This window comes from Phyllobates terribilis, unplaced genomic scaffold, assembly GCF_046119375.1.
Source record: "Phyllobates terribilis strain yellow unplaced genomic scaffold, ASM4611937v1 Scaffold_5__5_contigs__length_657084704, whole genome shotgun sequence".
NCBI classification, from domain to species: Eukaryota; Metazoa; Chordata; class Amphibia; order Anura; family Dendrobatidae; genus Phyllobates; species Phyllobates terribilis.
The window spans coordinates 37,449,328-37,510,275 of record NW_027362765.1 but is presented as its reverse complement, the minus strand read 5'-3'; the positions used below and the strand labels follow the sequence as shown (position 1 = coordinate 37,510,275).

Here is a 60,948-nt window from a genome sequence, read left to right as displayed (position 1 = left end):
TACCGCAGCTCTCCAGTGTCCAAATGTAATCACCAGGGGGCAATAGCACTGTTAGGGGTCCATAATGGGGAGGCACATGTCGAGAGAGACGCCCCTACGCGCATTTCGGCTGTTCCCTTCGTCAGGGCGCGACGAAGGGAACAGCATATATAGTATCCATTTTAATGCTTATGTGTGTTATATATATATAGCAGATATGATATAATAAAACTAAATACATAGGATCTGGGTCTGCCATGGATTACCTATATTATGGGTCCCTGTGTGGAGTCACATGTAGAGAGGGCTGTTATTGATTTTATTGTCCTTTTTTATAATATTGTACTGACCTTTGTATATGTCTGATCTTTGCATCATAATAAATATTGACCATTTTTTGCTATAGAAGTGTTGATTCGGTCTTCGCTTTTTTTCTCTGGTAGTTCTCCTGCTGTGTATAGATGGCTACGTGCGGCCTCCCGCTGAGTATAGATGGCGCTGTGCGGCCTCCTGCTGTCTCTGGGGGGAGCGCCATGCGGCATCTATACTCAGCAGGAGGCCGCACGTAGCCATCTATACACGTATACTCAGCAGGAGGCCGCACATAGCCATCTATACGGTGCCATCTATACAGAGCGGGAGGCCGCACGGCACCATCTATACACAGCGGGAGTCTCAGTGCTTTGCAAGAGCAGTCAATAAATTCTGCTTGACTAATTCTGAGCACCATAAAGTCTGGTTCGCTTCTAACCTGCTGTCTTCATTTTCAGCTTGCTGAATTCTAACTCATTTACTGTCATTCGAGACAATGCCTTTGCTGGTCTCTTTCACCTTGAATACCTGTAAGTACTCCACTTAATGTCATATTTTTGATTCTTTTCTTCTTCATCTTTTGGCATGTGCAATTGTATGAGCAAGTATTCATATGAATTTATGACCTACTTAAACCTTCGAGGACCTTAAATTTTATTCAATCAAATTTTTTTCCAGTTTAAAACTATGGGACATATATGTGCCTTGGTCCTCAAAGGGTTTTTAAAGGGGCTGCAAACATAAATACGAAAAAAATAATTCAATTAGTGCTTTTTGTGTTCATTTAATTTTTATTTGAAGTCCATTTATTTATATACCTTGAAATTAAGCCCTACCCCATGGAATGAAGCCCTACCTACATGACATCTGAGAGCTACATGGATCCCGCTTGTGAGGTGCCTGTCCGTCACTACTATTCAGTTTTAGGGTCCACTCACTAAGCCATATATTCTCTCATGCAAGAGAATAGGGCCAATTATGCTAATGACACTCGGCTCAAACTCTGTCAGAGCTTCAACTGAGTGTGATCCGATTCTCTCGCAGCACAGATATGGAGAACTTAATTTCTCCATCTTCTCCATAGTCTCTGTGAGTGTTCATCGGACTGCACTTGGATGACATCCGAGTGCAGTCCAATGTTTTACGTACACCCATAGACTTGTATGGGTGTACATGGTCCGAATATCGAATGAGTTTATTTTCTCATGCCAATAATAGCAGATCTGCACTGTCCCATAGTATAACATAGGGCCGAGTCCTATCCGATAAAACATCACATAGCATTCGGCCGTGTTATACGACAGTGTGAGCGAGCCCTTAGAGTCAAGGAATATTTACATGCAGATGATGATATTACTCTCCAAGTGTATATTTTTTTAAGCGAGTTCATAGTAAATGCTTTGCCTTTTTGACATGTGATCAACTAAAGAACAAGAAAGATTTAGGACCTCCCCTATAGAGAAACGGAAAATAGTTTGGAGGACTTGCATGTCCTTTTTTATTTATTATGAGAAAATCATAAAAGATCCCGTTTTTTAACCAAGCTGTGACTTTCTGCTGAGGGAGAGGGAGAGAGCTGCCCTATTCAGAGTCTGTAATAAGACCTGCTGACAAAAGTGTTGAAGATATAGTCTAATGTGAATTAACAATGAAAAAAAGTTAATTTCACAAATGGCTTGTATTTTTTTAATACAAACTTTTTTTGTGTTTACAGCTCCTTTAAAGGGAATCTGTCATCAGGTTTTTGCCACCTAATCTGAGAGCAGCATAATGTAGGGTTAGAGGCACTGATTCCAGTAATGTGTCACTTACTGGGCTGCTTAGTGTTGTTTTGATAAAATCATTGATTTGTCAGAAGGTAATTACTAGATGACTAGTAAGTTCTGTAGGACCCCACCCCCATCACTGATCAGTAGATTTCTGTGTACACTGAGCATGGGCAGAAAGCTGCCAATCAGTGGTGTGGGCGGGGCTATACAGAGCGCAGCATTCAGAGAGCTGCTAGATCTGCAGCAGATAAAATGGTGATTATCTCAAAATGACAAGCAGCTGAAAAAGTGACACATTGCTGGAATCAGGGTATCTGCCCCAATATTGTGCTGCTCTCAGATGGGGCAGCACAATTAATATTGTGCCAAATTAATTTCCCGTGAACTATCACATGATCTATCACAGGGGATCATGTGACATGTCACGTGATAAATCAGGTGGGGGGGGGGCCGAGGCCTTCTAAACTGCCCGGGGCCCTTGCTACTCTTAATCCACCCCTGCAGGGACTGGAGGGGGACCAATCAGTGGTGGTAAAAGGGTTGTGGTGGCTCATTAACGTGAGTAATAATATTTTTAACTTTTTTCCAGTTTTCATCTTTTTCTTCTTTATATTTACTAATAAAACCTATATATTTAGGCCACACACAACAAGTAGTTTCTTCCTCGATGTCTGCAGCTGAATACGTTTCTCATAGACTCATCTTCCATAATACTAATTGTCGTCTCATTTACCGAATCAGCATTAGCAATACTGCAGACGATATTTATTACACATGAATGAGAAATAACTACTTCATGATGAGGACGACATCTTCATTTTCTACTATGGCTCTATATACATATCTGGCCAGAACTGACTACATCCCCACCAGCTGCCTGTATGAATATTTCCCGTCTTCCCCGGGCTGTAATCTTCTATCGTGTTAGATCTCTTGTCTGATTCACACCCAGAAGCGTGAAGAATTTTTCTTTCCAAAAACACCAGGGACAGGAGGTATTTGTAACCTACAGCAATTATTGTTATAAAGTCTGGACAGTGTTGCAGCACTTTTTAAATGTTTTTTTCCTCTGGGTATTATATTTTTTCCTGCCATTTTCCCTTTATTATAAGAAAATCGCCCGAAAAAAAGCAGTGTGTTATAAAATTTCAAAATAAAATTGGCAGTAACAATTTTTTGTAAAAACCTTGGAAAAAGCACAAGACACCTGTTGCTCCTTTTTATTAAATGTTAAAGGGAACCTGTCATGTTTTATCTACTATGTAAACTTCCCCCATTGCGTTGTAGTTATGAGTTAGTTATGAGCATGCGTGGGGAGCCGCGACTCATAGTGCATGTGCAGTGAAGCTGAAAACTACACAGTTCCACTTACATCAGCGCTCGCCGGGAGCAAAATCCAAATGCGTGGGCGGTGCCAGCACTGACTAAATGCGAGGATCACACCCCTCTGACTAAATGAGCAGGTAGGATATAAGTGTATAAAATGTTATAGACTCATGATATTAGCACTAATTTTACTGAAAAAAAGCTTGTTAGTGATGTACATTGCATCACTAACAACACTATGTGGGCAGTTTACATAGTGGATAAGCCATGACAGGTTCCCTTTAAACATTTGATTAAAAAAAAAAAAAAAAAAAACTCCTTTCGGCACCACAACGTTCATGTTTGTGACATGGATGGTATGGGCACGGCTGCATTAATAATCCCGGCTGTTTAATTATTTGCTCCTGTTAAAAACAAACATAGCATTTAAGAATATTGTCAGAGTTACGTGGCTCCTCGTTCAGCCCAATGCCCCCTGTCACTACTTGATGGTGGAGTGCTGCTGGGTTACTGCGGTACCAGGAGGCTCAGAAATGTTCTCTGGGCCTCAAACATATGAAAGTCTATGAGGCCCTGCCAGAGGCAGAGTGTAATAAGATACCTCTTAGGCCCCATACACATTAGACTAAAATCAGGTAAAACCGCTGATTTGAGCAGGATCGGCTGCTGCCTAATGTATATGGAGGCCTCCTGACAGATGATAGGTGAGTGAAGGATCAGTTATGCTTGATTACAGAGGTCGATCCTTTTGTTCCCCCCAGGAGATAATCCTCTGCCACAGGAATCTGCCAGCAGCTCTCTCATACAGACCACAGGAAGGTTAGAGTGTTCATGTGTATGGGGGAGTCAGGAGAAATAGCCGTCAGCTGCATGATCGTTTGGCCGACAGTTATCTGATGTGTATGGGGCCATTAGTATTACACTGACAGGAGGGATAATACACCGCACTACAGTAGTACAGTGCATTACCCGAGCAATCAGAGGCTTGTATGTTGTATGATCAGACTAATGAGGGTTGTGGAAAAAAGCTTAAAAATAGATTGTAAGTGAATAAAAAAACACAAATATCACAGTTTTATCAATAAGAAATATACATCACTATAGAGAAAACAATCTCCCTGCACAATGTTAGTGAAATCACGTCCACAATGACTTTATTATACTCTATTATCCTATAACTATCAGGTGGTGATTATCTCATCTGTCCCGGGTTCAACTGTACAGACATTAAGAATGGGGCTAAGTGAGTATTTATTAGTCAGTGGGGTGGGTGGTACCAGACTTTGGGGGGCACCATGTAGTATCATACTGTGTGTGGGGGGATGGTGGCACTGTGGGAACATTATACTGTGTGTGGGGGGGATGGCGGTACTGTGGGAACATTATACTGTGTGTGGGGGGATGGAGGTACTGTGGGAACATTATACTGTGTGTGGGGGATGGCGGTACCGTGGGAACATTATACAGTGTGTGGGGGGATGGCGGTACTGTGGGAACTGCGTGGGTCCCATAAAGGGGCCCTGTACTATGAGAGGCCAGACGTGTTTCCATATTTGCTCTTCCATAGTTGGGTCGTATCTATCAGAGGAAAAGGAACAAAAACCTTGTTATTCTTCGAAAGTAACAACAGAAAAGCATCAAATAGTCTCAGCACTGAGGGGGTTAATGTCCCCTGCGCCCAGTAATGGGGTCTCTCCACATACCTCCACCTGCAGAGCCGCCACCACATATATGGCTGTTCTGTGCGCACAGGACCTGGGATGAGGTCACAGGAGGGGAGGAGTCAGGGGTCACATGATCAGGGGCCTCAGTGGATGCAGGACTCTGCTGTGCTGGTTGTCATGGTGCTGGATGAGGTGAAGGTTATGTGTGGGGTCAGGAGGGGTTTACAGTGTGGATGTAGCAGAGCCGCGTGTGTACGAGGTGTACGGAGCGGAGCCGCGTGTGTACGAGGTGTACGGAGCGGAGCCGCGCGTGTACGAGGTGTACGGAGCAGAGCCGCGTGTACGAGGCGTACGGAGCGGAGCCGCGTGTGTACGAAGCGTACGGAGCCGCGCGTGTACGAGGCGTACGGAGCGGAGCCGCGCGTGTACGAGGCGTACGGAGCGGAGCCGCGCGTGTACGAGGCGTACGGAGCGGAGCCGCGCGTGTACGAGGCGTACGGAGCGGAGCCGCGCGTGTACGAGGCGTACGGAGCCGAGCCGCGCGTGTACGAGGCGTACGGAGCCGAGCCGCGCGTGTACGAGGCGTACGGAGCCGAGCCGCGCGTGTACGAGGCGTACGGAGCCGAGCCGCGCGTGTACGAGGCGTACGGAGCCGAGCCGCGCGTGTACGAGGCGTACGGAGCCGAGCCGCGTGTGTACGAGGCGTACGGAGCAGAGCCGCGTGTGTACGAGGTGTACGGAGCCGAGCCGCGTGTGTACGAGGTGTACGGAGCCCAGCCGCGTGTGTACGAGGTGTACGGAGCGGAGCCGCGTGTGTACGAGGTGTACGGAGCGGAGCCGCGTGTGTACGAGGTGTACGGAGCGGAGCCGCGTGTGCACGAGGTGTACGGAGCGGAGCCGCGTGTGTGTGTACGAGGCGTATGGAGCGGAGCCGCGGGTGTGTGTATGACATGTACGGAGCGGAGCCGCGTGTGTATGCACGACGTGTAAGGAGCGGTGACGCGTGTGTGTAGTACATAGTTAGTAAAGCCGAATAAAGACTTGCGTCCATCAAGTTCGACCTGTTAGTTCTGTAATTGCTAAAGTTGATCCAGAGGAGGGCAAAAACCCCAAATGATTTAGCCAATCTTCACCTGAGGAAAAATTCCCTCCCGACTCTGAAACCAGCAGTCAGAATAAATCCCTGTATCAACCTACTATTTTATTCTATTTTTAAGTATATGCAGAAATCTGCCTGGTATCTAGAAAAGCATCCAGTCCCCGCTTGAACTGGTTTAGTGAATCCGACATTACCGTCTCCTCACTCAGTGAATTCCATATTCTCACTGCTCTTACCGTAAAGAACCCCTTCCTATGCTGGTGCTGAAACCTTTTCTCTTCCAGTCTTAGTGAATGCCCTCTTGTTACCGTAATATCCCTCCTTTTGAACAAATCCCGGGCAAGGTCTCTATACTGTCCCCTAACATATTTGTACACATTTATTATGTCCCCCCTCAACCTTCTCTTTTCCAGGCTGAATAGTCCTAGTTTTGCCAACCTCTCTGGGTATTGCAGTCCCTCCATTCCCCTTATTAATTTTGTTGCCCTCCTTTGTACCTTTTCAAGCTCATTTATATCCTTTCTATATATTGGGGCCCATAACTGAGCACAGTATTCCAAGTGTGGTCTGACCAGTGCTTTGTACAGTGGAAGAACAATGTTCTCATCCTTTACAGCTATACCTCTTCTGATACATCCCATTACCCTGTTTGCCCTTACAGCAGCGGCCTGACTTTGGGCACTCCAATTTAGTTTGCTATCAATCAAGATGCCCAAGTCCTTCTTCATCTCTGAATTCCCCAATGATTTCCCATTCAGTGAGTACAAGCGGAGCCATGTGTCTATGATCGTACGTGTATGAGTTTGCGGAGCAGTGTACACGACATCTGTGGAGCGGAGCTGCACGTGTACACGTCAGAGCCATGTGTATGACGTCTGTGCAACCTGTGTGTACGACGTCTGTGGAGCGGAGCCGCACGTGTACACGTCAGAGCCATGTGTATGACGTCTGTGCAACGTGTGTGTACGACATCTGTGGAGCGGAGCCGCGCGTGTACACGTCAGAGCCATGCGTATGACGTCTGTGGAGCGTGTGTGTACAAATAGACCACACAAATGAGATAATTATTACCAGTTACCTGACGACTCATATACTACTAAACTATTACATTTTTTTAACCCATTCACAAACTTTAGAAAGAAGAAAAGATGTTCCAGCGTCAGCATCTTAAAATCATCAACTTGATTAGGCAAGTATTAAAATATAATAAGCATGTCACAACCCCACTGGGATACTTTATCTTATCAAACGCGTTTCAGACTGAGCATCTTTAATCATTGCGTATTTAAAAGACAGATACTCCCTGGAAAAGGACTTGGAACAAATGGCTTTAGTAAGGAGACCTGGAACACTGGATGTATCTTCATTGTTCTGGAAAGTTGAAGGCGAAAAGCTACTGAGCTAAACTTGTCCAATTATTTTAAATGGAAAAATACATTTTTTACCCAGTTTTGGTGAGGGTATATGGAGTTTCAAATTCTTGGTGGAAAGCCATACTTCATCACCCACTTGAAAGCTTGGAGAAGGTCTGCGAGATTTATCCTAGGCAATTCTTAAAGTGTCTTAGTATTTCCAGATTCTGTTGCAGGGATTGTATTCTGTCGGTGACAGCAGGGATAGGCGTTTCTCTGAGAAAATTAGGAAGGATACTTGGATGGTACCCAGAATTTCCTTAGAATAGCGTTTGTTTGGTTGAAGCATTTTGCGAATTGTTGTATGCAAATTCTGCCATAAGAAGCAAATCAACCCAGTCATCCTGGAGATGACAAATGTAGCATCTGAGATATTGCTCTAAGGTTTGGTTTGTGTGTTCAGTCTGTCCATTAGATTGGGGATGGAATGCAGAAGATAAACTGACATCAATATCCAATGCTGCACAAAAATTCTTCCAGAATCTCGATGTAAATTGTGTTCAGCGATCAGAGACGACTTCATCTGAAACCCCATGAAGACTAAACACATTTTGAATTATAAGATCAGCAGTCTCTTTAGCAGATGGTAAACCAGTGCAGGGAAATGGACCGACTCACCAAAGCCGCACACCACTACTAGGATTGAACTCTTTCCCTTTGAAACTGATAGTTCCACAATAAATTCCATAGATATAGAGCCCCAAGGACGAGATGGAATTTTCAGAGGCTGCAATAATCCCATTGGTGATGTGCGGGGAGTTTTATCTATAGCACAGGTGTTACAGAAAGATACATATTGTTTGATGTCTTTTTGGCAATTGGGCCACTACAAGAAAAGAGACAGACATTCTTGTGTTTTTTTAATTCCTTTGTGTCCTGCTAACTTGGACTCATGGATTAGTTTTAATACTTTAAGTCTCACAGTTCCTGGAACATAGATGCAATGATTATGAGTCCATTCTTTATTTTGAAAGGTAAGAGACAGATCATCTGGTGGATGCAGAAGAATTGGGTCTGTCTCGTATGCTTCCCGTATATCTTCCAGCAGGTCTTTGATATGGATCACCCCCAGGAAGTTGGGCTCAGGCAGAATAGTTGTTGGTGGTGCTGCTGTAGAAGGATCTTTGGAAAAGATCCTAGATAAAGCATAAGCCTTACCGTTACGGGAGCCAGGTCTGTAAGAGATAACAAAGTTGAATCGGTTAAGAAAGAGGCTCCATCGAGCCTGGCGGGGGGACAAATATTTGGCAGACCTGATAAATTCAAGGTTACGATGGTCAGTTAGAACAACAATTTGTTGAGCTGCTCCTTCTAGATGATGTCTCCATTCCTTGAAAGAAGCAATGATAGCTAAGAGCTCTTTGTTTCCCACATCATAATTCTTCTCTGACACTGTCAAACTTCTGGAGAAATAAGCACAAGGACGTAGCAAATCTTTTATTCCTGTTCTTTGTGATAGAATGGCCCCTTACTGCACCTTCTGAAGCATCCACTTCTACAATAAAGGCATGTTCAATGAATTAGTATAGTAGCTGTGGTGAACTTAGTTTTCAGGCAAGAAAAAGCATTTTGTGCTTGAGGAGATCAAACGAACGATATGCTTTTCTTTGTTAATTCGGTGATTGGTGCAATTATACTTGAAAAATTCTTAATGAAACAAATCATTGGACTTCTTTCACGTTTTTTGCCGTTGGCCACTCAGTGATAGCTTGAATCTTGCTAGAGTCCATTTGTAATCCTTGAGTAGACATTATATAGCCCAAGAACTGGATCTCTGTTTGTCTGTTTGATGAAACTCACAGTTTTCCAGCTTAATATAAAGATGGTGGGTTCTTAGACGCTCTAGCACAGTTTTCACATGATTCTGATGCTATTCTGCAGAATTAGAAAAGATTAATATAGCATCCAGATAAATTACTATAAATTGATCAAGCAAATATCTGAAAATGTCATTAACGAAATGCTGAAACGTTGCAGGAGCATTGCACAGTCCAAACGACTTGACTAAGTACTCAAAGTGTCCAGAACGTGATCTGAATGCCGTTTTCCATTCATCATCTGGTCTAACATGAACCAAGTTGTATGCCCTTCGAAGATCCAGTTTTGTGAACAACTTTGCATGACAAATTCTGTCCTGCAGCTCAGGGATCAAAGGCAGAGGGTAACAAATCTTTACAGTAATTTTATGCAATTCTCTGTAATCAACGCAGGGTCTTAAGGAACCATCTTTCTTTTTGACAAAAAATATAGGCGAAAAAATAACAATGGAGAACAAGACCTCATAAATAAGAGGGGGCATACCACTAAATATCAATTGAGCAAGAAGAAATAGACCATAGTGTTTCAGAAAACCCCAAGATATATATACTTATGACACAATGTGATGGCTATAAAAAAGTTACTTTATTAAATATATTTAAAAAGATACACATTGTCATATTTCATGTGTTTAACAGACATAATATGGGCAGGTGAGGCAACAGAGGGTAGATATAGACACTGTTGGTATCAGATATAAGCCAGAAATGCAGTCACATAATCCAACCAATACAATCAATTAGTTACAGCAAAAAAGGTGTGCGAGTCAGATCTCAATAGTATTAATCATATAGCTGAAACAGCGGTCAATGTAAATATTCAATCAAAGATCATATCATGCAACACACAATGATGCAAGTATTACATGAATAAGGCTAGATAAGGCATACTTAGTGACAGGCAGGAGATATACCAACAGTGTCAGGGGAAGCCCCGACACGCGTTTCCGTACTTCCTAAGGGGGCAGTGGTAGGATGTGTGTGGGTACAAGGCCCCTTATATATGTGAACCATCAAGAGGCAGAAGTGGGTACTGACCAATAGAGGCGCATAGCGCCGCGCGCCCCCGGACATTGGTGACAGCGGCGCGGTCTCAAGCAGCGTCCCGTAAGAGGGGAACTCCCCCATTGGCGTTACATGTTCCGGGACGCCGCCCATCAGAGACCGCGTCACCGTCACATGACTGCGGCACCCAGCGCATGTTCACAGCGTCAGCCCACATAATAACAGAGGGGAAAATGCCGGACATGGACATGCAGTGAGAAGAGTGACAAAGAATCGGCGGTTACTACCGCATGAAAAGGCACATATATACCACATCTCTGCACAGCGCATATAGTACACAGCAAATCCCGTTAATGGGTGTCCATACATATGGATAAGTGTCCATGTCCATTATTTCGCTTCTTTCTTTAGAAGAGGAGGGGGGGGGGATAAAGGAAATTCCGATGGAGTCCAAAAATATTGCCTGTCACCAAATGGTCAGATTCTCCTCCCACTGCAGTTCAAAAAAGGCTCCACACATAGAAAGAGGCCAGGGGAACAAGTGAACTAAAAGAAAAGTAAAATAACAACAAACACACACAGTTAAAAAGACAAACTACACTGTGTGCCGAATTATTAGGCAAGTTGTATTTTAGAGGATTATTTTTATTATTGATCAACAACTATGTTCTCAATCAACCCTAAAGACTCATAAATATCCAAGCTTAATATTTTTGGAAGTTGGAGTGTTTTTTTTTTTAGATTTGGCTATCTTAGGGGGATATCTGTTTGTGCAGGTAACTATTACTGTGCAGAATTATTAGGCAACTTAATAAAAACCAAATATAATCCCACCTCACTTGTTTATTTTCACCAGGAAAACCAATATCAGTGCACAAAATTTAGAAATAAACATTTCTGACATGCAAAAACAAAAACCCAAAAAATTAGTGATCAATATAGCCACCTTTCTTTATGATGTCACTGAACAGCCTTCCATCCATAGATTCTGTCAGTTGCTTGATCTGTTTTCGATCAACATTGCGTGTGGCAGCCACCACAGCCTCCCAGACACTGTTCCGAGAGGTGTACTGTTTTCACTCCCTGTAGATCTCACATTTTATGATGGACCACAGGTTCTCTATGGGGTTCAGATCAGGTGAACAAGGGGGCCATGTCATTATTTTTTCTTCTTTTAGACCTTTACTGGCCAGCCACGCCGTGGAGTAGTTGGATGCATGTGATGGAGCATTGTCCTGCATGAAAATCATGTTTTTCTTGAACGATACCGACTTCTTCCTGTACCACTGCTTGAAGAAGTTGTCTTCCAGAAACTGGCAGTAGGTCTGGGAGTTGAGCTTCACTCCATCCTCAACCCGAAAAGGTCCCACAAATTCATCTTTAATGATACCAGCCCATACCAGTACCCCACCTACACCTTGCTGGCGTCTGAGTCAGAATGGAGCTCTCTGCCCTTTACTGATCCAGCCTCTGGCCCATCCATCTGGCCCATCAAGAGTCACTCTCATTTCATCAGTCCATAAAACCTTTGAAAGTCAGTCTTAAGATATTTCTTGGCCCATTCTTGACATTTTATCTTATGTTTCATGTTCAAAAGTGGTCGTTTTTCAGCCTTCCTTACCTTGGCCATGTCCCTGAGTATCGCACACCTTGTGCTTTTTGATACTCCAGTAACGTTGCAGCTCTGAAATATGGCAAAACTGGTGGCGAATGGCATCTTGGCAGCTTCACGCTTGATTTTCCTCAATTCATGGGCAGTTATTTTGCGCCTTTTTTGGCCAACACGCTTCTTGCGACCCTGTTGGCTATTTGCCATGAAACGCTTGATTGTTCAGTGATCACGCTTCAAAAGTTTGGAAATTTCAAGACTGCTGCATCCCTCTGCAAGACATCTCACAATTTTGGACTTTTCAGAGCCCATCAAATCTCTCTTCTGACCAATTTTGCCAAAGGAAAGGAAGTTTCCTAATAATTAAGCACACCTCATATAGAGTGTTGTTGTCATTAGTCAACTCCCCTCCTCATTACAGAGATGCACATCACCAGATTTACTTAATTGGTAGTTGGCTCTCAAGCCTATGCAGCTTGGAGTAGGACAACATGTATAAAAAATAACATGTGATCAAAATACTCATTTGCCTAATAATTTGGCACACAGTGTATACAAGGGGATATGCAGCAAAAACAGAGATAAACCCCAAAAAATATAGAAATAAAGGATATTTCTATATTTTTTTTGGTGTATCATTAATTAATGGAATTTGTTGTGTATTTTTTGTGTCCGGCATTTTCCTCTCTGTTATGTAGGCTGACGCTGTGCGCATGCGCCAGGTGCCACGGTCATGTGACGGTGACGCAGTCTCTGATGGGCGGTGTCCCGGAACATGTGACGTCAATGGGGGAGTTCCCCTCTTTCGGGACGCTGCTTGAGACCACCCCGCTGTCACCAATGTCCGGGGGCGCGCGGCACTATGCGCCTCTATTGGTCAGTACCCACTTCTGCCTATTGATGGCTCACATATATAAGGGGCCTTGTACCCACACACATCCTACTACTGCCCCCTGAGGAAGTACGGAAACAGGTGTCGGGGCTTCCCCTGACACTGTTGGTATATCTCCTGCCTGTCACTAAGTATGCCTTATCTAGCCTTATTCATGTAATACTTGCATCATTGTGTGTTGTATGATATGATCTTTGATTGAATATTTACATTGACCGTTGTTTCAGCTATATGATTAATACTATTGAGATCTGACTCACACCTTTTTTACTGTAACGAATTTATTGTATTGGTTGGATTATGTGACTGCATTTCTGGCTTATATCTGATACCAACAGTGTCTATATCTACCCTCTGTTGCCTCACCTGCCCATATTATGTCTGTTAAACACATGAAATATGACAATGTGTATCTTTTTAAATATATTTAATAAAGTAACTTTTTTTTATAGCCATCACATTGTGTCATAAGTATATATATCTTGGGGTTTTCTGAAACACTGTGGTCTATCTCTTTTTGCTCAAAAAATATAGGCGCACAAGCTGGTGATGAAGATGGACGAATAAACTCTTTACCTACGCTTTCATCAATATATTCATTGAGTGTTTTTAATTCTTGCTCTGTCAGTGGTTAAATGCTTCCAAAGAGTGTTGCTGCTCCAGGTAATAGATCAATTGGACAATAATACGGCCAAGGAGGAGGGAGTTTGTCTGCATTTTTCTTGTCACCTACAGTACAGACCAAAAGTTTGGAGACACTTCATTTAAAGATTTTTCTGTATTTTCATGTCTATGAAAATTGTACATTCACACTGAAGGCATCAAAACTATGAATTAACACATGTGGAATTATATACTTAACAGAAAAGTGTGAAACAACTGAAAATATGTCTTATATTCTAGGTTCTTCAAAGTAGCCACCTTTTGCTTTGATGACTTTTTTGTTAAGTATATAATTCCACATGTGTTAATTCATAGTTTTGATGCCTTTAGTGTGAATGTACAATTTTCAAAGTCATGAAGATACAGAAAAATCTTTAAATGAGAAGGTGTGTCCAAACTTTTGGTCTGTACTGTACATCAGCAAATTCTTTATATATAGATGGTAGTTTAGAAGATTGTTCAGCATCCTTTACAACTTCTTCATTTGGTGACGCATGTGAGGAGTGTACAGTAGATGGAAAAGACACTTCTTTGGTTCCCCAATTGATGTGGGATTTTGAGTCTGTAGCCATGGTAACCTCAGGATTATTGGAAAATGTGGAGATGAGATTAGTAGGAAGGATAAAACCTCATGGTGATTAGGTTCCATAACAATCTCTATCAGTTCAGTCTCTTGATTCACTGGTCCCGAATTTAGTGGAGATCTGTCAACAGTTTCCATGATAATAGATGAAAGTCTGTTTTGAATTTTTACCCCATCTTCCTTTACAAAAGAGATGTCCATAAAATTTCCGTATACTCCTAAATCAACCATGGCAGATGTAAAAAAATCGATTGAGAATCAACTTGATAGAAATGAAGCAATGAGAGTCCTTGTTTTCTTTTTTAATGTTGAGTGCAAAAGAAGAAATTGAATGGATAACAGCATTCACTGGAGGCGCTGGTTCAGACAAGACTGATTTTTTGTCTGAACAGTTGGGATCCACTGACACTGTTTTACGTAGTCGAGAAGGGCAATTGATGAGAAAGTGGTCAGTCTTACCACAATAAAAACAATGATTTTCCTGAAGTCTCCATTCTTTTCTTTCAGCATTTTCACTTTTTAACAGGCTGTCGACCTGAATGGATTCAGATTCGGAAATGTAAGGACACTTTATCTCAAAGTCTCTGGGACTGGTGGTTGATGCAGGTGGATAACGGTTACTGTTGCGGGACCAGTTTAAATTCCACTTTTCCAATCTTTTCTCTGATAATCGGTTGTCTATACAAATTCATTGGTGAATGAAGTCATCAAAATTTGTGGTAGCATCGGCCTGGGCTAGTTCATATTTGAGTGAGCTGGAGAGTCCTTCTTAAAAAAAGATACATTTTGCAGCATTATTTCATTCGGCATCAATCACCCATTGTCTGAAGTCTATGGTATATTCTGCAACAGAGCATTTACCCTGACGTAGCCCCATCACTGTAGCTGAAGCTGTTGCACAACGGTTAGGGTTATTAAACACCTGGCTCATGGCTGCTAGGAAAGCCTCTGGATCAATGTCGATCATCATAAGTTTCAATGAGGGTTGTGGCCCAACCAAAGCTTTATGTGTCAGTAGCATAATAATACACAATACTTTTGATCTGTCAATATGGAAGTGAGCAGGGTGTGCACCAAAGTACAATCTGCACTGATTGATGAAACCACAAAATTTGTAGTGTAAGGGTGAATGGAGGGGCTGGAGCAATATGTTGATTTTTTAACTGAAGGATCTGTTCAGACTGCAGTGCAATAATATTGCTTAGATCTTGCACAATATTTTGTAGATCCTGGGTAGCTTGTTCAAAAATGTGAACTTTATGAGTTATCTGATTTTCAAATGCAGTGTGTGATCCTGAGTCACTTTTCATGACCACGCCGTGATACGGGATAGTCAAGGAGTCCGAAGTCAAAACCAGGAGGGTACGTCATAAACAGAGGGAAGAGGCAAAGGCGTAGTCAGGTAACGTTCCATAGATCAGAATACCAGGAAGAAAGCAGATCAGAGCAGAAGGGGTTAAACAGACGGATGGTGAGAACAAGGTCCAAGGTCAGGCAACAGAAGATCAATAAACAGAACTCAAGGCACAGAGAATAAACCATACACTAGCTGAATGTTTGTCTGGCAGAGATCTGGGGAAAACAGCTCAGTAGCCAGGCATTCCACTGGGATAATGAACACCTGAAGATAGCCAGTACCTCCCAGTCTCAGATTGGACAGCCGACCTGTCAATCACCACACTGACAGCTATTGCACACCTCTGTAGCAGATTGGATGGTTGACTTGTCAATCACAGTACTGACAGCTCCAGCACGCCCCTGTACAAAATTGGACAGCTGAGCTGTCAGTAACCCAGACACAGGGGTGGAACCGTGACACCATGTATTTTGTTTTTAGTGTTTGCATATCTGCATAGATGTTGGTAAGCAAACAGTTCATCTTAGTTACACACACCTCCAATTTTTCTCCCTCGGCAGTGTCCATGATGAAGGCTGGAGTATCCTGTATGATACGATACTGGCGTATTACTGATGGAAACAAATGGCCGAAGGAGCACAAGCAGGAAGAGCAAGCAGTAGTAAAAGTTCTTGGAAATAGCAAACAATCTGTAGATGAATGGAACAGTCCCGGTAAGAATGTTCAAGAGCTGGAGACTGAAACTAGGCTAACAGCTAGACACAATACTCAAGCAATGAGTGAGAGATCCATGTGGCTTTAAGTAGGCCAAAACAGGAAAAAAGATGTATTCCATAGATTCAGAATCCACCATCTTGGTAAAGGGCAATTGCAGAATACAACAGCAGACTCCAGTGGTAAGGAGTGAAACTGCAGCACAATATTAAAGTGAACAATAGCTGCCACTAGTGGTCAAACTGTAGAAGGGCAACAGAAATCATGACACATGCATAGGCACCAGCATTTGTGTTACAGGGCTACGCATCATTACCCGTGTAGTTATCTGGAGCTTGGAGTGCCGGTGAACATTACTCTTTCTTACTCCGTAGAGATAATCTTATCCCAGCATTTTGGATTGGGAAAGGAGAGAAGCACAGACACCTTGTTATTTCTGTTAAAAATAAAACATGTGATAAAATATATCTGATTGCTTCTTGTTTCATACACTGGAAATGTTACTCCAGAGCCTAACTGGAGTACTAATTGTGGTGAGGCGCATGCTACTAAGAAGATGTGCCAAATTCATTAAGTGGCTGTCACATTTCTGTTGTCTGATAGCCAGGGGTTCCTTCCCTGACCCTAACGGTAGGGGCACCCTAGCTATCCCTGCTCCCCAGGTTACTTCTCATGGTGAAGATGCTGTGGCCACGTACCTTGCTGAGCTCCTGAATCAGCCCTAATCTGTCTCAGGGAAGGGAGGAGAAATTGTGTATTTAAATACACAAACCAGACAAACAAGTAAGGACGTAGAGGGATAGCGGAAAATACCAATCATACAAAATATGCACTCACTGACAACAGAGGGAAACATCGGAAAGATTAGGTAGGTAAACTAAATAGGAGAGATTGGGGACTATGCACACAGCGCCGAAACACCAAGCAACAGTCACAGAACAATTTTCCAAAACACCTCTACCAAAACACACCTTCACTCCACTCCGCACCAGGCAGTACAAGACAACACTGGAAATCCAGATTGCCAGAGACCAGTATAGGAGAGGGTAGTGACAAATACTGCACAGCTGAGATCATCCAAGCAGGAAGCTTCAGGGAGTCCAAGCTGAACAAATTAACCACTGCACTGCTGACAGAAACCTGCGCTGTTTAATATGAGGGGGGAGTGATTCTAATCAGTGCAGGAGTATATGTAATCAGAATCTGCAGTCTTTTGGCTCCTTTCTGTTGTGATAAACCCGTGACAGTAGCGTCTCTTAATGAATTTCAAGAATTTGGCACATCTTATTGCTGCACCTTCCTCATTAAGACTGGTGTATGAAACACCTGTCTTAATAATTCTGGGGTCTATGACTTTGTTTTTCAAAAATCCAAAAGGGTATAATTTTGCAATTGTTAATTGTATATAAGTTTTTTTTAACACCAGAGGTATTGTCAAAGATGAACAGCAAAAGGGACCCTGAGTGTCCTAAGTGTCAGATTAGCCCATCATATGTTATTGTTGTGCTATAAAGTGTACATTTTTGAGGATCAGGTTATTGAGGCAATTTAGGAAAACTTTAAAATCAGGTCCACTTAAGTCCAATAATATGTGTATTGGGATACAGAAAATGGAATCAGTTCCTAGTGATGGTGAAAGATCTCCAATACTTAGCATGGAAAGTGTTTTTTAAAAAATAAATCCCACCAGATGATCTTACAAAAAATGAATGGATCATAGATGTAAATAGTAAGTTACAACATGAACATGTTTATTATCATAATACACAAACTAAAGACATCTGTTCAGACCTGGAGATTGTGGATTTAAAGAAACTGTAATGAATGGCAGATCACTAAGATCGGGCATTAGGAATGAAGAGGAAGAAATGTTGGGTATTTTTTTTGGATGTGGTTTCTCCCCTGTATGAGTTCTCTGATGGACAACTACATGTGATTTCTGATTAAAACATTTCCCACATTCTAAACATGAATATGGCTTTTCCCCTGTGTGAGTTCTCTGGTGTCTAACAAGACGTGATTTCACTGGAAAACATTTCCCACATTCTGAACATGAAAAAAGTTTCTCCCCTGTGTGAGTTCTCTGGTGTAAAACAAGACTTGATTTCTCTGCAAAACATTTTCCACATTCTGAACATGAAAAAGGCTTCCCCCCTATGTGAGTTCTCTCGTGTAAAACAAGACTTGATTTCTCTGCAAAACACTTCCCACATACTGAACATGAAAAAGGTTTAACCCCTGTATGAGTTCTCTGATGGCCAACTAAATGTGATTTCTGATTAAAACACTTCCCACATTCTGAACATGAATATGGCTTTTCCCCTGTGTGAACTCTCTCATGTCTAACAAGTTTTGCTTTCTGGTTAAAATATTTCCCACACTGTAAACAAGAAAATCTTGTCTCCTTTGTGTGAATATTTTTATAAGTAACAAAAGACATTTTGAGGGAAAAATTATTTCTATTTTCTGCACTTGATAATAGCCTCTTTGCTCTAAGAGTAGTTTGATTTGTATTGCCTCTTTTCTGACTTTTATTTTTCTTAATATTCTGCGATAAATCAGAAGTTTGGATGTGTTTAAAAGGAAAAGATAAAAAATCTTTGCTGTGAAGGGAAGATGGAATATCTGGAGTAAAGCCATTCACTTCAATCTCAATGTCTTCTGATTTAAAAATTGCAGATGTCGCTTGTCTTTGTGAATCCCAGGTACAGTCATCTGTCAAGAATAAAAACATTATTATTTTTGAATAAAATATCCTTAAAAAAATATATTTGTATAACATTTCTAAAATATACCTAGAAATTGCAACTTATGTATACAAACCAATTGACAATCAAACATTAGACCACAGAGCACGAAAGAGTAGAGCATGATGTTCGACCCCATTTATTCGTTCTGCCTCCCAAATACTGGAATAATACACCAGCAAAAAATGTTATGCATGGCTAAAATAATACCAATGAAAACTTACCCGATAAATGGGTCTCAGAAAATACCACACAATGGGAAAACGTGTTTTTTTGCAATATTCAGAATATTGTTTCATGACGTGAATAGAAAATAGAAACAAATTATCAATGTTTGGTATTGCTGTAATCAAACTGGTGTGGAAAATTATGTCTCCAGCCATTTTTATTGGAAAATTAATGTCGAAAAAGCAAAAACCAATGGCAGCATTGCATTTTTCAATATTTTGTTGCACTTAGAACTTTTTCCCCTATTTTGTAGTACATGATATGGTAAAAGGAATGTTTTCATTCAAAACTACAACTTGTCCTGCAAAAACACAAGCGCTAACACATCTATGTCGACAAGAAAAAAAAAGTTATGGCTCTTGGAATAAGACAAAGAAAACACAAAAGTGCATAAATGACACTCTGGTTCTTAAAGGGTTAACTTCACTTACTCTTGTAATGAAGGGGACTTTTATTCTCTGGCCTCTCAGACTCAACCATACAATGTACATTTGTAGAATTCTTAACAGAGAAAATATCTTTCAGGCTCTTGAAGGTAAAAAATCAGACCTTTATGTATTAAACGGAACTTGTCACCAGCATTAGAGCCACTTTTACAGTGTATTAGAAAGCTGTAAAAAAGTCCCAAATCCACTCAATAGATTGCAAAAAGAAGAGAATTAAACTGACCTGTCTCCTATTTTACCTAGCCCCGCACTACTAGATGCATTATGTAAAATAGGAGGCAGGTCAGTGAATGATCAGTGACCTGTCATAACAGCATTCAGATGAATATGTAAGCAGAGCACCAGATAGAGCGCCCCCCACAGGCCGCCCACGAAGCACGAGCATATCATTATCTCCAAACTGAATGTAAAGATTACACAAAAACCACAGGACGACATCAACCAAGGTATCATGTTAATCAGTGTAATGTCGCCCACCTGACAGTGTATGTAGTTTGCGGAGCACAATCCTGCTGACAGGTGCGCTTTAATAAATAACATTTCCCACATGTCTACTTTACATCAGCACAATTTTGGAAACATAATATTTTTTTGTTAGGAAGTTATAAGGGTTAAAAGTTGACCAGCGATTTCTCATTTTTTTCAACAAAATTTACAAAACCATTTTTGTTAGAGACATCACATTTTGAAGTTTGGGTATTTTCAAAAAACTACACCACTCAAGGTGCTTAAAACCACATTCAAGAAAAATTATTAACCCTTCAGGTGCTTCACAGGAATTAATGGCATGTTGAAGGAAAAAATGAACATTTGACTTTTTTTTAACAAAAACTTTACTCTAGACCCAAATTTTTCAATTTTCACAAGGGTAACAGGAGAAAGCAAACCCCAAAATTTGTTGTACAATTTCTTCTGAGCACGCCAATACCCCAATATGAGAGGGAAAACCACAGTTTGGGCGCACGACAGGGTTCGGAAGAGAAGGAGCGTTATTTGACTTTTTGAAGCAAAATTTGCTGGAATAATTAGTGGACACCATTTCGCATTTGGAAAGCCCCTGATGTGCCTAAACAGTGGAAACCCCCCACAATTGACACCATTTTGTAAACTATACCCCTTAGGGAACTTATCTAGATGTGTAGTGAGCACCTTGAACCCCCAGGTGCTTCACAGAAGTTTACAACGTAGAGCCGTGAAAATAACAAAAGCCAATTGTTCCCACAAAAAAAGTTATTTTAGCACAAAAATTTTATTTTCAAAGGGGTAACAGAGGAAAATGGACCACGAAGTTTGTTGTGCAATTTATCCTGAGCACGCAGATACCCCATATGTGGGGGAAAACTATTATTTGGGCACATGGTAGGGCTTAGAAAGGAAGAAGTGACATTTTGGAATGCAGACTGATGGAATGGTCTGCGGGTGTCATTGCGTTTGGAGTGCCCCTGGTGTGCTTAAATAGTAGAAAACCCCCAGAAGTTACCTCATTTTGGAAATTAGACCCCTCAAGGAAATTATTTAGATGTGTGGGGAGCATCTTGAACCCACAGGTGCTTCACAGAATTTTACAACGTGTATCAGTAAAAATGAAAAAATATATATTTTCCCACAAAAATGTTGTTTTAGCCCCAACTTTTTCATTTTCACAAGGATGGCAGGAGAAAGTGGACCCCAAAATTTGTTGTGTAATTTTTTCTGTGCCCCATATGTGGTCGAAAACTACTTTTGAGGCACAGTGCAAAGCCCAGAAGGAAAAAGCACCATCATTGGAGTTCAGATTTTGCCGGACTGGTTTGAGGGTGCCATGTCAAATTGTCATATCCCCTGAGGTGCCAGAACAGCAGACCTCTCCATAAGAGACCCTATTTTACAAACTACACATTTCAATGAATCTATCTAGCACTCAAAAATCATTATCGCCTTGCATGTCTCTCTCCAGAGAGAATTTGCATATTTAATTTCCGAAAGGAACAAGTAAGACGTTTAAGTCTCCTCGTACTGGTGTGCCAGACCTGGCATCTCGCTCTACTTTGTACTCACGCGAGGCAATACTCCTAAACACCGGGTCTACAAATTGAGATTCTGATTTGACTTTTATCCTACGTCATATTTCAAGGCTCGTTAAAGGGTCGAGCTGGGCATAATGTATGGCCACAACAATGTACTGGGCACTACAACATACTGGGAATTACAATACTAGAATTGCAATTTCCACTCAGCAACATCCACTGCTTCTTGTTTCTGGAAAACACCCATGAAGTTAAATCATCACTACACCTGTAGAATAAGGTGACTTGAAGGGAATATTCTGCTCTAACACTTGGGGCTCTGTAAATAGAGTCCACAAACTATTCCAGGAAAATCTGTGCTCCAGGAGGCAAATACTGCTCCTTCCCTCCCGAGTCTCGCCATGTGGCTAAACAGTGCTGTACAGCCACAAATTCCCATGTTTTCCCATGTGACAATGTAACATCTGGGGCTAAAACTAAATTTTGGTGGTAAAAATCATCAGAGATTGGGATTAATAACCCAACTTGCACTTCTCAACAACTTTGTCCCTGACATGTTTGGAGAGCTCTTTGGTCTTCATGGTGTTGTTTGGTTAGTGGTGCCTCTTGGTGTTGCAACCTCTGTGGCCTCTCAGAAAAGGTGTGTATATACTGACAGCCATGTGACACTTAAGATTGCACACAGGTGGACTTCCTTTCACTAAGCATGTGACTTATGAAGGCAGTTGCTTGCACCAGAAATTTTTAGGGGCTTCATAGCAAAAAAGGGGTGCATACATACGCACATGTCAATTTTTAGATATTAGATACCATAAATGTAAATCATTCATGCCTATATTTTTCTCTCACTTCACCAACTCAGACTGTTCAGTGATGAGAAAGTGTGCTCGTGTAACCGTTTCACCGAGCACACTTGGGTGCTTCCCGAGTATCTCCGGCGTGCTAATATATTATGTTCGAGTCTGCATGATTTATGGCTGTTAGACAGCTTCAACACATGCAGGGATTGCCCGTTTGTTAAGAAATCCTCACATGTGTTGAGGCTGTGTAAAAGTCATAAATCATGCAGACACAGGGACTCCAAAATAATACAGTACGGACCAAACGTTTGGACACACCTTCTCATTTAAAGATTTTTCTGTATTTTCTTGACTATGAAAATTGTACATTCACACTGAAGGCATCAAAACTATGAATTTACACATGTGGAATTATATACTTAACAAAAAAGTGTGAAACAATTGAAAATATGTCTTATATTCTAGGTTCTTCAAAGTAGCCACCTTTTGCTTTGATGACTCCTTTGCACACTCTTGGCATTCTCTTGATGTGTTAATTCATAGTTTTGATGCCTTCAGTGTGAATGTACAACTTTCACAGTCATGAAAATACAGAAAAATCTTTAAATGAGAGGGTGTGTCCAAACTTTTGGTCTGTACTGTATATGAGCATGCCGAAGATACTCGGAAAGCACGCATGCATGCTCGGTAAAAGGGTTAAATGAGCATGCACGCTCATCACTAGTGCTGTGTTATGCTGGCTTGTCCTTTAATAAAATAAAATAAAGCTTAACGGACACGTCGGGGTCCACCGGACTGCAGAGGAGCTGCAGCAGCTGAGTCCCAGAGGAATGTTCAGCTAAACACAGAGAAAGAAATAACCTAGTGTGTTAAGTGCACACACCAGCAGTAACTAAATATGGTATAATGCCGGGAGTTAGCAACACTCCGGAAACAAAACTAATAAACTTCTGCACTGCAAGACTCCGCTGCGCAGGGCAGGAAGTTCCTAAAGAGGAGGGAGATCTCTGGAGCACCCAACACATAGGTGTAAAAGCGGCAGTGTGACCACACATACAATGGCGGAAACCTGGAATGCTGGATCGGTAGCAAGGACGTCTCCGTGGCGTGGACACCAACCGGTGAACCGACACGGTAGAGCGTGCTGCTCACAGCATTCCCCTAGCCCTAATTGATGGCTAAGATGACTAGAGAGCTTTCAGCAGGAACCCTTGACAACGACTCTCACACACTGCATTTACTGCCAGAGACCTCACCCCAGGTTAGAAAGAGATAGACTAGGCACCGGGGCGGAGCCCACGGAGCCCTTAAATACACAAGAGACAGCCCCAGCCCCCCAGGACAACCAACCACGCTGCACCAGACAGCAAGGGGCGTGGCTTAGCGGCACATGACCACAAGGGGCCGTGGCTTAGCGGCACATGAGCAGAAACACAGAAACCACACTTAGAATCCCTAGAACGGAACCTAAATGCTGACAATTATTGACCAGCAGGAAAGGGCCTGGCCGGACGCCGAGAGAAAGCCCTTCTCCTGCGTACCGGCCTAACATGCTGATGCATCACAGACACACACAGATCAGCTTACAAAAATATTTAAACACCGGTTGTAATGTAACAAAATAGGTAATAAGCCAAGGAGGGGGGGGCGGTCAATATACTCGCAAGCCAATGTGTATGTACGGGTACAGGAACCCTTGTGTTAGGGGGAGCGGTTGCAGACAACTTTATTTAATGGAACGCAACCGACCCCGGGGTCCGCGATGCAGCCTAGAGGACTGCTGCCGAACACTTCCCGGGTGGAAAGGCAAACGACAACTAAAAGATAAACCCTTCCGTGTTAACTACACACCGGACAGGGTATAGCGGTACGCTCTATCTCCGTTTACTGCACGGAGGAGAGAGCGACCGGCGACGCACCTAACAAATATCTTAGCCCTTCGTGTTAACGCACACGGAAGGGTAAGACGGTACGCACAATCTCCAAGAACCGCAGGGAGACGTGCGTCCGTGGGAACAGCAGTAGCCCTGTCTTTGATACAGGCGCTACGCTATGGGGATTGGCGCTAAAGCGGTTCACACAATCTCCAAGAACCGCAGGGAGACGTGTGACCGGACTATGAGCAGTAGCCCTGTCTTCGGTACAGGCGCTACGCTATAGGAGACGGCGATTCCCGCCGGGTATTCGAGCACTCAGCCGGCGTGCTACCGGACTGAGCAAACCCGCTCTATATAGCTCACAGGCGGCTCGGGGTGTAAGGAGAACCCCCTGGATAGAGCCAGTCAGCGAGGCGAAGCTACCTGCCTACTAAAGCTATGGCTCTTTGAGCCCGGCCTGCCTAGCTAAAGCTATGGCTCTTTGAGCCCAGAATAAGCGTGCACACCACAAACAGCTAGCTCAAATGATCTGAGCGCGCCGCCATGTTTGTGGGCGGGCCTTTTAAAGATTAAGCCCTGCCCCACTGTCGCACCATTGGTGACGACACCCGTGACCAATCAGGCGGTGCCAGGTTACCGGGTCAGGTGGGTGCCAACCCACCAATCATGATCCGCTAGGTCACGGACATGCTCAGTGCGGCAAATCCTGGACTTAGATTCTGCAAGCCCTGTCTCCCTCTGTAACCCAGGCTTAACATTGCTAGGCACAACTACCTGGGAGACAAACAGTGCTTGAGGACCAGCTAGGCGTTGGGGCTGATGGCGATGATGAGCAGCATCAGCCCTGGCTGGACTGAAATGGGAGACCACAGAAGGTCCTGGACCCATTTTGAATCCAGCACCAGACCGACGCCTAACATTATCCCCGCTTTTAACATCCCCCTCCATTTGACGCTCATTTTCCTCTATGAGCCGGGGGGCAAGGATGTGGTCCAACGGGTCACAGAGAGGACCCAAGATACAGTGACCCCTCCGGTGTACAGGGCACCCTCTTTAAGGACGGAAAGCAGTGACAACTGGTTCTCTATGCGTAAGATCCCTCACGGGTGACAGAGAGGAAGGACCCGCCGGTCAATGGCGTAAAGATTTATCTCTCGCACAGACGGGACACGCGAGAACAAAGTCCTTGACATCCTGGCACCACCGGGGCCACCAATAGGACCGTAGAAGGGACTTAGTGGTACGTTTGACCCCCAGGTGAGCTCCGGACTTAGGGGCATGAGCCCAGGAGAGCACCATACTCCGTAGATATGGGGAAACAAACGTCCTCCCCGACGGAACAGGGTTGGAGGACACTGCAGCCACTCTCTCCTCCTGAGAATTCTCCGCGACATAGTCTGACAAGGACCGGGTCCTAGAAACCGACAAGGAATCTGTACCGGATGTCGCAATGATAGGAGGATCAGAGACTACCCTCCGGGTGACTTTGCCCAAACACTGAGATGCACAATTCTTACTCCAGGAAGAAATTCTCCCCGAATTCCAGTCAATGTGTGGAGAATGACAACGTAACCAGGGGAGACCCAACAACACCTCATCTAATCCACCGGGAATAATAAGAAAAGAAATAACCTCCCAGTGGCCCTCAGGAAATGACATGGTGAGAGGGATCGACCGATGACTGATTTGCACATCCAGGAGTGACCCATTGGCAACACTAATGTTCATTGGGCTAGAGAGTGGCTCAGTAGAGATGGCATGTCTCTGGGCAAATGTAGAAGATAGAAAATTGCCCTCAGCACCAGAGTCCACCCACGCCTTGGCAGTAACTGCAGATTTACCGAAGGACAAGGTCACCTTATAAGATAGTTTGGAGGAAGAGAACCCAGAATTTAATGTGCCCCCACCAACGGTGGTAAGCCCTACTCGTTTTACCGGCTGCTTGGAGCCCTTATTTACGGGGTGCTCCGAGAGATGTGCAGAACGGGAACGAGAGGAACTAGACTCAGTGCGGGATACATCCATAGCCTCAGGCTCCGGGTCAGAGGTCTTGGATTTGGGTCTAAAGACGCCTGGTGCCAACAGGTACTGGGGACTGCCAACCTCTAGCTCTAACCTGTGTTCTGCATGACGTAAGTCAATACGGTAAGCGAGAGATATTAACTCCTCCAGGGTGGTTGGAATCTCTCTGGTAGATAAGGCATCTTTAATATGCCCAGCCAGACCCTTCCAGAACACCGGGATAAGCGACCGTTCAGACCAATCCAGTTCAGCCGCTAAGGTTCTGAACTGGACGGCATAGTGACTGGCGGTGGCCGAACCCTGGACCAACGCAAGGAGCTTAAGAGCCGTATCATGCGTGACCTGAGGACCCAGGAAAACACTCTTTAGGGTCTTAAGAAAGAGACCTGCATTTACTACCACCGGGTCGTTCCGCTCCCATAGAGGAGTAGCCCACTCCAGAGCCCTGTGAGAAAGCAATGAGATGATATATCCCACTTTGGCTCTTTCGGAGGGGAACCGTGCCTCCATCATCTCCATGTGAATGGAACATACATTAATAAAACCCCTGCAAAGTTTACTATCCCCAGAAAATTTCTCCGGGAGAGCAAACCGGGGTAATGGGGCACTTGCAGTGGTTGCAGTATTCGCCGCAGCCGAGTTGATAATATTGGCTGCTAAAGTTGCCGCCTGGGACGCTACTGCAGTGATATCAACAGCCGGAGCAGTTTGTTCCAGAGTTCTAAGTCTATACTCCAGTTGCTGTACGTAACGCTGCAGTTGCTGGTTGTCGGCCATGTTCGGCAAGACCCTGGCGCTCAGATACTGTTAGGGGGAGCGGTTGCAGACAACTTTATTTAATGGAATGCAACCAACCCCGGGGTCCGCGATGCAGCCTAGAGGACTGCTGCCGAACACTTCCCGGGTGGAAAGGCAAACGACAAGTAAAAGATAAACCCTTCCGTGTTAACTACACACCGGACAGGGTATAGCGGTACGCTCTATCTCCGTTTACTGCACGGAGGAGAGAGAGACCGGCGACGCACCTAACAAATATCTTAGCCCTTCGTGTTAACGCACACGGAAGGGTAAGACGGTACGCACAATCTCCAAGAACCGCAGGGAGACGTGCGTCCGTGGGAACAGCAGTAGCTCTGTCTTTGATACAGGCGCTACGCTATGGGGGTGGGGCGCTAAAGCGGTTCACACAATCTCCAAGAACCGCAGGGAGACGTGTGACCGGACTATGAGCAGTAGCCCTGTCTTCGGTACAGGCGCTACGCTATAGGAGACGGCGCTAGCGTGCGGGTGATTCCCGCCGGGTATTCGAGCACTCAGCCGGCGTGCTACCGGACTGAGCAAACCCGCTCTATATAGCTCACAGGCGGCTCGGGGTGTAAGGCAAACCCCCTGGATAGAGCCAGTCAGTGAGGCGAAGCTACCTGCCTACTAAAGCTATGGCTCTTTGAGCCCGGCCTGCCTAGCTAAAGCTATGGCTCTTTGAGCCCAGCGTAAGCGTGCACACCACAAACAGCTAGCTCAAATGATCTGAGCGCGCCGCCATGTTTGTGGGCGGGCCTTTTAAAGATTAAGCCCTGCCCCACTGTCGCACCATTGGTGACGACACCCGTGACCAATCAGGCGGTGCCAGGTCACCGGGTCAGGTGGGTGCCAACCCACCAATCATGATCCGCCAGGTCACGGACATGCTCAGTGCGGCAAATCCTGGACTTAGATTCTGCAAGCCCTGCCTCCCTCTGTAACCCAGGCTTAACATTGCTAGGCACAGCTACCTGGGAGACAAACAGTGATTGCGGACCAGCTAGGCATTGGGGCTGACGGCGATGATGAGCAGCATCAGCCCCGGCTGGACTGAAATGGGAGACCACAGAAGGTCCCGGACCCATTTCAAATCCAGCACCAGACTGACACCTAACACCTTGTTACATACCTCCTATGTAATCACAATTACTACTTAGTCTGCATACCTGTAGGGACTGCATTGTGGTCTTCCTTGTTTTTACCTCTTATATTTTGTCTTAATTGTTGTATTTTGTACTAGAATATCTCAAATAAAAATATTATTTTATCAAATGAACTACTCTATTAGTTTCTTGTGGACTATTTATTTTTAAAGTGAGCCTATTCGGTGGCATTCCAGGAGGCTCCAAAGAATTCAAGAACCATAATGGGTACATTACTGCTTGTTCACAATCCATGACCGAATCAATGGACGTGTAATGTGGTCACTGGACTGGGCAGTTTCTCCTCTATTTGTAGATTTATGGAGCTGACATTATCGTTTTTAGGTGCTAGCATTGTGCGTTCACAAAGCCACTGATGGTTCTTAAAACTGTTCCAAAATCAGGGAAAACTTGGTCAATAACCTCCAATACCAAGGACATCATTTTGCAATAGTCTTCCGGGAAGGAAATTAAGACAGTAGTGGAATCTGTAGGGAACCTGTTATTTCCGAGGCATAGAAGATGGCGTGTAAATTTGTCCACAGTAGTATTTCCCATCAAGTGAACCCGCACATTAGTAGTCATAGTTAGCTTCTGAATATGTCTCCACAGAGAGGATTTTAAACTGGCATTCAGCTCGTCTGCTGGTGTTGCGCTCTTAAAAACAGGTAACGTTTGTCAGAAGTCACCTGCAAAAAGAACAATTCCCCCCATTAAGCGATTGAATCTCCGCAGATCTTTCGAGGTACGATTAAGTGCCTCGATGCTTTCTTGTATGCCATGGTACCTTCGTCCCAAATAATTAATCGGCAAGTCTGTTATACTTTAGCTTTCCCTGAGCCCTTAGTGATATTATAGATGGGAATTTCCAAGAGTGCTAACTTCAAGGGCAATCCTAGTGCTGAATGAGCCGTGCGCCCTCCATCTAAAAGAGTGGCTGCAATCCCAGACGATGCAACAGCCAGAGCAATGCTATTGTTTGAGCGAATTTCTGCGAACAGCAATCCTGGAATCCGAGCCATAATTGCCAAATACGCCGATCTTTGATCAGCAACCAAAGCTTATTTAATGTGACAAATTCTTTCAACTTTTACAAATAATAGCTTTTTTCTTGCAGAATATCTCTGTCCATAACATCATATATGCTGGTCAAACTGGCGCTCGGAAACTTAATTCTATTAGGGTTTTACTATTGATAGATATGCACCTGTCTTCTAGCGTCAAGAGGACGTTGTTGAATATGTCGGCAGTGAAATTTAAGTCTAAGTCTGGATTAACTCTCCTGTGCACTCTAAACATATCTTCGCTAAGATATTCTTTGTATTTGTCCCAAAGAGCACAGGGATTGGAAGGTGCACAAGTTGTAATCATTATAACACTCAGTTTCCCAAGTTGAGGTGAAAAGCGAGTGAGGGATGCTTCCTGCAATGTTATGTCCCAATGTTGATCATCTTCGATCAGACCACGCTTTTGGCATGACTCCCTGGAAGTTTGACACAGCTCACCATCAACTGTTTATAAATCTGTGAAAGATGTTGGCCCACGGACAGTGTGAAGCTATAAATGTAGGTAGTAACACTCTGCGTTGTTTGGATGAACTGTATGCACGCATCCAAGAGCATCACTGGAACGACTGTCCCGTCCTTGGACCTTTGCACCTTGTTTCTTCTTGAAAAATACTTTTTTCAATTTATTCCATGTATAATATTTTGGAACATCTGAATATAATACAGTCCTCGCAAATGGATCTGCTTGACACAGGAGAAAGAAAGCTGTTAATATAATATTAGGTGGTCGAGCAGCTCTTTCCTCTGCATTGTTGATAGTGAAATTAACTCGTCCATTTTCAAGATGGACGCTGAGATGAACTACAGTCGGATGTTTTTCATGGACGGGAAAATTTAGTAATCGTCATACGGATTCGTTACTACTCATATACTTTCCCATCTGATATGAGATGCAGATTTTTGATTGTGTAGCTGAGAATCTGCCATATCACTTCCCTTGTTAACGTATCTGCAAATGTATTTGACTTCACAGAATTACAATCTTCTAAGTTAATGTGCGCGTCAAACATTTTTGAAAACAGTGGAGTGTAAGGTACAACCCATCGGTTATTTATTTCAATATCTGTGTACTGATTAACCCATTTAAATCTGAATGTTGCAGTATATCCTCCCTGTCCAGGTTTCTGTCTTCTGTAAAGAGGATAACGATCATTTCCTGTCTGTGTGTCTTCAATCAAGTTGCGAGGATCCTTTATTAGTGCATTTTCCTTCTTTCATGCATGGCGAACTAGCGATAAGTGGCCCACATAGGCCTTGGATCATATTTTTCTAAATAGCTTCAAAAAGTACCAGGTCCTCTTCTGGGTTTGAAAGCTCAGTCGAAATAACAGTGTCAATTTGATCAGGGCATATCTTGTCCTTTGTGTGTGCATGCAGAAGACCTCCTTTTTGCCACTTAATTGAATACATCCAAAATCGAGTTTCATAAAAAATGTGACACCTTGTAATTAATTCCATGACCTTGATCAGTTTTTGTTTAAACACGATCAGAGGGGCCCTGACCATTCAGAAGCTCTTTCCTAATCTCTGGAAAAGTTGGATTACACTTAATTGTAATAAACAAATCTGGACGGCCATATATCCGAACATATGTCATGGTGTCCTGAGACTACTCGAGCATATGTCTGGGGCTTCCTGTACATGTAGCCGGTAATATAACCATATTCCCAATGTCCACCTCGTTGCCATCATTAGCAACAACATCTCTTAAATGAATGTATTCACCCACCCAAAGTTTTTGTTGGTTCAGCTGTATGTGCAAAAGATGCTCAATTCCCACCTTGCAATATCTACTATAAATTGATGAAAAAGTTGTATACATTGTAAAATGTGGTTTGATGAGCCATGTCTGATCATTATTTTGTAGACGTAGAAGTCCATAGCTGATATTTTTTATTGGTCGGCCTAGCAGTGTTGGGATCAGTCTGCATTAGTCTTCAGTGATAGCCAAGCGACTTTCTAAATCTAACCATAATTAGAGACAAGATCCAGGGACTATTATTATATAAGAATCCCCTTCCCGAAATTATTGGTTAGCTATTGGGTAACATTAACAACAAACTCATTTGGAAAACCAGCAACATCTATGATAATTTTAATAACTACATTTTTTGGGGGGAAAAAACAATATATGCTGAGGTGGGAAATAGATTTAAAGAAGCAATTCCCCATAGAATAATGCCAGGAGGGCATGAATTTAACAAATCCTTCTAATATATGTACATCTTTATATGAATCTACTTTAAACCTCTTACCAAGTGGTATTTTACTCCGTTGTGATTGGCAAAAACATTCCCAGGTACTTCGACGCTGTGCTAGAAGAATTGCAGGCAAGATAGTGACATCTTGCATGTTTTTTGGAAATGTCCCACACATAGGAAATTTTGGAAAGATGTCTCTTCCTTTACTAAACAGCTATTAAAGAGGGATCTAATCATTACTCCCCAAATGGCTCTTCTTTCATTAGACATGGAAACCATTAACCTTATATTTAAACCTATTTTAATTCACTTATTTTTTGGAGATAGTTTTTGATTAGCATACTTTTAGAAGAAACCAAATGTTCATAAATTATCAAATATCATCCAGAAAAATTCACTTTATAACTCTTATGAATATTCTCATACTATCGCAAACAACTCATTAAGTAAATATATTGTAATTACTTCTTTAAGTTATATGATTATTAAAACTGTGATTTATGCCTTTGTATACGTATTTGCTACGTATTTAAGTTTTCCACCCTTTCTTCCTTTCCCCTTACCCCCATTAAAGAATTACTTATCATTTTCCTTCCCTTCTTCCCCTTTTAGTATTATCTGTAAATATTTAAAATTTATTGAAACTAAAGTTATAGCCATTCCAAAATTTTCTAGTATACTGCAGAGCACCATATAATCTATGGATTTCTGCAATACGTTGAAGATTTTCGTTTTGTCACGAACCATTACAATAGCTACTTTGTTAACACTGGGAGAATTAAATTGCTTTTTGTGCTCACCAACCGGTGTCTTGTCTGCTCTTATTACAACCTTATATTTGTCACTTGCCATTCATGTTTTAAAAAGTTTTACTAACTGATTGTGTTGATGGAAAAATTCAGAACAACGTCGATCAGCTTGCATCTGTTCATTCCCAAAAAGTAAATTTGTAAAATTTTTGGTCTTCGTTTGTTACAGGAAGCATTGCACAGTTTTGTGATATATTTGGTTCTGGACTTTAACCCCTTTACAACCCAAGGTGGTTTGCACGTTAATGAGCAGGTCAACTTTTACAATTCTGACCACTGTCACTTTATGAGGTAATTTCTCTGGAACGCTTCAACGGATTCCCCTGATTCTGAGACTGTTTTTCCGTGACATATTGTACTTCATGATTGTGGCAAAATTTCTTCGATATCACTTGCGTTTATTTGTGAAAAAAACGGAAATTTGGCGAAAATTTAGCAGCTTTCAAAATTTGAATTTTTATGCCCTTAAATCTGAGATTTGTCACACAAAATAGTTAATAAATAACATTTCCCACATGCCTACTTTACATCAGCACAATTTTTGAACCAAATTTTTTTTTTTTATTGGGGAGCTATAAGGGTTAAAAGTTGACCAGCGATTTCTCATTTTTCCAACAAAATGTACAAAACCATTTTTTTAGGGACCACATCATATTTGAAGTCACTTTGAGGGGTCTTTATGACAGAAAATACCCAAAAGTGACACCATTCTAAAAACTGCACCCCTCAAGGTGCTCAAAACCACATTCAAGAACTTTATTAACCCTTCAGGTGCTTCACAGGAATTTTTGGAATGTGGAAGAAAAAAATTAACATTTAACTTTTTTCACAAAAATGTTACTTCAGACCCAATTTTTTTTTATTTTCGCAGGGGTAACAGGAAAAAATGGACCCCAAAATTTGTTGTGCAATTTACCCTGGGCACGCAGATACCCCATATGTGGGGAAAAAACACTGTTTGGGCGCACGGCGGAGTTCGGAAGGGAAGGAGCGCCATTTGACTTTTTGAATGTAAAATTTGCTTGAATAATTAGCAGACGCCATGTTGCATTTGGGGAGCCCCTGATGTGCCTAAACAGTGGAAACCCCCCACAAGTGACACCATTTTGGAAACTAGGCCCCTCAGGGAACTTATCTAGATGTGTGGTGAGCACCTTGAACCCCCAAGTCCTTTACAGAAGTTTATAACATGGAGCTGTAAAAATAAAAAAAATCAAACTTTTTCCACAAAAATGATGTTTTAGCCCCAATTTTTTTATTTTCACAAGGGTAAGAGGAGAAAATGGACCCCAAAAACTTTTGTGCAATTTCTCCTGAGTACGCCAATGTAGGGAAAATACAGTGTTTGGGCGCACGGCAGAGTTCAGAAGGGAAGGAGCACTGTGTGACTTTTTGAACGCAAAATCGGATGGAATCAAGAGCGGACGCCATGTTGCGTTTGGAGAGCCCCTGATGTGCCTAAATAGTGGAAACCCCCCACCAGTGACCCCATTTTGGAAACTACACCCCTCAAGGATTTTATCAAGGGGTATAGTGAACATTTTTAACCCAGAGGTACGACACAGAATTTGATAACATTAGGTCATCATATTGAATAAGTTGTCATTAGTCTTGAGCGCAAGTGCTCGCTACTTGAGTTTGCATCGGGTACTCAGGTATGCACCATGTATCAAGGGTGCTTCAGTGGCATGCTTGAGTCCCCACTCGCAAGTTTCATGGTTATTAGACACCCAAAAAAAACATGCGGGGATCGCTAGTGCATGGCAATCCCCGCAAGTTTTTTTGGGCCGTGAAGCATATGGGGCGGAGACTCGAGCATGTCACTCGAACACCCACGATACTCAATGCATACCCAAGCAAACTCAAATAACGAGCACTTGTGCTCAACACTAGTTGCCATATCGTCTTTTTTTTTTTTTTACACTTCTGAAAAAAAAAAAACCCTAACCCTAGCACAACCCTAACCCCAACCCCAGCCCTAGCGTTTATTTTTTACGCCGTTTCTAGTGCGGTATAAGTGATTAGACGACTTTATTCTTCGGGTCGGTGCAACTACAGAGATACCAGAATCATATCGGGTTTTTATGATTGACAGCTGTCACACACTAAAAGACGCATTTTTTTGTAAAATCTAGTTTTTGCATCGCCATATTTTGAGAGCTATAATTTTTCCATATTTTGGCCGACAGAGTCATGTGACGGCTTGTTTTTTGCGGGATGAGTTGACGTTTTTATTGGTGCCATTTTCAGGCACTTGACATTTTTTGATCGCTTTCTATTCCGATTTTTGGGAGGCAGAATAAACAAAAACCAGCAATTCAGGAATTGTGTTTTTTTTACATTTTTTTTATTCTGCTCCGCGTGTGGTAAAATTGATAAGGTAGCTTTATTCTTTGGGTCAGTACGTTTACAACGGTACCACATTTATATAGTTTTTCTATGTTTTGGCGATTTTACACAATAAAAGCCATTTTATAGGAAAAAATATTTTTTTGCATCGCTTTATTTTGAGAGCTATAACTTTTTGATTTTTCGGATAATAGAGCTGTATGGTGGCTTGTTTTTTGCGGGACAAGATGACGTTTTCAGCGGTACCATCTATATATATAATCGTCTTATCCCGTCTGTCTGTCTGTCCAGGAAATCCCGCGTCGCTGATTGGTCCGGCCGCAGCCAAGCAGCGACGCGGGATTTAAAAAAAAGATGGCGGCCGTTAGCGGCTCATCTGCCGGACGGAGGTCAGCGGCGATGCAGCAGGGAGATGACCGGCGCTAGCCGCTCATCTCCCCGCTGCTGGCAGCACAAGTACCCCGACAGGCAGCGCCGCTGACCTCCATGCGGCTAACATCGGGAGATCAGCGGCTTGGCCCGCTGATCTCCTGACAGCAAGTGTGAACGGAGGACCGGGGAGCAGCGCCCCCGCCGGTCGGGATACTTCTGCTGCGAGCAGCCGCTCATCTCCAGGCTTCTCGCAGTGGAAGAAGCCGCAAAGGCAGCGCCGCTCCCCGGTCCTCACTAATACAATTCGCTGATTGGTCGTGGCAGGAGGCCGCGACCAATCAGTGAGATTGGCGCCAAATTTAAACAACGCTCTGCTGATTGGTCACGGCCGCCGGCCGACCGTGACCAATCAGCGAGATTGGCGCCAAATTTAAACACCATTTTGCTGATTGGTCGCATATTACGTCCCTTTTGCCCAGTATGACTTTCAGATGTGACCTATAGTCCTGAATTGGGTCGTAATGAAACTCTTCCTATCTCAAGTCAGCCTGCCTACGTCTTTGCATAAGTTGCATATTTCGCATGTTGTCATGTTGACGAAGTTCATCCTTTTGTTCAGATGTTTCTGCATCCCATGATTCATCCTGTCTCATCCATTTCTCCTGAAGACGACGCTCCCAGTGTTCAGATGTTTCAGCGTCCCATGATTCAGCCTATGTTATTTATTTCTCCTGAAGACGACGCTCCCAGTGTTCAGAGGTTTCAGCGTCCCTTGATTCAGCCTATGTTATTTATTTCTCCTGAAGACGACGCTCCCAGTGTTCAGAGGTTTCAGCGTCCCTTGATTCAGCCTATGTTATTTATTTCTCCTGAAGACGACGCTCCCAGTGTTCAGATGTTTCTGCATCCCATGATTCATCCTGTCTCATCCGTTTCTCCTGAAGACGACGCTCCCAGTGTTCAGAGGTTTCAGCGTCCCTTGATTCAGCCTATGTTATTTTTTTCTCCTGAAGACGACGCTCCCAGTGTTCAGATGTTTCAGCTGCCTTTAATTCAGCCGGTCTCATCCGTTTCCTTTCAAACTGGGACGTGTGTTGTTCACTTGACTCACCTATTTGAGTCAGTTTTGCTTTCTTAGCTTTTAGATAAATTTGCCCAATAGATGGTCGTTTTTGGGCGGCATTTTAAAAAACAGTCCTTAGTATTATGACCCTTAATTATCACCTCACACTCATCAAGAGATCTAATAGGTGAATCTATATATAAAGCAGAAAATGTGGGACTCACAGTCAGACTGTTCCACTTGTCCATAGCAACCAATCAGAGCTCAGCTTTCACTTTACCTCAGAAGCTTCTAGGCTGAAAGCTGCACACTGGTTGTTATAGGTAACCAGAACGATCTTACTGTGAGGCGATTCTCATAAAAAAGGCCCCAGTTACTTCTGCAACAGCCGTTGCTATAATTACAGACTTTAGAGCAGGGGTCTCAAACACGCGGCCCGCGGGCCGCATGCGGCCCCTGAGGCTGCTTTATGCGGCTCGCAGGCACAGACCCCTTGATGATCCTGACCAGGTCCAGGAGGAGCCGCCGACAGCAGCGCTGAATTGCCACACAGAGACTGTTTCCCAGCACTGCATTTCCAATGCCAGCCGCTGACCAATCAGAGGCCAGCAGCTGATATCTGCGTGTCGGCGCAGTGAGTATGACGTCATTGCCGTACGCTGATGTCAGCTGCTGGCCTCTGATTGGCCGGCGGCTGGCATTGGAAATGCTGTGCTGGGAGACAGTCTGTGTGCGGCAATGCAGCGCTGCTGTCGGCGGCTCCTCCTGGACCAGGTCGGGATCGTCAAGGGGTCTGACTCTGTGGTGCCTGCGGCCACATCTGCAGGAAGGACGCCGAGGGAACGGAGGACAGGTGAGAATCATCTTTTTTTTTTTTATGTGTGTGAAGAACAGCACAGGGGGCACATAGCCACAAGAGGGGACCTGGATGGGGCACATAGCCAAAAGATGGGGACCTGGATGGGGCACATAGCCACAAGATGGGGACCTGGATGGGGCACATAGCCTCAAGATGTGGACCTGGATGGGGCACAGAGCCACTAGATGGGGACCTGGATGGGGCACATAGCCACAAGATGGAGACCTGGATGGGGAACATAGCCACAGGATGGGGACCTGGATGGGGCACATAGCCACAGGATGGGGACCTGGATGGGGCACATAGCCACAAGATGGAGACCTGGATGGGACACAGAGCCACTAGATGGGGACCTGGATGTGGCACATAGCCACAAGATGGGGACCTGGATGGGGCACATAGCCACAAGATGGGGACCTGGATGGGGCACAGAGCCACTAGATGGGGACCTGGATGTGGCACATAGCCACAAGATGGGGACCTGGATGGGGCACAGAGCCACTAGATGGGGACCTGGATGTGGCACATAGCCACAAGATGGAGACCTGGATGGGGAACATAGCCACAGGATGGGGACCTGGATGGGGCACATAGCCACAAGATGGAGACCTGGATGGGACACATAGCCACAAGATGGGGACCTGGATGGGGCACAGAGCCACTAGATGGGGACCTGGATGTGGCACAGAGCCACAAGATGGGGACCTGGATGGGGCACATAGCCAAAAGATGGGGACCTGGATGGGGCACATAGCCACAAGATGGGGACCTGGATGGGGAACATAGCCACAGGATGGGGACCTGGATGGGGAACATAGCCACAAGATGGAGACCTGGATGGGACACAGAGCCACTAGATGGGGACCTGGATCGGGAACATTGCCACAGGATGGGGACCTGGATGGGGCACATAGCCACAGGATGGGGACCTGGATGGGGCACATAGCCACAGGATGGGGACCTGGTTGGGGCACATTAGTACAAGATGGGGACATTACTACAAGATGTTTGCCATTATTACTATATGATGCTAATTGTAAGACAATTTTACTGTATGTGGCCAATTGGGGGAAACAAAATTGTAAAAATCAAAAAAATAAAAATAAAGCATGAAAAAATATTGGGCGCTAAAAATGCTGTTTTATATGTAAACTAAAGTAAACACAAAAAAGTACACGTTTATTATCGCCACATCCATAAGGACCCAAGCTATAAAAAAATAAACACGGCAAAAATGTTCAAAAGGTGTATACAAAAAAAAATGGTATCACTAAAAATGTCACATTGAACAAAAAATGCGGCCCCCCAAATTCAAATTTTTTCCATTTGCGGCCCATATACCCAGCCGAGTTTGAGACCCCTGCTTTAGAGTGACTTATCAGGGTGCCCTACCTTAGAGTATATATGGTTGCTGCCCCTTTAAGAGTGATTCTTTGAGCACTGTCGATTTAATTCTTTTAGACCCTTTGGGCAAAAACTGTAGTTTTTCATTCAACACACAGACACCCATTTTCTTCTTTAGTTCTATAGAGCATAAATTTGGGGGGGCTAAATCTCATGAAGGAGGGGAGATTTCAAGTTTTAATGTTTGCAGTATTTTTAGACTGGTGTTAAAATTTTTCAGCAAAATTTCACTCAAATCGAGTGAGCAATGTGGTTTTGTGTTCAACGGGCTACCACACACAGATTTTCTGCTTCTTTTATATATATATGTTTGTGTGTCTACTGTTTATATTTGAGCATATAAATAAAAAGGACTTGGACTGGTGTCTCGTCTTAAAAGCAAGGTCCACCATACAGATTATATTTTTCTCCACATGATTTTCTATGCTGTCAGCACATTCTACCTACGCTGTCATTTGGCTTTGCAGTTTAGAGATCTGGGAAGGTAAGGTTCAGCATCTTCTAATTCCAGGTAGTAGGTGCATTCTCCGGGCTGTAAGCTCTGGCCGGAACAGGTCTCACTCTAACAGAAGGACTTCCAATGCCCAAAGTAAGCGGGACAGTTTTGGTTTAGCAGGAGAATGATGACTGATAGATTGTGATATGACCGGACTACACCACTGATAAAGAAGCCACATCCAGTGCTTTAGAAAAATCTGTAATTTCTCTGCATTTAGTAGTTACTACTCACCTGGGTAGCCATAAGTAGGAATCTCCTCTTTACACCGCTCATCACCCCTCACATATGTCTCTGTAGTATTAATATTGGACAGATCTTTATCCTGAAAAAAAATATTGTAAAAGTCACAGACAGATGGAGAAGTCATATCTATGGTCAGTTCTAAACCTGCCATCTCCACCGTTCTCATTAGACAAGTATAAAACATATAATACTGGTGGATTAAACAGGACTGAACACAAGACCTTCACAGCCGTCTACACATCATACGGGAGATCTCATGACACCTTCTCTCCATCTACCTGATGATCCTGAGGAACATCAGGATTTTCTTGTTTACAGCCGTGAGGAAGAAGAGGAGGGGGACATCTCTCTGGTGTTGTCCTTTTACTGGAAGGAACTGGAGAAAATACATAAAGGAACTGAATTAATTCTTTACATACAAATAATTATAAACCGTGTGTATTTAGTCCTATCTATTACCTGTTGATGAGATGGGCTGGGGAACCTCCATCATAATGTCGTTGTACAGATCTTTGTGTGCTTCTATATACTCCCACTCCTCCATGGAGAAATAGACGGTGACATTCTGACACCTTATAGGAACCTGACACATACAATGATACCGTCATCCCCCAATCCCTTCATAGCATTACTGTATAATATCCCAGCATTCCCAGCAGTGTCACCTCTCCAGTCAGCAGCTCAATCATCTTGTAGGTGAGTTCTAGGATCTTCTGGTCATTGATGTCCTCATGTATCATGGGGTGAAGTGGAGGCCCTGTGATTGGGCTCAGGGGTCTTCCCCATCCCTCAGACACAGGGGCCTGACAGCGCTCACTAGAGGTATTCTTCACTACTGTGTAATCCTGGTTATGGAGAGACACATTAATAAATCTCACTACAGACATTTCCAGAGTTCTCACCTCTCCAGTTCTGTCCATCCGTTATTCCCATAGATAAGAATGATGTAATTTGACGTCATCAGAATCTCTCACCTCTCCAGTAAGCCGGAAGAGGATCTCTAGGGTGAGGTGTAATATCCTCTCTGTCATCTTGTATCTGTCCCTATCCATCCTTGATGGATTAATCAGGAAAATTCGCTTTTATAGAAGATCTCCACTGGGAGGATCCAATATTGTAATAACCTGAATGGGAAGAAGATGAGGCCGATGTAACATCATAAAGAATCCCATATAAAAACACAATTATTGGAGATACATATGGGAACATATGAAGAGATATAATGTGTAGGTGTTTTATTCTTGGATTGTACACGTTGCAACATTAGTTGAATTATTGACAGTCAGCTTGTCCATTCACTGGCTATTTTGGTCACTGCTTCAGCCACTTATTGGCTGTGTCCTGTGTAACCAAAAAATACAGAGACTGGCAGAGGACACAGCAGTGTTGGCACAGGGTTGTGGGGGTTCATAAATGTGAGTAATAATATTGTTATTATTCTCCAATATTTAGGTGTTTTTTTCTTTACATCTTGTAATAAATCCTATATATTTTAGACCACAGATAACAAGCAGTTTCTTCCTTGGAGTCTGCAGCTGAATACATTTCTCATAGACTCATCTTCCATAACACTAATTCTCGTCTCATTTACCGACACTGGAATCGGCATTAGCAATACTGCAGGAGATATTCATTACATGTGACATGAGAAATAACTACTTCATGATGAGGACGACATCTTCATTTTCTACTACGGCTCTATATACATATCTGGCCAGAGCCCATCACTGACTACATCACCACCAGCCAACCTGTATGAATGTTTCCCATCTTCCCTGGGCTGTAATCTTCTATCATTTTAGATCTCATGTCTAATTCACACACAGAAGCTTGAGGCATTTTTCTTTCCAAAACCAAAGCGGACAGGAGTTATTTGTAACCTACTGTAATGAATGTTATAAAGTCTACATGGACAGTGTAGTGGCATTTTTTCAAAAAAATTTTTGTATACTTGAAGATGCACTGCAAGTTCTGAATGCACATGCAGATTTTACTGGTACATAGAGATACATCTGTACATAGCAATGCATTTCTATGTACCTCTATTCTAGAGGAAAAATACAAGTAAGATTTTTTTCTTCCTATAAAATAACTAAAAAATAATGAAGAACAAATACAATAATGCAATTTTATGCACTTTCATCACAAATCAGCAAATAATATTTGCACAACACAGTGATCAAATTATTCATGGTGACCGGTAAGTGGGAAAAAAAAAATGGCATGAAATTTTTTTTTTTCCAACATTAAACTGATAAAAAAATATGTAGTAAAAATTTAACGCTGAGGCAGTGTTCACACGTGGCATAAATGCTGCCTTTTTGCACTGCCTAATTTCTGCACATTTTCTGCAGGTGTCCGAACCATATGATGCAGTAACAATCTTCTCTGATTATTGTGTGTACAGCGCTTTATATATTCTTCCCCTCATTTGATGTGTTTTTTTTTGTCTAGATTTAAAACAGCAATTTAAACGTATTTTTTTATCCCCTTCACGACCGGAGCATTTTCCGTTTTTGCGTTTTCGTTTTTTGCTCCTCTTCTTCCCAGAGCCATAACATTTTTATTTTTTGGTCCATATGGCCGTGTGAGGGCTTATTTTTTGCGGGACAAGTTGTACTTTTGAACGACATCACTGGTTATACCATATTGTGTACTGGAAAATGGGAAAAAAATTCCAAGTGCGGTGAAATTGCAAAAAAAGTGCAATTCCACAGCGTTTTTTTTTTTTTTGCCACGTTCACTGAATGCTAAAACTGACCTGCCATTAATAAGTGGTGAAAAAAAATCCAAAGTCTGCTTAAAAAAAAAAAAAAATGGCACTATTTCCGAGACCTGTTACGTCTCCATTTTTTGTGATCTGGGTTCTGGTGGGGGCTTATTTTTTGCGTGGCAAGCTGATGTTTTTATTGATACCATTTTGGGGTAGATTGCATTTTATTGCAATGTTGCAGCGACCAACAAAACGTAATTCTGGCGTTTATAATTTTTTTCTCGTTACGCCATTTACTGATCGGATTATTTTTTTATACTGATAGATCGGGTGATTCTGTACGCAGCAATACCAAATGTGTGTATGTGTGGTTTTTTTTTTTTACCTGTTTTATTTCGAATGGAGGATGATTTTATTTTTTTAAAAACATTTTTTTTTTACACTTTTTGCATGCTTCAATAGTCTCCATAGGAGACTAGAAGCTGCAGTTGTCTGATCCCCTCTGCTACACACAGGCAATGATCAGATGCAGCAGATTTACTCACTTGCAAGGAGCGCCGACCACTGGGTGGCACTCATAGCAATCTGGCAATGACAACCACAGGGGTCTCCTGCAGACCCCGGGTTGTCATGCCAACCCATCGGTGACCCACGATCATGTTATGGGGTCACCAATGGGCAGGGCCAATGACACGCTTCCCAGAAGCGCGAGTTAAATGCCGCTGTCAGAGATTGTTAGCGGCAATTAACTAGTTAACAGCCGCGGGTGGATCGCGATTCCACCTGCGGCTGTTGCGGGCATATGTCAGCTGTATAGATCAGGTGACATGTGCCCGGAAAGGTGCGGGCTCAGCACCGGAGCCCACACCAAACACGGGGATCTGACGTGGAACGTATTAATACATCCCACGTCAGAAAGGGGTTAATAGAACAGAAAAGCTTTGATTCTGCACTTAAAAATGAAACAGCACTTTTTTTTACATGTGGTTTTTCAAGCGCCACATAGAAGCCAATAGAGAAAAGATGCACCAATATTACACAGTACAGCAGCGTCTTTGTATGCACCGTGGGCGGAGTTTTCATGAAATCACATCCATGTTGTTTGGACATTTAGGTCATGATCACATGTAGCAGAAATGCTGCACTTTTTTTGCATAGAAATTCTGCTGTGTTTAACTGTCCAAACAAAGTGGGTGTTATTTCAAGAAAACTGCGCCCCCTCTGTGTCTAAAGATGGTGTTGCACTGTGCGGCTTTGGTGCTTTTTATTTCTCTAGAGCAGTGTTTCCCAAACTCCAGTCCTCACGGCCCCCACAGGTCATGTTTTCAGGATTTTCTTAGTATTGCACAGGTGATAGAAGTATCATCAAGGCATCAGGAATTCTCTCACCTATGCAATACTTTGGAAATCCTGAAAACATGACCTGTTGGGACCATGAGGACTGGAGTTTGGGAAACACTGCTCTAGAGACGCCTATGGGGAGCCTGAAAAAATGCATGTAAGAAACTGTAGTTACTTTTTTATGTGCAGAATCTAGAATTTTCTGCACTATACAAACCAAATTAAAATCGCTGCTTCAGACCTGCACCAAAAATGCATCAAATAAGGGGAAAACACATAAAAAATGCAATAATCAGAGAGGATTGTTATTGTGCAGTTTGGTGCGGACACCTGCAGAAAACAAAACAAAAAGTATTTATGCAACGTCTGAACACTGTCTTACAGACACTTAGGCTATGTGCCCACGTTGCATTTATGAAGCAGAAAATTTCTGCTTCATTTCTGCAAGTCCTCTCCCGGAAAAACGCATGCGGAATTCCGCACGCGTTTATCGCGCATTTTTCGCGCGTTTATCACGCGTTTTCCACATGCGGAATTGCCTTGCGTTTTTTATGCATTGGACAAAGGCAATTCTGCATGCGGAAACGCAAAATTAAATGACATGCTGCGGATTTTTGAACGCAGCATAAACGCTGCGGAAAAATCCGCAGCATGGGCATTGACATTGCGGAATGCCATTGGGGACCATGGGGTGCGGATATACATGCGTTTTTCAAGCGTTTACGCTGCGGAAATTCCGCAGCATATACGCTTGAAAAATGCTACGTGGGCACACAGCCTTAAAAGCCAGAAGTCATATAGTGAAGCTTTCATAAAAATAAGAAAGCTCTGTCCGCTACAACTATGAAGGAATGAAGAAAAAAAAAATTCATAGATCCCAATTGCAGTTGAGCATGATTTCTATTGTTATGGTTAATATTTTATATTTGTATTCATTATTATTTTAGATACAATTATATCTATTCTATGTCTGTAGTCTTTGTTTAAAACTTGCATCATGGAATGTCTGACTAAGATACTGGTTTCCTGTGAATTCCCTGACAAGAAGGTTTTGTTGGGCCACGGGCAGTGTGTTATCACTGATAGTCTATTTCGGCTTCCTGTTCAGTTGTATGTAATAGTTGTAGTTCCGTTTTGTCTAGCTAATAAATGTGGTGAGTCTTAGCTGTCACACAGAAGACTACCTGCTGACAATGCATGTCGCATGTATTTTGTCTCTCTCCCTTTATCGATGGAGTATTTTAATTTGAATCTCACTGGCAATGTGAAGACCCTTTGCTGTCTACTCCAAAGTTCTCCCTAAGAAAGAAGGGTCACCACAACACTATCAATCCCATCCACTGTGCTTGTAATGTAGAGTTTTGGACGCAGCGCAGGCGAGCTGCTCTTCCTGATTGTGGGCTCATAGCCTTATAGGAACAAAATAAATAATTTTCTTCACCTCAGTATACAGGCACCATAAAAATACATTGTTATATACACTGGATTTCTATGGAGATGTATATTCTGCTCCTGGATTTATTGCCTGCACTATAGAGGTCAAGATAACCAAATTTGCTCTCCCTGTCACTATGGGCAGTAGCTCAATGGTTAGAGCAGCAGCCTTGAGATGCACACTCACACTGTGATGTGAGTTTGAGTCCTGGGTGAGACCCAATAGCAGGAGGGAGAAGAGGTGAATACATAATTTAATTTATGCACTGAGAAACGATGAGCAGCCCTGCCACCCGAGGAGGAGGAGCTACAGAGCGATGAGCAGCCCTGCCACCCGAATACGGGTGGGAGCTATGGTATACTGTGTAAGGAAATTGTGTTTCCTGTATTTCATAGTATGTATCGGAGAAAAGGGAACAAAAACATCATAACGCTTAGACAGAAAAGCATCAAAATAGTCTCACTGCCCTAAGGGGTTAACGTAATAAGGAATCTCCACATACCTCCACCTGCAGAGGCTAAATCCAAATGGTCTAAAGGACCTCTGCTGACGTCATGCCCATGTGACCAGAAGATGTCACAGGAAAGGGCGGAGCCTCCTCCTCTTCCTCTGCAAAAACCTTATACCAGGAAGCCGTGTTGGATTTTGCTATCCTGTGCTTATAGGACCTGTGATGAGGTCACAGGAGGGGAGGAGTCAGGGGTCACATTATCAGGGGCCTCAGTGGATGCAGGACTCTGCTGTGCTGGTTGTCATGGTGCTGGATGAGGGGAAGGTTATGTGTGGGGTCAGGAGGGGTTTACAGTGTGGATGTAGCAGAGGCGTGTGTACGAGGTGTACGGAGCGGAGCCGCGTGTGTACGAGGCGTACGGAGCTGAGCCGCGTGTGTACGAGGCGTACGGAGCGGAGCCGCGTGTGTACGAGGCGTACGGAGCGGAGCCGCGTGTGTACGAGGTGTACGGAGCAGAGCCGCGTGTGTACGAGGAGTACGGAGCAGAGCCGCGTGTGTACGAGGTGTACGGAGCAGAGCCGCGTGTGTACGAGGAGTACGGAGCGGAGCCGCGTGTGTACGAGGTGTACGGAGCAGAGCCGCGTGTGTACGAGGAGTACGGAGCGGAGCCGCGTGTACGAGGAGTACGGAGCGGAGCCGCGCGTGTACGAGGTGTACGGAGCGGAGCCGCGCGTGTACGAGGTGTACGGAGCGGAGCCGCGTGTACGAGGTGTACGGAGCAGAGCCGCGTGTACGAGGTGTACGGAGCAGAGCCGCGTGTACGAGGTGTACGGAGCAGAGCCGCGTGTACGAGGTGTACGGAGCAGAGCCGCGTGTACGAGGTGTACGGAGCAGAGCCGCGTGTACGAGGTGTACGGAGCAGAGCCGCGTGTACGAGGTGTACGGAGCAGAGCCGCGTGTACGAGGTGTACGGAGCAGAGCCGCGTGTACGAGGTGTACGGAGCAGAGCCGCGTGTACGAGGTGTACGGAGCAGAGCCGCGTGTACGAGGTGTACGGAGCAGAGCCGCGTGTACGAGGTGTACGGAGCGGAGCCGGGTGTGTACGAGGTGTACGGAGCAGAGCCGCGTGTACGAGGTGTACGGAGCGGAGCCGGGTGTGTACGAGGCGTGCGGAGCGGAGCCGCGCGTGTACGAGGTGTACGGAGCGGAGCCGCGCGTGTACGAGGTGTACGGAGCGGAGCCGCGCGTGTACGAGGGGTACGGAGCGGAGCCGCGCGTGTACGAGGTGTACGGAGCGGAGCCGCGCGTGTACGAGGTGTACGGAGCGGAGCCGCGTGTACGAGGTGTACGGAGCGGAGCCGCGTGTACGAGGTGTACGGAGCGGAGCCGCGTGTACGAGGTGTACGGAGCGGAGCCGCGTGTACGAGGTGTACGGAGCGGAGCCGCGTGTACGAGGTGTACGGAGCGGAGCCGCGTGTGTACGAGGGGTACGGAGCGGAGCCGCGTGTGTACGAGGGGTACGGAGCGGAGCCGCGCGTGTACGAGGCATACGGAGAGGAGCCGCGCGTGTGTACGAGGCGTACGGAGCGGAGCCTTGTGTGAACGAGGCGTACGGAGCGGAGCCGCGTGTGTACGAGGCGTACGGAGCGGAGCCGCGTGTGTACGAGGCGTACGGAGCGGAGCCGCGTGTGTACGAGGCGTACGGAGCGGAGCCGCGTGTGTACGAGGTGTACGGAGCGGAGCCGCGCGTGTACGGAGTGGAGCCGCGTGTGTACATTATTGTGTCCCCCCTTGGCACACCCAGTTTCCCCCTTGCAGCCCCTTTCTCTGCCCTGAGCTCAGTCCTGGGGTCCGGCGCTCTCTCTCTTACAGATTTGGGGCATCTTGGTAGAAGTCTCTCCTGGTCTCTTACTTACACGGACCCTCGGTCACGGTTACAGCATTATTTGCTCCGCACTACGGCACAATTACCCCGCTCCCCTTTTCTACAGTGTGATGTGTGGGATGTAACGTGTGATTTCTCTGGAGACAAATAGACCCCACAACTGAGGTCATTATCCCCAGTGACCTCTACTATATGGTGGCATTACATTGCTAAATGTCCTGTTATGTTTAGGACATTAATAGTCTTATAAGTTTAGCAGTAAATTCCCAGAATGGATCTTTCTTTTTTGAAGACAGCTCATTTCTGAGGTGACATTGAGGTCCCAGAATTTCTCCTATTTTATATTCTTCACCTCTTCCACCTTTTCATTATATGTTCAGGAAGATTGTTAATGGCGCTGCTCTGGCTGCAGAGGTGACTGCTCCAATAATGTCACCTGCACGATCGGCCGGTATCATGCAGACGTCATATTCTAATGACCGAGAGCCGGTGACGACACCTCCTGATGTGAAGTGCCTCAATAACACAGCGCACTACAGTTATTATTATGCTTTCTTTATATAGCTCCATCATATTCCGCAGCGGTTTACAGACATAATCACTGTCCCCATTGGGGTTCACATTCTAGATTCCCTATCAATATGTGTTTGGAGTGTGGAAGGACACCGGAGTACCCGGAGCGAACACGGGGAGAACATACTCCTTTGAGATGTTTTTCTTGGTGGGATTTGAATACAGGAACCCAGTGCTGCAAAACAACAGTGTTTTCCAATGAGGCAGGGTGCTGCACAGCAAACTGCATGGTAATTATAGAAATCTCACGCCACTTTGTTTTTTTTTTCACTCAGGATAAACTGACCTGCGGTGCGAGTTTCAAATCCGCAGCATGTCAATTTCTCGTGCGGGTGCGCTGAGTTTTAGGGTTCGCTCCCACAACCGTATAAATCAGACGAGTGCAATGTGAGAAAACATCACATTGCACTCTGACCAATGTTCATGAATGAGTCTGCTCATCTGCGAGTTTTCCTCAACTCTAATCAGACTGAGTATGTGAGAATTGGATCGCAGTCACCAATGCAAGTCATTGGGTGGAAGAAAAAAAATTGCACGGCACACGGACCATGTGTGTGCCATGCGATTTTTACGCACACACCCCAAAGAAAAGCAGACATTTCATCAGCCAAGCACAGTAAATTCATAGACAGAACTGTCAGAATAGAATAGATATGTGGAATAGATCTATACACCTCGTGCAGAATTATTAGGCAAATGGGTATTTTGATCACTTTGATACTTTTTATACATGTTGTCTTACTCCAAGCTGCATAGGCTTGAGAGCCAACTACCAATTAAGTAAATCTGGTGATGTGCATCTCTGTAATGAGGAGGGGTGTTGACTAATGACATCAACATTCTATATAAGGTATGCTTAATTATTAGGCAACTTCCTTTCCTTTGGCAAAATGGGTCAGAAGAGAGATTTGATGGGCTCTGAAAAGTCCAAAATTTGAGATGTCTTGCAGAGGGATGCAGCACTCTTGAAATTTCCAAACTTTTGAAGCGTGATCACCGAACAATCAAGCGTTTCATGGCAAATAGCCAACAGGGTCGCAAGAAGCGTGTTGGCCAAAAAAGGCGCAAAATAACTGCCCATGAATTGAGGAAAATCAAGCATGAAGCTGCCAAGATGCCATTTGCCACCAGTTTTGCCATATTTCAGAGCTGCAACGTTACTGGAGTATCAAAAAGCACAAGGTGTGCGATACTCAGGGACATGGCCAAGGTAAGGAAGGCTGAAAAACGACCACCTTTGAACAAGAAACATAAGATAAAACGTCAAGAATGGGTCAAGAAATATCTTAAGACTGATTTTTCAAAGGTTTTATGGACTGATGAAATGAGCATGACTCTTGATGGGCCAGATGGATGTGTGGCGCCCCTGAGGGTTCGACCGCCGCAGGGATGCTGCACTTCTCTAATGGAGTGTAGTGTTCCTCCTTTGAGGTAAGAACAGCGTGATGGTCAGGACCCTTCCTCTTCATCCAACACCACATTTCTCCACCAGAGGGGGCTAGAATGCACTAAGTGCTGCCCTCCTGGTTACAGGGAGACTGACGAACCAAGAGTTAGGGGAACCGGTTAGTGGGTGAGGGTGGAGGACTCACAATTTAGTGACACTGTAAATTTCATATTTAATACAAAGCCATTTTGGCTTTGACTGTCTTCGGACTGTGAGGTACTGTGATCTCCCACCCTGAACGTGGATCCTATGTGGACCTGCAGTGGATGGAGACACAGCCCTCGTACCCCGGCCTTGGGGCGAGGGGCAGGTGGCGGGCAAGGAATGTCTCAACCTGGTCAAGGACCACGACCAAGAAGGCCATGAGCTTAATTGTGTAGCTCCACAGCAAATGGATCCCAGGGAGGATGCAGATGGAGCGGCGTACGCCACCTGTCCTCACCACCTGATATATTCAGAGGGAGTCCAGCTACAAGAGGGGTACCGGCCCCCGACACCCGACCTTGGTACTCCACGTCCTGGTCGGGAAAGCCCGGTAGGCCCTGAGGATCCCACCGGGTATCGGACGGAGCGGAGCTGCCACCCGTGCCCTTGTTCTGAGAGGAGCTCAGAGGGAGACCTGGCCTATCTACACACACAGACAGGAAAGGATACGGTCTGTAGTTCAGGAACACTCTGGTGCGGGGTCCTGATCGAATGCTGGACTTGCTCGGAGGTAGTCGGACCCCCATCCCTGGTGACCGCAGGACTCCGCGGGGAGCAGGGAGTCGCCTTCTGCCATCTCTAATGTGAGTAAAGCCTTGGAAGTTCACACCTATGGCCTCCGGACTGTTTATTCTGCGCTACACTGCATGACGCGGCGCCCGTACTCCTCTACTACTACCCCCGTCATCCTGTCTCTCTGCCCTGAGGCCTTGCTTCCCCTGTGGGGAGTAGTGATAACTTTGGCCGCCATAACACCATGCCTCAGCGGACTGCAGCGGCGCTGGTGGCCTTCACCAGGTGCCACAGGTGGCGTAGTCGGAATCAGCCACTCAACCCGGATAAGCCCACACCATCCTTTTAAATGTGACGGCCCTGAGCACGGGTCGGGTCCGGGCCACGGCTGCACCCCATCTCTACATCATAGGACCCGACTGCGAGTCCCCCATCTCCCAGGGTAAAGAAAAGGGCTTTTTGAGCAGAGTTTTTCACAAATCTGGCATAGTCGGCAGGATAGCATGCCTGCAGCAAAGGAAGGAATTACCCATTGCTACCGGGTACTGTGTGCCTTATACCTTGAACTGTCGTTTTACACCTAAAATAGCGCCCGCCCAAGAAGAACAGGTGCCATAATGCTGTGAAAAGACTGCCCTCTGACACCTTCCATCGTGGGCTGGGCTCCCGCTTGGCGCCAAAAGTGTGGACTGCCCCTTCCATCAGAGACTGTCCGCGGGGTAATGCCCGTGAAACCGGATGGGCTGAACGAAGGCGGACCTGTCAACATGCCGCCCAGGAACCGCCCCGAAAGAGGAGGAAGAATAAAAGCAACAAGGTGCGGCCATTGCAGTCGGAGGTTGGCATTCTTCAGAGTCAGGCATGGACGCTTCTGGAGCGCAACCCACCGAACCTTCTGAACCCGGCTCAGGCCCTTCACCCGGCAGAGAGCGAGGCAGCAGTTTTCTCACAGCGGGAGATTTCGAATTTCTCCGGCAGGAAGCCCCGGGTCTCTTGCGGAGACAGAGAGAGGCCCAGGAGGCGGCGACGGCTGCGTGGCGGGAAGAGATGTTGCTACGTATCCGGGCCCGCCGCCAAGGAGTTGAAGCCCAGGGAGCTACGGTGACAGAGGTCGTGATCGGCCCAGCGGCGGGTGAGTGTGTACCCCTGCCCCGGCTGCAAAGCCTACCGTCCCTATCCTGGACCTCATGGCCGAATATCTCATACCCGGCGCGGCCACTTGGGAGCAGGTCTTGGCTCCGGAGCTGCAAGCGGCAGCTATAGGTGGGGACCTGCGATGCCGCCCTACTCCCGAACCTGAAGTGCCTGAAGCTGCAGAGGTGTCCACCGGCTCCAACCCGGATTGGTCCGTGCTCGCAGAGGACCCGCAACAACCCTTGATGACACAGCTACCCGCACCAGCAGTCACCTGGCCGGAGGCTGAGGAGTGGGCCTGGGACAACCAGGGGGGGACCTGATGGGCTTCCCCTGGGAGACCTGGGCTGAAGCGCAGAGGAGGAGCCCGTGGTGCAGCGAGCAAATACTCCAGCTCGCTCGGGAGCAACGTCAACGGGAGCTTCGCTGCGAGCGCCTCGAGGTACGGGCCAAAGCTGCTAAATCCCGGGCTCTTCAGGAAGAGGCCACCCGTCCCAGTCCCCGAGTGGAAGGGCAAGTCGTCTGCTTCCACCATGAGGCGGGGTGGGGGTTCATCAGAAGTCCCCAGCACCAGGACGACGTGTTTGTCAGCAGGCGGGACGTCGAGCCGCGTCTGAAGAAGGGACATCCTGGCCGGAACCTTTTCCCGGGCGATATAGTAACTTACTCTCGCCACCAGGGGGTGCGGGGGTGGTACGCCCTGGATGTACACAAAGTGTCCGGGAGCGACGCCCCCTCGCGCTCGGCCTCAGGGGACTGGTCAGCCTCCGTCGGGAGGAACGAGCCTTTTCCCAGGAGGGAACCCGAGGTTTAAGCTGCCCCGGCTGTTGCAATTTGTTTAAAAGTTAATGTGTTGACATTTTTATTCTTTTGCTTTATTATCCCGGTTTCTAGAGACATGTGTCCCTGCGGACTTGCAGCAGACAGACTCTTTACTTGTATATAGTTTGCATCTCTTTAGGTGCTCCATATTGGTTTTATACAAAACCGCGGACATTTCTACCTCAAGACCTCAGAAGGAAAACCTGTCAGGGTGGCACTGTGGGAGGTCCAACTCGGGATCTTCATGCCCTGCAGCCACCCCAGGGCCCACGTTGAGGGTTTGGGACAGGTCCCTTGCACTTCTGAACTGACTGCGTCTTTGCACCTTAATTAGTCTGTCTGTACAAAATGTCTCTGGAAAAATGCTAGCACTTTTATAATTTTATACTTTTGTATTTTTGTATTGTTATATTTGCAACGTTTAAGAAGATGTGCCTCCCATAAAGGGAAGATGGTTTTGTTATATAAAAATAAAATTTCCTGGGTGTTACTCTTTTGCAGCCCACGGACGTGCTGTGTTTCACCAGGGGGGAATGTGGCGCCCCTAAGGGTTCGACCGCCACAGGGATGCTGCACTTCTCTAATGGAGTGTAGTGTTCCTCCTCTGAGGTAAGAACAGCGTGATGGTCAGGACCCAACCTCTTCATCCAACACCACATTTCTCCACCAGAGGGGGCTAGAATGCACTAGGTGCTGCCCTCCTGGTTACAGGGAGACTGGGGAACCAAGAGTTAGCGGAACCAGTTAGTGGGTGAGGGTGGAGGACTCACAATTTAGTGACACTGTAAATTTCATATTTAATACAAAGCCATTTTGGTTCGTGGTCTTTCGCTGGTCCTTTTAGTCTAGTCCTTTGATGGGTCTTTGACTGTCTTCGGACTGTGAGGTACTGTGATCTCCCTCCCTGAACGTGGATCCTGTGTGGACCTGCAGTGGATGGAGGCACAGCCCTCGTACCCCGGCCTTGGGGCGAGGGGCAGGTGGCAGGCAAGGAATGTCTCAACCTGGTCAAGGACCACGACCAAGAAGGCCAGGAGCTTAAGAGTGTAGCTCCACAGCAAATGGATCCCAGGGAGGATGCAGACAGAGCGGCGTACGCCACCTGATATATTCAGAGGGAGTCCAGCTGCAAGAGGGGTACCGACACCCGACCTTGCTACTCCACGTCCTGGTCGGGAAAGCCCGGTAGGCCCTGAGGATCCCACCGGGTATCGGACGGAGCGGAGCTGCCACCCGTGCCTTTGTTCTGAGAGGAGCTCAGAGGGAGACCCGGCCTATCTACACACACAGACAGGAAAGGATACGGTCTGTAGTTCAGGAACACTCTGGTGCGGGGTCCTGATCGAATGCTGGACTTGCTCGGAGGTAGTCGGACCCCCGTCCCTGGTGACCGCAGGACTCCGCGGGGAGCAGGGAGTCCCTTCCTTCTGCCATCTCTAATGTGAGTAAAGCCTTGGAAGTTCACCCCTATGGCCTCCGGACTGTTTATTCTGCGCTACACCACACGACGCTGTGCCCGTACTCCTCTACTACTACCCCCATCATCCTGTCTCTCTGCCCTGAGGCCTTGCTCCGCCTGTGGGGAGTAGTGATAACTTTGGCCGCCATAACACCATGCCTCAGCGGACTGCAGCGGCGCTGGTGGCCTTCACCAGGTGCCACAGGTGGCGTAGTCGGAATCAGCCACTCAACCCGGATAAGCCCACACCATCCTTTTAAATGTGACGGCCCTGAGCACGGGTCGGGTCCGGGCCACGGCTGCACCCCATCTCTCCATCATAGGACCCGACTCAGAGTCCCCCATATCCCAGGGTAAAGAAAAGGGCTTTTCGAGCAGAGGCGTCACAGATGGGCTAGAGGCTGGATCAATAAAGGGCAGAGAGCTCCACTCAGACGCCAGCAAGGTGGAGGTAGGCTACTGGTATGGGCTGGTATCATCAAAGATGAACTTGTGGGACCTTTTTGGGTTGAGGATGGAGTGAAGCTCAACTCCCAGACCTACTGCCAGTTTATGGAAGACAACTTCTTCAAGTAGTGGTACAGGAAGAAGTCGGTATCGTTCAAGAAAAACATGATTTTCATGCAGGACAATGCTCCATCACATGCATCCAACTACTCCACAGCGTGGCTGGCCAGTAAAGGTCTAAAAGAAGAAAAAATAATGACATGGCGCCCTTGTTCACCTGATCTGAACCCCATAGAGAACCTGTGGTCCATCATAAAATGTGAGATCTACAGGAAGGGAAAACAGTACACCTCTCGGAACAGTGTCTGGGAGGCTGTGGTGACTGCTGCACGCAATGTTGATCGAAAACAGATCAAGCAACTGACAGAATCTATGGATGGAAGGCTGTTGAGTGTCATCATAAAGAAAGGTGGCTATATTGATCACTAATTTTTGGGGTTTTTGCTTTTGCATGTCAGAAATGTTTATTTCTAAATTTTGTGCACTGATATTGGTTTACCTGGTGAAAATAAACAAGTAAGATGGGATTATATTTGGTTTTTATTAAGTTGCCTAATAATTCTGCACAGTAATAGTTACCTGCACAAACAGATATCCTCCTAAGATAGCCAAATCTAAAAAAAAAAACACTCCAACTTCCAAAAATATTAAGCTTGGATATTTATGAGTCTTTTCGGTTGATTGAGAACTTAGTTGTTGATCAATAATAAAACTAATCCTCTAAAATACAACTTGCCTAATAATTCTGCACACAGTGTAGAATAAATAGATGTCCTGTAGACATATTTCACAAATAAAACTAGCACCTTTATTGCCTTTCATGTGGCACTAAAGGATATTTAGCCTTATTTAACCTATTAAATAAATAAGTTTAAAAAAATGATGTGGGGTCCCCCCTATTTTTAATAACCAGCTAATGTAAACCAGACAGCTGCGGGCTTATATTATTCTGGCTCTTAGCCTCGGCTCTTCCCGATTGCCATGGTGCGGTTTATGGGGTTGATGTCAGCTTTGAAATGTCAGCCGGCATCAAGCCCAGGGGTTAGTAATAGAGAGGTGTCTATCAGACCCTCCCATTAATAACCATGTTCAAAAAATAAAAACACACAGAAAAAAATAGTTTATTTTTAAAAACACTCCAACACGCCTCTTTCATGAATTTAATAAAGCATGAAGATCCGATGTAGTCCAAACATGGGAACCTGAAAGACATAAAGAGAGAGAGGTAAATAAATAAAAACAAGAAACACTCCCTCATTCACCAATTTAATATAAAAAAACAAGACACATTTCCGACATAATCCATCGAGATCCCACAGCGTCCAGCGATTCTGTACATCAACCTATGGAGCCTCGATCTGAGAACAACGCTTCATAGATCACTCCCGGTCTTGTCTCATGCTTGATAACATCAGTATCATCATCGCTCGTGAGACATGACTGGGAGTGATCTATGGCTGCAGTACTCAATCAGAGATGCCGGTTCCCGCGAAACCCGGCGGCTCTGAACAGCTCGGCATCCACCATGCACTTTCCCTCTCCTCATTCATTTGGAGTAGGGCGCGGTGGATGCTAGGAAACCCCACCCACAGCCCATCAATCGGGGGTACGGGTCACGATGTCACACCTGGCTGCAGCCGGTACTTGACATCAGTGGATGCCAGAGTCGGATGCAGCCAAGGGTCACGTGATGCCTGTGAGCAGCCAGCGATAGCGCCGCTGACAGGAAAGAAGCACATCACAAGGTATTTACAAAACAACTTATTTACACCATTTAAATACATTGGAGTATTATCTATAGTAGAGGAAAACCCTTTTAACAAATTGGTGAATGAGGGAGTATTTCTTGGTTTTATTTCTTTACCTCTCTCTTTATATGTCTTTCAAGTTCCCATTTTTGGACTACTTCGGATTCGGGGGGCTATGTCAGGTCTTCATGTTTTTTTTTTGTTTTTTTTTAATTGATGAACGAGGTGTGGGGGAGTATTTTTTAAAATAAAATTTTTGTGTGTGTTTTTTTTCTTTTAACTTACTGGGTTAGTAATGGGAGGGTCTGAAAGACATCTCTCCATTACTAACCCACTTTCTTGATGTCAGCTGACATTATATAGCTGACATCAACCCCATAAACAAGCACCCCTATTGTGTCACGGGTGTGTCAGGTTTGACAGACAGTCATTCTGGATCCTTCTGTAGAAGGTCGCTGCGATTGGCCTTGCAGACACCTTCTTGATCCTTTCATCATCACCCCCTCTCTAGGACCCAGCGGTGCTCTCCACCTTCTGCTGCTAATTAACACACCCTTGCTGGATCTTTAAATACACTCAGTTTCTCCAGAGAGTTGCTGGTGATAGAGTAAAATCCTCTGCTCAGGTCTGGAGTTCTGGTGGTCGGCTGGATTCTCCTTGGAGTTCCTTTGTGGATTGTAGTCGTCATCTCTCAGGTGTCTTCTCAAAGCTAAGTCCCCTTATCTGTTTCCCTGGTTTGTCTTTAGTTGCAGTGGGGCTGACTAGTGCTCACCCATCCCCCTACCTACCTAGGACCTAGATCTAGGGTCATACTATGAATAAGAACACACAGTTCGAAACACCTCAGATAGCATGTTGTTTAGAGCGTTTTTTTTTTTAACATGCACTCTTTTTAATAATGTTTAAATAAATTTCTAGTTTTTAATTATTTCCCTGGATTTTGTGCTGGATAATCTCTCTTTCCTGCCGTAGATCTACTTAGGGGTCTCCATTCCCCCTTTCCCTAGCTGCTGGTCTCACCCCCCACCCCTTTGCCGTCGTCATACGCTGGGTTCTTCCCATACCTAATATGACATTATCACCAGCCATTTAAAAAAAAAGGAAACAAAAACAAACCAAAATTGAGTTTTGCGGGGATTTTTTGTGTTTATCTTCCGGGTTATTATGGCAGAGCAGCTTCGGAGTTTGTAATGGAGGTGACTGACTTTCGATTAGAGGTTCAGCAACAACGGCAGCGGCCACAGACCCCTAATGTTGGGAACTCTGCTGGTAGGCCGGTCCAGCTTTAACCCAAAATTGCCCTCCCGGACAGGTTTTCAGGAGGTATAGACAAGTTTTTTGTATTTAAAGAAGCTTGTAAATTGTATTTTAAGCTTTGACCTTACTCCTCTGGCTTAGTACTTCTCTGCTGTATACATGGAGTGTTCTCATGTCCCTCTGCACACTGCTTCACTACTGTATACATTTAGTGTTCTCATGTCCCTTGGCTCACTGCTTCACTTCTGTATATATGGAGTGTTCTCGTGTCCCTCGGGTCACTGCTTCGCTGCTGTATACATGGAGTGTTCTCATGTCCCTCGGCTCACTGCTTCACTACTGTATACATGTGTTATACGCACACTGCTAGGTTCAGATAGGGACGAGACAGGTTACATAAATTCTTTGGAATCCTAGGGGAACCGTTACTCAGGGTGACCATAGACCATGTGCTGCAGCTTCTCTCAGGCTCATAGGGGTATTGACCCTCAGGTACAGACACGTAGGTTGGTCACTTGCTGACCAGACACACTTGACAAGAGTCCTCATAAACGGTAGAACAGTAGCATTTAATAAGAACCCGCACAGCCAGTGCAAGTTAAGTCTTATGAGAAACAGGCTCCAGTGATAAACAGTACAGTTTCCTTAGCAGCACAGCAGTTCACAGTCTTCCCAGTAGTACAGGACAGCACAGTTCTAATGCAAAGGCACATTAATGAACACAGCATTCTTTACAGCACAGTGAGATGGAGGAGTGGGGAGGGTTTGCTGAGGGAGACGATCCATCTGACACCATTTATTCCAATCCTTATCTTTCTGCCTTACAATACTCTGCACTGCTAGTTCAGGAACTTTACCTGACCTGTGCCTAGCTTCACTCCTGACTTGAATCCTTTTCACTTGCAGAGGTGCTTCTGTGAGATACAGAACACACACCACCTTTCTCTTCCAGCCAGACAGTAAACAACTTCCCCACAATCCCCCTGGGGCTCTGCTAAAACACTCCCCTTCTCCTGTGACTGTGTTAACCCCTCTAGTTGCTAGATGCTTCTGGAGCACAACACTTCCTGTCTCATGTGCTTTTGTTACTTCTAATAGTTGCTGAATGATTTTAAAGCAACAGCACTACTCCTGCATGTCACATATGGAGTGTTCTCATGTCCCTCGGATCACTGCTTCACTACTGTATACATAGTGTTGTCATGTCCCTCGGCTCACTGCTTCACTACTGTATACATTGAGTGTTCTCATGTCCCTCGGCTCACTGCTTCACTACTGTATACATGGAGTGTTCTCATGTCCCTCGGCTCACTGCTTCACTACTGTATATGGAGTGATCTCCTGTGTCTCGGCTCACTGTTTCACTACTATATACATGGAGTGTTCTCATGTCTCTCGACTCACTGCTTCACTACTGAATACATGGAGTGTTTTCGTGTCCCTCGGATCACTGCTTCACTGGCGTATATTGTGACAGAGTCATTGGTGTTATATGTGAGGGGAGGTATGTGTCACTACGGCTGCTAGACTGTGTGAACTGAACCTACAACTTTTCCCCAGCTCACCGGCTTGTAACCCGCTCACTTATGGACTGTGCTATACTTTGTTTTTGTTCTGCCATTACGCTGGAAAGGCAGTGTTTATTTTGCTGAATCTGCACTGCTTATGCCGCTACAATAAACCTGCAGAGGAAATCTATGTGATGAGGCAACTTCTGGAAGCAGCCGAGAGAGTCGTCTTGCCACAGTTGGTGTGAGACAGTTGGTGTGAGAGTGCGTGCATGATTCCAGAAACACGTGTACCTGCCACAGAGAAGGGTGGATGTCCTGAATAAAGGCCGCCAGCCAGCCAAAGAAGCCCGGCAGCATGGAGGAGCTCATTAAGCACCTGGTGCAGAGCCAGCAGCACCGAGAGCAGCAATGGCAGGTGGAACTACTAGCAGGGGAGGTCCGCAGCAGAGAAACCGTCCTTCCCAACTCCAGGTGATGTCTCATACGTCCAGAAGGCGGTAAGGCGAGCTATGCAAAAGATGACCCCAGGGGATGATGTTAAGGCATTTTTGACAGTGTATGAAAGGGTAACAGAGCGGGAAAAGCTGCCGCTGGAGCAGTGGGCGAGGTCCTGGCCCCCTATTTGACTGGTGAACCCCAAAAGGCTTATTATGACCTAGCCCTGCAGGATGCACAGGAATACGCCAAGTTAAAGACTGAGATATTGTCATGCTCTGGAGTGACTATGTCTGTTAGAGCTCAAAGGGTCCACCACTGGGCGTATGCTGGCGACAAACCAACTCGATCGCAGATGTTTGACTTGTTACATCTAGTCCAAAATGGTTGCAGCCAGAGTCTTCCACTCCTGCCCAAATGGTCGAGCCTCTGGTGAATGGACAGATTCATCCACTCCCTTCCCAGGCCGGTGCAGACCTGGGGTGCCCAGGGTGATCCTCGGAACGCGGACGACCTGATAGGCCTAATAGAAAGGTACCAGGCTGTCAAGAAATCCCACGAGAAACTGGACACCGTCACCTCCCCTTATTGGAATACCCAAAGGGGGGCGGGCTCACCACGTAATGGGTTTAGAGTCACAAATAGGGGTCGTCCAAGTTCCGCTGAGGGCTCTGCAAAGACTGCTGTTAAGGACGTAGTCTGTTGGCGTTGTCATAGTCCTGGACACATAGCCGCCCGGTGCCATATCTCCCCTGAACCAATGGACTGCAGCTTAGGTCAGCGTTGTTCCTATTATGCCTATCCGGCCTGTAGCATGTATGGCCAACCTGGTGAGGGTCCGCAGGCATGTGCCATGTCCATCAATGGGGTATTGGTGCTTGGACTATTAGACTCGGGGAGTCTGGTGACTTTGATCAGCGCAACCCTTCCCCATCAGATGATCTCTGGTCCTTTGGAAGTGCATTAAGCTTGAGTGTGAACGAGCTGAGTGTGACCGGAGCGTAAGTGCAAACGGAAGTAAGTGTGTGACTTGTTTTTCAGTGACTTGGATTCAGGGGGTTTGGAAGGGAGGAATTTGGACTAAATTGCTGTCTGTATTTTATTAATTCTTTACGTTTCTTTTTACTTAACATTTCTGTCTAGTGCAATCCCCATTAGGAAATGAGCTCCATTACTGACAATGCTATCCAGTGTACATCTTGCCACATGTATGCAATCCTTGAACAGCTGGTCGTTGGTGCATACTGCTGTGCGAGATGTGTGCATGTTGTGCATTTGGAAGCCCAGGTACTGGATCTAAATGAGCAGCTGGCAACACTGAGATCCATTGACAATATGGAAAGGAGTCTGCTGCTCACTGAGCAGCTACTCACTGGGGTAGATGTGGGGGAGGGTGGTAGTAGGGAGCTGCAGGACAGTGAGGCAGCTAGCTGGGTGACAGAAGGGGGGGTAGAGGGAAGAGTGCCAGGGAGGCTAGTCCTGATCGGGCACACCCCAATAAGTTTGCAAAGTTGGCAGATGAGGAGGGTGTCGGTACAGGGGTAACACTGCAGCAGCAAGGCATGTCCTCTGAAAGCCGGAGGAGTGTCAGCTCCAGTAAGGGGGGAAATAGGAGAGCAGGGCAGGCCAGGCAGGTGCTGGTAGAGGGGGAATCAATTATTAGGGGAACAGATATGGCAATCTGTCACAAAGACAGGGATCGTCGAACAGTGTGCTGCCTACCTAGTGCTCCAGTCCGGCACATCGCTGATCGGGTTGACCGATTACTGGGAGGGGCTGGTGAGGACCCAGCGGTCATGGTGCACATTAGCACAAATTACAAAGTTAGAGGTAGGTGGAAGGTCCTTAAAGATGATTTCAGGGAATTAAGCTGCAAGCTTAAAGCAAGGACCTCCAAAGTGGTATTCTCTGAAATACTGCCTGAACCACGTGCCACGCCAGAGAGGCAACGGGAGATTAGGGAGATAAATAAGTGGCCCAGGAACTGGTGTAGGAAGGAGGAGTTTGGGTTCCTGGAGAACTGGGCCGACTTCTCAGTTGTCTACAGATTCTACGCTAGGGACGGGCTGCACCTCAATGGGGAGGATGCAGCTGTGCTGGGGGAGAAAATGGCTAGAAGGTTGGAGGAGTGTTTAAACTAGGGATTGGGGGGAAGGTATTAATTTTATAGGTGTGGAAGATAGTGCAGATAGTGACCTGGGCACAAATAAAGAAATTGGGGGTGTGGTTAGAACAGTCAATATAGTAAGAAGGAATAGAGGTACAGAGAGATACATAAAATGCATGTACACTAATGCCAGAAGCCTCACCAGCAAAATGGAGGAATTAGAATTAATTTTGTTGGAAAATAATTATGACATGATGGGGATAACTGAGA

The 60,948-nt window shown here is 45.1% G+C and overlaps 1 protein-coding gene and 1 long non-coding RNA gene across 2 annotated transcripts; one reads left to right on the top strand and one right to left on the bottom strand.

Moving 5' to 3' along the window:
- The first annotated feature begins 5,163 nt into the window (after positions 1–5,163).
- LOC141270699 (uncharacterized) lies at positions 5,164–18,084 on the top strand. Its single transcript, XR_012321716.1, has 3 exons — positions 5,164–5,242; positions 7,286–7,338; positions 16,048–18,084. It is a non-coding gene; the product is annotated as an uncharacterized lncRNA (long non-coding RNA).
- LOC141270663 (uncharacterized) lies at positions 17,932–45,265 on the bottom strand. Its single transcript, XM_073680757.1, has 7 exons — positions 45,128–45,265; positions 40,111–40,260; positions 39,802–39,981; positions 39,596–39,719; positions 39,415–39,512; positions 39,125–39,215; positions 17,932–18,916 (listed from the first exon to the last, which is right to left on the bottom strand). Exons 2-7 carry the CDS (start codon positions 40,186–40,188, stop codon positions 17,973–17,975), a joined length of 1,515 nt encoding a protein of 504 aa, XP_073536858.1. The 5' UTR covers positions 40,189–40,260; positions 45,128–45,265; the 3' UTR covers positions 17,932–17,972.
- Positions 45,266–60,948: the final 15,683 nt, after the last annotated feature.

What these genes read in the sequence shown, in the direction of transcription:
- LOC141270663 (XM_073680757.1), bottom strand. Translation starts at nt 40,188, where the DNA reads ATGGATAGGGACAGATACAAGATGACAGAGAGGATATTACACCTCACC. An exon ending in TCTTCCGGCTTACTGGAGAG is followed by an intron (nt 39,982 to 40,110) that starts GTGAGAGATTCT and finishes CTCCATAACCAG; the next exon opens with GATTACACAGTAGTGAAGAA. An exon ending in TTGAGCTGCTGACTGGAGAG is followed by an intron (nt 39,720 to 39,801) that starts GTGACACTGCTG and finishes TGTATGTGTCAG; the next exon opens with GTTCCTATAAGGTGTCAGAA.